This window comes from Leptosomus discolor, chromosome 5, assembly GCF_034619465.1.
Source record: "Leptosomus discolor isolate bLepDis1 chromosome 5, bLepDis1.hap2, whole genome shotgun sequence".
Lineage (NCBI taxonomy): Eukaryota > Metazoa > Chordata > Aves > Leptosomiformes > Leptosomidae > Leptosomus > Leptosomus discolor.
The window spans coordinates 54,566,745-54,638,833 of record NC_141395.1 but is presented as its reverse complement, the minus strand read 5'-3'; the positions used below and the strand labels follow the sequence as shown (position 1 = coordinate 54,638,833).

Genomic DNA, 72,089 nt, shown 5'->3' with positions numbered 1-72,089 from the left:
GGATAGTCTACAGGAAGGATGGCTTAGCTAAAAATATACATTGATGGCTAGTCCACAAAATGGGTATGTTATCATATTGAAGAAAATAGGAATCATCACCTGAGTTGGCCAGCTAATAGCATAGGTCAAGCTGCTTTTAGATTGGATGTGTAAGTGGATCACAAACCCCATTGAGCTCAACAGGTGTCCCTTATCTTTGAAACTTGGTATACAAAATTTATCATCTTGATATCTTGGACTGTTAATTATGTAAATATTGCCTTACTACTATTAAAAGAAGTTGTATTTTGTTATTTGGTCTAAGTTTTAGTTGGTCATGCTTGATCTGATTACTCTCCTTGAAGGTTGGTCTAGCTGTTAAAGTGGGATCATGAAATTGGTGAAGAACATGATCAACCTATGCTCCTACCATGGCCAACAGATTCATGATAGTTATTTACCATGGGATTAATTTAGGAGATAATGAAAAAGAGCAGGAACTAGATCTGTTTGTTTGCATATACAAAAGCAATAATGCATTCTTGCATGGTTTAATTGCATTTTCCAAATGTCCCTTAAAATCTCCCCTTTTCTGTATGTTGACATCTTATTTTTAATTTGCTAAATGCAAGTAGTTTATATCTAGTTATTGGATGACAATTTAGGGTCTTTTTCTTTAAGTGGCTTGCAGAACACTCGTTTCTCTATAAACACAGTTTCATTTATGCATGCTTATACTGCACACCAAGAATCTTGTGTTGTGTGTCTTTCATTAATATTAGTGTTATGAGTACTGCTGAAAACTACTCTCTTGGGTCTGGTCTGAGACTCCTTCTTTAAAGTTTAGTATGGGCATTTGCTTTTTAAATGCTTTAAGGAACCATTTAGTTCATGCATGCATATAATTAGATGAAATCTAGTCTCAGGAAGGTGGAGTTTATGCCTGACAAAAAATCCATGAGTAAATAAATTCTTTGCATTCTTGCAAACGCAAATACAAGTTCAGATGCTATTTCTGTAAATCAGAGAGCAAGGTCCTATTTTTTTTATTTTATTTGAACAATGAGTGAGTTCAAGGAAATTAAGGCCCTTGATGCTAAAAGCCATTTGAATAGAGGGCTTTTGTAGAAACAGCTACAATTTCTGTTGTCTCTTTCCCAAACTGTTCTGGGAACAGCAGATACACTAAAATGCCTTTAATTTTTTTTTTTTAATATTGTAAAACTTTTTACCAAAAAAACTTTTTTTTACAAAAAATTTTTTTTACTCTTGTAAGGTATTAAAATGAATAAAACACTACTGAATCCCAGTTGCCCAGCTAAGTTTCCCTGCAGCAGAAAAAGACCTAAACAGAGCTGATTTCTTCATATCTTTGATGTGAGAGAAGGCATAATGAACTTGGCAGTCAGAGATGTGCAGAAATTCGCTCTGTTTTGTGTAATAAACTGTTAAACAAAAATGTTTTGGATGTTAGGATGGTGGAGGTGAGGTTTTAAATCTTTTATCCTTCTGCTATCTGGGATGTGCTTATTTGAACAAAATAGAACTCCTCTCTAAATTAATGGGGGTTTCTTCATTTCAGGATCTTACTCCGTAAAGAGTTTATTAGATCTAGCCAGCATCTGTTCAACTGAAATGACTCTTCAACTGCAGTTGTAATTTTTCTAGCCATTTTTTGTTTTGATCAGTGTTTTTATAGTCTGATACTGACCAGCAGACAGAATGACTCAGAGAAGTTCATGCGATTTTCACATAAAACAGAATTTTTTGGTGCTTGTCAAAGTTTTGGTGTTTAGGAGTTAAATAGCAACATATTACACTTTTTAAACAAATTTTTGCAGGTTTTGGTTTCTTTCATCACATAGAAACTAATTTAATCATGTGGAAATCTTAAAAAGACACAAGTGAAGTGGCATTTAAGTAGTTTGTTTCTTTGTCCACATCTTTAAATGAGTGAGGAAGATATTCCCTCATTCAGAATTGCTTTCGAGCATGTGCAGCTGGAGTTGCCTCCATGATGAAGACGACCTCCTGCAGAGCAGGTGCCCACCTTGCCTCCAGGACCTGCGGGACAGGAAGGCTGGTGGGAGTGATGGGCCATACCCCGGGGCACAAGTTCACCCATCCTTCCCATCCCCAAAAGGCAAGGAATGGCACGGTGCCAAGAGTCCTGCTTATAACCCAGTCCTTTAATGACAGTGGTTTTTTTTTAGTGAGGAAAAGCTTGGGTATCTCAGCACCACATTGCAGGTGGCAGTGTTGGCACACTCTGCATCCTTCCAGAAATTTCTGCAGCACTTTCAGGTACCTTGAGTTAAAGTAATTAATGCATCAACTGACAAGGATAGCTTTACCTCGAGAATAATCACTGGCTATAGAGTTGAAAAGGTTATTCTTTAGTCTGTTCCATTGCTAATGCCTGTTTAGTCATTAGGTTATACTATTTATTTGTTAACATATGAGATATTCTTTGCTGTGGGCAAATGGGTTCGTTTAGGATGTATCTACACCTGCATACATGTCCATAGATGCATACTAACTATATGCTTTACCACTGAGCTAAGCACTGAGGAGCTGCAGAGGAAGCTCTGTGCCCTGTTCTAGCACTAACTTCAGTGTGGATCTGCCCAGAGAGGTTTCCCCTTGAATCCCTGGTGATGTTAAGCAATGCCAGGCAGCCCGTGGCAGAGCTGTGACATTGCAAAGAGATGTAACAGACACCAAACCGCATCTGGCATCGTAGCCTGTACCTTGGGCCTGATGCTTTACTCAGCATTCATCCCATTTAGGAGCTGGAGAAAATGCACAGATATTTACCACATCAGCCAATGTTTCAAATACACACACTTCTAAAGTTTGTATAATTCCTTCTGAGATATGTCATTCCAGGTCTAATTATCTGCTATTGTCATTCTCCTCACTTTTCTCCATAAATAAATAAATAACCTTTGAGACCCATGGAATAACAAGTGATGTCTTTTCTTTTAATTGACTACATTTTTCCAACTCAGTGGAATGAAATTTGCTGTGTTCTAGTCTCTCTGGCTCATTAACCCCAGAAATCTGATAATGGTTTTAATGCAAAAGAATAATGCTAGGTTTTAAATGGGAACAAAATAAAACATGCACAGGAATAAATTAACCTGTTACACCCCCCAAAAGATTACTTCTGCTGATCTAAAATTTGCAAAGACAAGTGCCTCACAAACAAATACGCAAACTCATGGTTCATCTCTGAATATTGGAAATGAACAGGAAATTCAGTCCCTACAGATGGACACTATGTTAGGCGTCTTCTGATCTTGCTGTTTCTCATTATGTCTTCAAACACAGAGGAGTGTATAGTAGCTGCAGGAGGAACAGGGCACAGTAAGGCTCAGCAAGGCACAAAAGTACATCTATTGCTTGGAGCATCAAATGCAAAGGCAAGAAACATTAAGGCTTTTCTTAATTAGGAACAGCCATAGCTGTTATTTCCACTCCAACTTTTAAAGCGACTGTTAGACATGTTCTAACATACGCTTTGAGCTTCATTTTGGGTGTAAATATATGTTAGAAGAACAATCTCCTGGTTGAAAGGTGGTAGTAACACATTAGCCCTTAAATGTGGTGGAAGCTGTGAATCCACAAACTCTTAATCTTCAGAATTAATTTTAGAGAAGCGTCAACCGCAAGGAGAGTGGATTAAGGAGAGCTATGTAAGTCTTTCAGAAAGGAAGGACAAAAACACTCTGAGACTTCACACAAGGAGCTTGACAGTTTGAATTGCAGCCAGAACAAAAAAGAAGTCAAGGGGCAATGGGCACAAAGTTTAACACAGGAGGGTCCATCTGAACATCAGGAAACACTTTTTTACTGTGAGGGTGACTGAGTACTGGCACAGGTTACCCAGTGATGTTGTGGAGTCTTCATCCTTGGAGATGTTAAAAAGCTGTCTGGATACAGTCCTGGGCAACTGGTTCTAGGTGGCCCTACTTGAACAGGGGTTTGGACCAGCTGACCTCCAGAGGTCCCTTCCAGCCTCAACCATTCTGTGATTTTGCAAGATGCAGCCATCAGAACAACTAGAACAGAGCTAATGTAATGATTACTAGTTAACACTACCTAATAGGTATGCATTTGCAATGCACATGAGGAACTGGTTTCCACTGACCTTCAAGTGTAACCTCACCCAACGTATAATTATAGGTCAGTAGCAGAACCTCAAAATTGGAAAGTTACAAGTTGTGTGAAGAAAGCGGAATTTAAGAGAAACTGTCTAGCTATGCAAAGACTGGAAACAGATCTCCTGGATCCTCAGAAAAAAACCCAACATATATCCAAGAAATCATTAGCCAATTAAAGTTTTGTACAAATAAGGGTTCCTACTAAGGCCCAGGGAAACAAATTTATCTCCACTGATCAGGCTTGCTAAAACTTTCAGCTCTGCATGAAGAGCATGGCTGTCCAAATATCTTCAAAACATTTCTATTACAACTTTTCAGTCAATGAGCAAGAAAAAGAAACTATGCATGTTCTCTCAAAGTCTCAGTAAGGACCAAACAAAGAAGTTAATCTGTTTATCTACTCACCATCCTTGGCAAGGTCTAAGCATACCTCAAAGTGCAATGAGTTCCTGGGTGATATATGAGCAGCAGCAGAACATTTTCCACTCCTAGGGAAAGGAACAAGGCTACTGCATTTATGTGTTTCCTTCAGGCCTGGAGAATACTGAGGACTTCAGAGGATGTTTTGCCCAAAATCTTCCATAAAAAAAGACAGCTGGAGGGTTGTGTTTTTTTCCCAAGTGGAAGTCTATGGAATACCCTTTGTACTGAAGGCACTGTTTGGCAGAGGAAGGAGGAATTATTCTGTAAATCAAGGAAGTTGCTGGTTCCTGGTCTGAAAAGGAGTGCATGTGTTGGAAAGGTCTTTGTAGTGGAGGCTAGCTGTGGAGCTAGTCCTCTGAGGGCACCAGGAAACAGGACAAAATCACAGACTGGATTCACAAAAGCATAAGGAACATGTAGAAAGACAGCAGCTGCTGAGTTTGGCAGCTGGAGTCTTAGGAAGGTAGGGTACACATCTGTGTTTCTGAATGCTTATCCTCATCACATGTTTTGTCCTGAAAGATTTCCTGTTGCTCCAAAATGTACCAAGAGACTGAGGGATCTACAAGTAGCCCAAGCTCACAGGTCTGCAGTGGGCAACTTTGTGCTGATCTTTCCTTAAAGGTAGCAAGCAGGCCTAGCTCTAGAGACTGTATGCACCCCTCCCTGATGGTGCAATTGGATCTTTAACTGTTATAAGCATATCTGGGGTACCCATCACTGCAATGTAATCCCCTATGATACATAAATCCTTATGTGGAGAAACGTGGCTCATTTTAGGAGTATTCTAGTCCACCAGGCTTATTCCCAGACCTGTGCACTCATATAGGTGGGAATTCCAGGTGTGTCCCCTGATGAAATACCCCACTCTGCAGCAGGACAATGACATGGTGACAAAGTATATGGTAACTGTGGACAGGCAACAAGATGCCATGACATGTAATGCCTCTAACCCCTATCTGCAACAATAGGAGCACCAGCATTTGCAGCAGTATCAGATTCTTCATCAGATAGATGTGCAAGGTCTGAAACATGTTGACAGTTTTGAGTCAAAGCAAACCAGTTTTTGCAATTTAGACCTGGACACCCCTGATACGGACTAAATCAAGTTTGCTGATGGTCTAGTAGCTAAGCAGTGCCTCTATCCACACCTGACAGACTGTATCAACCACTTTTGAGGAATCTGATTAAAAAAAAAATAATAGGGAAAAAGAACAAGCCTGTGGCCTGTCCATCCTGCAACTGCCCAACACAGGTTTGGTCTGCAGCAACAGCTCTTCTGAAGTTAACACTTGTGGATGATTCAGGGGTCAGGATGTGCTAGTAGCTGTTCCCAATGAATTATACAGCCCTTTCAGCTTGGTGGGGGATGTTGCCAACATGCATGTTACTTCGCAAGAAGGCACTTCTGAGGCTCACTGGTAAACCTGAACTAGGGAAGATGTTGTCCTTGGGTCTTGGGTCAGGTGGGCAGATGCTTCTTAAAAAAACTGGCAATCAAATTCACCACAGTGAATACCAGTGTCTCAAGGAAACCCCACCTGCAGCAAAAGTTATATAAGGCTTGCAAAAACCCTGACTAAGAAATCTGTTCTCTTTTCTCTCACAGGCCAAGTGGTGATGTCTTCTAGTCATGAAAAGTGATCCATGGGTAACTTCATCTACTTTTTCAGCAAAGAAGTCAGTTGTATATCAGGCTTATACAGTCCCTGAACTCCTTACCGTGGACACAGGCAGAGTGCTGCACAGCTAGGAAATGAGAGTCTGTACCATAAATGTAGTCTCTGCCCTTTCCCTGCCTTGCTGCTGGTTCATAAGCCAGCCAAGTGCTTGGACCAGTCATGACAGGAAGCCACGAATCACAAGGACAAGGCACAGCTCATTTGGCATCCACTCAAAGTTTGTAGAAATGGAAAAGCTGGACCTAAAATTATGTCCAGCTTGGCCCCTCTCTAAGTATCCTAGGAGCGTTGGAATCTTCTAAGGTTAGATAGAGCAGAGGTGCTACCATCAAAGCTGGTTCTTTCTAGTCACCTGAAATGGAAGGCACTGATGAACTACCTTGCATAAGGTCCAGCTTATGCATGGCCACATGCCCTTCCTAGCCAGGAAATTAAACTGAGACTGCCTGGGGTGCTTGCTGTCTTACTATGACTCTGGCCTCGAACAGCCATGTATTATAATGGCACTTCTCACCTGCTTTCAGAAATGTTCAACATCCATATATGGGGTGTGTTGTCAAACACAAACCCAAGATTTTTGGTTAAAAGTGACTAGAGACATTATGCATCTGTATTTGAGGAACTATCCTAAGGTGACTAAAGGAACTTCGGTGGTTTTTAGAAAAAAAGTTACAGCAACAGATGTATGCATTTTTTTATTTAACGCACAGAAACTATAATTAGAAAACTAACCACTTATTTATTAGCAAGCTTTAGGATTGCTAAAGACTGAAGGGTTTTGACTCTCCCTGAAGAAAAACAAAAATCAAAGAGACAAACTTATCCAACTTCTACTTAAGAACATAAATCTTCTTAAGCAGTTCGATAAATAGATTTGGGAAAGAAGGGAAAAGTTCACAGAATCACAGAATCACAGAATGTTAAGAGTTGGAAGGGACCTCTGGATATCATGTGGTCCAACTCCCCCACCAAAGCAGTTTGCTAGAGCAGGTCACATAGGAATGCATCTAGACGGGTTTTGAATATCTCCAGAGTAGGAGACTCCACAACCTCCCTGGGCAGCATGTTCCAGTGTTCTGCCACCCTCAGAGTAAAGAAGTTCCTCCTCATGTTCAAGCAGAACTTCCTGTGTTATAGTTTGTGCCTGTTGTCCCTTGTCCTGTCACCAGGGCACCGCTGAAAAGAGCCTGGCCCCATCCTCTTGACACCCACCCTTTAGATATTTGTAAGTGTTGATAAGGTCCCCTTTGAGTCTTCTCTTCTCCAGGCTAAAGAGCCTCAGGTCTCTCAGCCTTTATTCATATGAGAGTTGCTCCAGCCCCCTAATCATCTTAGTAGCCCTCCACTGGACTGTCTCCAGTAGCTCCCTGTGTCACTTGAATCGGGGAGGAGAGGCCCAGAACTGGACATAGTACTCCAGATGTGGCCCCACCAGGGCAAAGTAGAGGGGGAAGATGACCTACCTTGATCTGCTGGCCACACTCTTCTTAATGCAACCCAGGATGCTGTTGTCCTTCTTGGCCACAAGGGCACATTGCTGGCTCATGGTCAACTTACTGTCTACCAGAACTCCCAGTTCCCTCTCTGCAGAGCTACTCTCAAGCAGGTCAACCCCCAACCTGTACTGGTGCATGGGGTTACTCCTCCCCAGGTGCAGGACCCTACATTTGCCGTTATTGAACCTCACTAGGTTTCTCTCTGCCCAGATCTCCAGCCTGTCCAGGTCTCACTGAATGGCAGCACAGCCTTCCGCTGTATCTGCTACTCCTCCCAGCTTCGTATCACCAGCAAATTTGCTAAGGATATACCCTGTCCCTTCATCCAGGTCGTTGATCAATACATTGAATAGGACAGGTCCTAATACTGACCCCTGGGGAACACCACTAGTTACAGGCCTCCAGCTGGACTCAGCACCCCTGATCACAACCCTCTGAGCTCTGTCCTTCAGCCAGTTTTCAACCCGCCTCACTGTCCACTCATCTAACCCACACTTCCTAAGCTTACCTATGAGGATGTGACGGGAGACAGTGTCAAAAGCCTTACTAAGGTCAAGGTAGACCACATCCACTGCCCTCCTCTCGTCCACTCAGCCAGTCATTTTATCATAGAAGGCTATCAGATTGGTCAAGCATGATTTCCCCTTAGTGAATCCATGCTGAGTATTCTTCATAATCTTCTTTTCCTCCATGTGCTTGGAGATAACAGTCAGAACAAGCTGTTCCATCACCTTCCCAGGAATGGAGGTGAGGCTGACTGGCTAGTAGTTTCCCAGGTCCTCCTTCCTGCCTTTCTTGAAGGTTGTTGAAGATTGGAGTTACATTGGCTATCCTCTAGTCCTCAGGCACCTCTCCTGTCCTCCATGACCTTTCAAAGACGATGGAGAGTGGCTTTGCAAAGGCATCCACCAGCTCCCTCAACACCTGTGGGTGCAGCCCATCAGGGCTCATGGATTTGCAGGTGTCTAGTTTACCTAAAAGATCCCTCACCCAATCCTCCTCGACCAAGGGGCAGTCTTCCTTTCTTCTGACTTCTTCCCTTACTGCTAGGGTCAGGGATTCCTGAGAGCCAGCTTTAGTAGTAAAGACTGAGGCAAAGAAGACATTCAACAACTTCACCTTCTGCATATCCTCCATCACCAGGGTACTTGCCTCATTCAGCAATGGGCCCGCGGTTTCCCTGGTCTTTCTCTTACTATCAATGTATTTGAAGAAGCCCTTGTTGTTTTTGACATCGTCGGCTAGATTTAATTCCAAATGGGCCTTAGCTTTCCCCGTTTCATCCCTGCGTTCTCTGGCAGTGTTTCTATATTCCTCCCAAGTGACTAGCCCCTTTTTCCACCTGTTGTAAATTTCTTTCTTCCCTTTGAGTTTTTCCAGAAGCTCCTTGCCTATCCAAGCAGGCCTTCTGCCTCCTTTGCTCAACTTCTTCCTCTTAGGAATGCACCAATATTGAGCTTGGAGAAAGTGCTGCTTGAATAGGGCCCCTCAGCCTTCTAGAACCTTAGCCCATGGGATTCCTCCAAGTAGGTTTTTGAGGGGGCTGAAGTTGGCTCTCTTTAAGTCCAGGGTTGCAATCCTACTTATTGCCCTGCTTCTTCCACACAGGACCCTGAACTCCACCATCTCGTGGTCACTACAGCCAAGGGTGCCCCAACCTTCACATCTCTGACCAGTCCTTCTTTGTTTGGAGAGCACCCCTTTCCTTGTTGGTTCCTCCACCACCTGTGTCAAAAAGTTATTGTCAATGCTTTGTACAAACCTCTTGGACTGTGGGTGCTTAGCTGTTTTGCCTTTCCAGCAAATATCAGGGTAGTTGAATTCCCCCATGAGAACCAGAGCCTGTGATTGTGAGGCTACTTTCAGCTGGCTATAGAGGGTCTCATCGACTTCCTCCTCCTGGTCAGGTGGCCTATAGTAAACACCCACAATAGTGTCACCCATATTAGCTTGCCTCTTAAGTCTCACCCATAAGTTCTCACCTCGTCCCTCCTCCTCCCCTAGGCAAAGCTCAATACATTCCAGATCCTACCAGGTTGCTGAAGGGAGCTCACTCACGCAAACAGAGCGTTCTTGCTGCTTCTGGATTCTTTTTCTGCTAAAAGAAGCATATGGAGAAGGATAGGATGACAAAAACATGCTCTATAACTTTATCAAAAAAAAAGAAAGACTTGCTGTACTCTGGAGAGCAGGCTGGGTGGGTGGCAGGTAAAGGACAAAGGGAACTTCTGAAAGCCTTGTTTCCCCAGTCAGCATATAGCAGACCTTGCTAGAGGATCCTCTTCTTCTCAGCTTACTGTGGCAAAAGAAACAATCATTCAGCAGCTTCCAAAAAACCTAGCAAAGTAGGTAGGCTTAGTGACCAGAGATGGAGGGAACTGTGAGTTATTTATAAGACAGTTCTGTATGAATCTGTATTTTGCTAGCACAAGATACCCCTGAAGTAGATGTATCCTAGAGGAAGCCAGGCATTAAATTAGAAAAAGGATTGCTTTGGTACAATACACCATGTTCAAATTGCATGCTAGTGGGCAATCAGTAGCTCCCTGGAAAGATGACTTCTTTGTTACAGAGAATTATTATGAGATGCACCTTTTTCAAGTTCTTCATGTTTTGGAAAAACGGTGGTGTAATCAAGCAGCACACTGAAGACACAAAGAAGTTCTTTTTTATGTGGGACGTAGCTGAACGGTGGAACTCTGCCACAGGGTGTTGGGGAGGCCAAAATATCAATGCACTCAGAAACACAACAGATTGTGGGAGAATTAATGTACTGTAGTCCAGATGCAGCTTTCTACTCCAGAGATCTCTAAACAGCTTTTTCTGGAAATGGAGAAATCATCATAAGGAAAGAGAAGAAACTAAGCAACAATAGCCAGGAAGATATGGAAAGAGAAGCATCACCCTGTCATGCCTGTCTCTTACACATATTCTTCAAGCTTCATGTTACTGGGTGCTACTGGAGACACAGCTCTCTGGGTAGCCAGTGAGTTAGTTCTTCATTTTGTATGTTCTCACGGGTGACAAATATGAAGATTAGATACTTGTGTGAATACGAGATGCAAGTTATCTTAAGCATTTTGTACGTGTTCAGGCACCAACATCTCAGCTCGCATCCAGCCAGTGGTAAGAGCAGCAAGTACCCAGATAGTTCAAAGAAATCACTACTTATGCAATGCTGATGGCCATATGTGAAGACTACATATATGCTATTAAAGACCACTATCTACAAAGTAAGTAATGTACCCTTCATTTGAGCAGTCTCTTGAGGTTCACATGGCTGTATAAGGTTTAGAGTAGGTGGCAGAGCATTTTAGGTGTTTGCTGTTAGAGTCACAAAATTTCCTAACAAAAGTTTGTGAATTAAATAAGCTCCATGAAAAGGTTATCGAAGTTACCACAATTACCTAGTCAGCCTTTGATATGACTTGATTTGACCCCAAAAATACAAAGATTCACTGACCCATTCACAGCCTACATATTGAATTCATTCCTCCAGAAAAATACCCAAAGAAGGTGAAACTGTGTACAGGCCAGTCAGCAAGATTAGTGTTTGTGTTTGCGCTTTCTTAACTGAAGCTAACAGTTCTGCCTGCAAGAGGTCAGCTGACAGAGATCCAGTTCTGCACAATTCACAGTTTCAAGCTGGCTGCAGAGTATGCACAAGCACTATTTGTGTGAAACCATTTGCCCAACAGCTGCCTTTTCAAGAGGAAGAAGATATGAGCTCGTTCCGGTTTACAATTGATGGAGGAAACAAGAAATCCCTTCTGGTGTTTGGGTGGAAGCCAGACATGAATGAATGAAAATGTAGATCTTCATTTTTCTCACACTGACAAAGGACATATGTCTTTTTCTCTAATTTGGTGTAGGGAACATGCTGTCACCAGCTGTTTGAAAATCAAAACAGATTTTTGAAGGAAGCTTAACATTTATTGATTCAAGAAGCATGCTAAAACCCTAAATCAGCAATACAAGACTTGGGGAATCTTCCCTCAAAAATCTTCTCAAGATTTAAGAAAATAACTTGGGAAACAGATGAACCATTCCTCTAATGAGTGATTGTTCAAATTACAGTGGAATAAGAGTTAGCAAGCAAATAGACAAAGCCATTCCCACCATTTCAAAACTCCCATTTTTCTAATTACAAATGTTTCAATTTCTGTACTAAATTTAGGAGTTCTGCATGAAATCTTGGCTCTATTGAAGTTAATGGGAGTTTCTGTCAGTTCTAAATTTAGCTAAATGAATTTTCTTCTCAGTGGTTCAGTGCCTTCTCAAGGTTTTGCTGACACTAGCCAAAACTATACGTCCTTCCATTAAATATTAACATTCAGTGTTTTGTTATTTCACATTAAATGTTTGTTTGAGCCAGTATTTAATTATTGTTTCCCACAGTCTAGTTTGTTTCCATAGATCTGAGAGAGGCCTTAACAGTTTGATGACTCTGAGAATGCTCCTGCAAAACAGACTGAATATAATCAGTCTTGAATACTTAAAAAGTCTCATACATAAAAAGGACTTCAGAGCCTCCCAAAGGACAATGATCTCTAAATTACCTACAAAACTTTTGGTTTTGTAGTTTCGACTGTCCTATAGTGAGATATTCCATCTCCTGGGAATCACTACTACTCCAGATATTCATTCAAAAAGTCTCCTAACCCAGTCTTACACGTTAGACTCCTTTTCTTGTGAAATGTGAGACCTCCAGAGATGGAAGAAGTTTGGTAACTGACTTATTTTTCATTTCCTTCTGAATTAGGCTTGATGAAAACTGTAAGTTATGTCGCAAGCTGCTAAGTGTAAAAAAAAAAAAACTTCCCTGATCCTTAGAATTTTCATTGGTGAAGTTGGGGCTAAATCAGGTAACAGAAAGGAAAGGGAAGTCCCCAAATAACCTGAACAAAAATAGACCAGTGAGAGACAGCTGTAATGACCAAACTGTAATATTTTATGATGCAGAGGCATGGAACCAGACACTGGAGGGACGGACTCAAGGGATTTGTTTTCATCTTTATAAAATATTATTTGATAACAGGAAAATGTAATACAAACTGTCAACATTTTAACTCCAGGAGTGCTAGCGTTGATGAACCACACTTCCAGACCAACCTGTGAGAAAAGGAAAATGCAAGAGGCATTTCCTACTTTTTTTGAAAAGCTGTAAAGGATCATGACATTTCTCCACACCTTACAAAGAAGGATTGTACAGAAACTCTCAAATTAGCTCTAAGTGAGGTAGTAAAACAGTTTGCCTCCTTTAGGAGGTAAATCAATTAGTGTCACAAATGCATCTGTAATGCTGCTGGGATTGAAGCTGGTATCATTTTAGTTTGGTTTTGGATTTAGGATGTCCATTCTGTCTTCACCTGTTACTGTAATAGTTGTGTGCTTTACCAATAGTATTACATCTATCCATAGTACTGAAGGCAGAAAAGGTAAAATCACCTGCTATCCTTTGCAAAGTGTAGATTTAGGGTGAGGCACTTAGGAACCTAGTTTTCAGCGATATTTCTAGATTTTTGTGTACATGGCTGCCCCAAGAAAACACGGAAAAACAAAGCTGAAAGTTTGCAAAACTGGTTTCCTGTGCAGCCAGAACACGTCAAAGAAATCAAAGATCCAAACAGGTTCCATACCTCCAAACATGTGCTGTGCTCTCAGGCAGGCTATCTTCAAGGCAGCTGCATGTGCAGGAGGTGTGTGGGAGGCAGATCTCTGCCTCAGGTGTCATGGATATAGCCATTGGTTTCAGCAGGAGTTGTATAGGTAGGTGGTTTTTAAATGAATTACCTATGTGAATGGCCTGCAGGCTGCTTCTGATGCCTGGTGAAGAGATGAAGTTTCCAGACTTTAGACTCTATTTCCGTGCAATATAAGTTTATGGATAATAAAAGAACTCACTGCAAGTACTTAAACACCTTGGATCAGGAAATACTTGAGTCTTAAATTTCAGAAAGCTGGAGAGATCTTGGAGTACATATGACACGTCTGTCCCTTCTGTATACTTTTACCGGCATTGATTATCAACAGAGAAAGATGCCGGGCTATGTAGATCTGCAATGTGACTCAAATTTTGGTATTGTCTGTGGATTTCTTGTCCAAATAGAAGGTGGAGAAATGCAGAGTTTGGTAGCAATCAGACCCGGGTTTTGGCAGCTTTATCCTAGCTAGCATTTGGAGAGGAGTCTATAATAATATAGTCTGTATGTCTTTTACAGATGGGTAACAAACGTGAGGGTGGTGCTCAAAGTAGTGGTATATGAGATGTTCAGTAAACAAAAAATACAGTGGTGGAGTTAAGCAATTAGAAGTTGTCTAAGACTGATGCTTAGTGATCCAAACTCCATGCTGTCCATGGCCGTCATTCCTGGACCTCCTGCATCATCCATGAAGAGATCCAGTTGCCATGACACTCTGGTCTAACCTGAGTGTCCCACCTGCCTGTCTTCACAGGCTTCATAAGCTATCAACTCTGTCAGCTTGAAGAGTGAATATTAGTTGTTCATCATTCTCTTGAACTTGGATCCTTCCTAAATGAGTAAAGTGGATAAAGCCCTGTCAGTTTTCTAGCTAGCAATTTTATCCAAAGATATTTTATCTATCTTTGCAGTCAATTTAGTCCTTCTCCTTCCCTACTTACCCATCATACAAAGCAATCAGAAGAGCAAATCTTGAGATCCTATCTTATCTATTTTAAATATCTTCATCCCATAGATATCATATCAGAGAGAATGTAAGGGCTATAGTGAAGGTTAAAGGCATTTGAGTACTAAGAGTGTCTGGCCAAGAGAAACTGTTAAGAATCCAAGGAACATTGATCTTTTTATACATTAAGTCTTTTGTAAATTCAGTTTATTGACTTATCAGTTGATGCAGTATGTAATAGGGATTTTCCTTCTACAAGTTTTGTTTGCTGGCAGATACCAGCAAAACCAATTTTGGCTTAATTCTATTTATATTGATGTAACATTGAAAAATCCATTGAGATGTTCAGTTGATCTCTGTGTTCAGCAATAGTTTCATTTCACAGTGGAGTTTGATAGTAATAACACCAAATCTCATCCAGATGAGAACCTTTAAAGACATAAGGTGTGTGTTTGAATTCAAACCTTGGGGCTTTGTCTATCTCTCATTAAAAAATACCATATGTGATACAAAAAATCACTGTGGTGAATGCATTAGAGCAGCTAACACAGAGCCAGCTGAATTTTTTAGGTGAAGGTGGCTAAAATTCCTAAAGAAATAAAAAACAATATATAAATTCAGCTACACAAAAAAAGCTAAACTTAAAAAACACATTTAAAGTCTGTTTGTTAATGAACCCTCCCAGCACACAGACTCAGTAAATCATTCTGAAGCCCTCTTAAATTTCTGCAGACTCAAAATTAAGGAATTTTTAACTTCCTTTGAGTATTTCAGAAAATATAAAATGGACACCAAATATTCCATTTAAGTTTTCTACTGTTCTGACGTGGAAGAAAAAAGGGTTTTGTGTGTCATTAATGAAGTTAGATTCTTTGTTGTAGGCATAAATATTTCATTTGAAATCATTGCTATTTATAAAACTCAAACCAAATTTCTATGCATAGTCTAGGGAAGCTACAAAACCACCTGAATTTGGTGGGAAAACAGCTTCACCAGAGCAGGTATAATCTTATTTAACATAGCTGCTGGAGTATGCTGTAAAATGCCTAGGTCTTAACTTCCCATACGTCTGAAAAGAGACCTTTTAAACCTGCTCTGCCTTGTGTTTGGCCCTTCCAGTGCATGTTTTAACCTGATGTGAACTTAGGCAGGCACCACTGTGAACACCACTAAAAAGACTGAGTAATAAGAGCCCCCTCAAAATGTGCAGACAAATATTTATAACCTTGAAATACTGGGATGTAACCAGACCCACACCCTTTCTTACTGAAGCTTTAACCGGACCCGAGGGACCAGACTTCACCATAGCACTGAGGTGTGCTTGCTTATAGCATGTGCACAGTAAACACAGAACTCAAAACCAAACTTACTGCATGAAGACAAGCATCCACGACATGAAGTACAGTTGTTAAAGACTCATCTCAAGTGGTGAGTGGAAAGCTTCATCTGGAGCTTAGGCAAAGAAAAGAGATTTTTTTGCACATCCTGTTGAAGTTCTTTAACAGGACCAAAGCTGAAGACACACTGAATTTCCACAAATAGCAGAGATTTCTGTAAGAGTTGTGAATTCTCGATAGACTCCCCTATCAGCTCTGAGCTGTGTAAATTGAAATAAAACAAAGAACAGAGGGCAAAAACACAGAACAGAAAAATCAGTATTGATACTGTGCTTGTTTATTGTTTGGAGAAAGAATTTGAAAAGATAATCATATTCCTCTTAGCCATGAATGACTCAGTTTTTGTCAAAGAACAGCAGTTTTGAGCCATTTTCAACAGCTGATGTCAGCTTTATCTTGATATATCAGGGAGCATGAAAAGAGATAAATTCAAGCTCTCCAGGGAGTGATACCAGGCAAAGAACATCACCCACACCTCCCTGCTGTCATATTCTGCAATTGAACACAGATGTGGGCAATAACAGTGCTTGTGCATGAAGTGAAAGGGATGGATTTTAGATTGCTTTAATGGAAATGCTTTCGTTGCTGACTTCTAATGTCACTAATATTGACATTGCAAAGACATTGAAGAAGGGACTTAGACTCTGTGAACCTGAGATTGACGGTGAATTGTAGTAATAACTTCCTAGGAAAAGTGACACTTTTTCTCTATGCAATGACTTAGGGTTGCCCAGTGTTCAGTGTTGTATCACTTAGATGTAGTTTCCTGGCCTAGGAGGGTTATTCAGAACACACAGTTGAGACACTTTGTAGAGATGGCCAAACGGCCAAAGTCATTAACTTAAGCTAAGCCTACACTGAAGGACAAGGGTGACCTTCAGTAAACACCTTCTCCATCGAGGGGGATGGAGGGCATTCATTTTTCCTCTAGCAAAAGGCCCTGATACTAAGCACTGAATCAGAGCAAGTACCTGCACCCTCCGCCACTGGCAAGAGGCAGACCCTGTTTCAGGGCGATGCAGACTATGTGACATCCAGCTCAGTGACAGCCTGGACTGCCAGGAACAACACGGGTTCTTTATTTTGACTTCCTGATCACTGACTGTCCTGACTGCCTAGGGAGCCCCATGACCATATAGGGAGCCCTGCTGCTGCATGGCCATGGTAAGCTCTTCAATTCATGCTAAGCACTTATATTACATAGCTGTAGAGGGCAGCCTGAATCCAGCTCCCATTTCTCTTCATTGCATAAAGAAACCAGGTCTGGTAGTGTTGAATATCAGGTGCTCTGTCCTTGAATTCAGAATACCACATGGACACCTAAGTCTTCAGTACATCTGAGGAAAGGCTCTAATTTACCTCTTCCGGAAGGCCCTGGGCTAACCATGGATCCCACAGATAAGTGGATCACTGCTGCTGAGGTAGTCTGGTCTCTAGTTCTTTCTGGCTTGGGTCTTTCTATTGAAGCCACTAACAAAAGAACTAATTATAACATCAGACATTTCTGTGCTGAGACACTCTCCACCTGGAAAGAAATGGTAAGCATTTAACACTACTCTCCAGACAACTTCTAGAAGATAGAAATGTCTGATTGTAGCCAATCTGGGTCAGATTTGATTCACTTACTCTAAAAGGAAAGCATTCAAAGTCCTAAATGCAAGGCTCAGACTACATGAAAACCAGGTCCACTTTACACCAGCAGGATTGTTTGCAGGCTTACAAAAGTACAAAAGAGGAAGAAAGGTTTGAAGATCAAGGTAAAAGCAGAAGTCACGTGTACAAAGAAATACAAAAGGGACATACAATATAATTTAAAACAAACATACAAACAAAAAAACCCAAACAACAGAATTCTCTTTAATTTTTTATGTTTTCAATAACTCTTACTTATTGATAAAATTGAAAAGACATTGAAGAGCTATTCTTCCTATATCAGGAGGGAAATGCAATCATTATTATCTCCTCTTTCCTTATCTTCCAGGAAAATATTGGATTTGCCATACTGTTTGACATCTGTTCTTGTTCATAAGAGAGGTTTCATAATGTGCATATCGTCACAGTACCAGGGTCAACAAGGGCTTGAGCCAATTTGATTTGCAAACTGTCCTCCTGCTAGGCTAGGACTTAAAGCAAGGAGGCTTTGCTCTCCAGGTCCAAGAGCACAGTCTTTGCCTTCTATAAGCTTCAGCTTCCCCTAAACCTCATCAGTTCAGCTGCACAGCAGTTTTGTGAGACAGAAAATCATGCCATCCAGACCCGGAAAATTCTACTTGTAATCTCAGGATTTCAGGTTTAAAGTGATCTAAATTTGAAAGACAGAGGAAATCTGTTGCTTTAACCCTCACCTAAAAGCATTGACCATACTCTAGGCAAATTAATTCATCCTTTTTGGCAAGTAAGCAGGTTAGAAAATAAGACCCAGAGATTTAGTATCCAAAGAGCTCCTTGGAGAAGGTGCACTACGTTAGTAATGAAGAGGAGCTCAAAGTAATTCCCTCCTTTGCATTCCTGCTTTGGGGAAAAAAAAAAAAAAAAACATTTGGGGACCAGAATCAAAGATTTTCCTGTAATTAAAAAAAAAAAACACAAACAAATAAACAAAATAACAACAGAAAGAAGAACAGGCATTAATTTACTGTGAAAAGAAACAATATAGGTTTAACCACTGGCCAGAATGGCTTCTATTGCATTACCTTGCATATGTAATGACTCTCCCCTACACTTCCCACATCCCATGGTTCTGATGATGGTGCTAACCTAAACTTTGGATATTACGCTACGCCTGCAGTGTCTGTAACTGCTTTATAAATACTGCAGCTGTTTTTTCCCCTAAAAAGAGACATCAGAGTAGGGAGACAAAATGAAAACACATCAGTTACCTATACATAAACCTTCACAACTTTCTTAGTCATGAAGCACGAAACTTTGTGTTAGAAGGTGAGATGGAAGTCAGGCTTAGCTGTGAAGATTAAAAGCAATCAGGAAGTTATCTTTTCCAACAGCTGTTTGACTCCCAAAATCTTACATCAAGAAGGGGGCATAAATAACCTGGTGCTCGGCTTCTGTATCTCATTGTGCTGATTTACTTTCAGGATGTAACAATTATTTTACACTGGGTGAATGTGTGCAGATTGTGGAAGCTTATAGTATTTCACTCACAAATCTCTTAATAAGACATTGCATTTCCCAGCATATTTTCTCACCCTGCATCCCATCCTGATTGCACATGCTTCTGCTCGAGAACAAAGCTGGAGCCAAAAAAGAGGAGTTTAAGCTTGTATTTTTTCCCGTAGATACTGTGTTTAAACCAGTGATCCTTTTTATTGTGAGGCCCTTGCTGAAAACAGAATAATGAATGGGTAAGGAGTTACACTGGTCAGACGTATCAGTTCATGCTCTGGGCTTCTAGGTATGTCTCATTTGTTGAATCAACTCTTATTCTATTATTCCAAAGCGATTTCAATCACCTTATGATTTATTTCTTAATAAGAAGAATTTAGAAAGTCATGTATCATTTACAGTCTGTGATTGTACATAAGAACCTAAACATAATTCCCAATGCGAGTGTAATTTCCAGTCACCTCCAACCCATCCCTTTCTTCCTTTGGTACCACCTGCCCATGCTACATATTTTTTATCTATATCAGTGTCTGTATTCTGAACATTTGGGAGGAGGACCCTTTTGCAATACCACACTAATTTGTTAAACCTTCAGAAAGAGCTTCAGTACTCAGCAAACTCCAGTGCAAGAGGCTTAGATCAAATGCCACTTGATTTCTTTAAGTATGTATTATGGTATAACAGCTTTATGAAGCCTCATACACAAAATGCTCCCAATGTCAGTGCTGGAGTTTGCATCATGCCGAAATTGATGTTCACCTCCTTTTCTGGAAGAACTTCATGCTATGGAGATTTCACTGCTATCTCACTCCGCTTTACCATACCCCTCTTCCAGGAAACACATGGCTGCTTCTTTGACAGGGTTGTTGAGAAAATGAACACAGGAAATCGATCTTCTCATGAGAAGGGGAGAAGGGTCAAAGCAAGGTTCTGGCTATGCTCCTGACACCTTGTATTTGGTGTGCTGCCCAGGATCAATGTCTGCCTGTGATAACAACAGTTGGGAAAACTCCTGAAGAGGAGGGTAGACTCCCATGCACTCCTCAGTCTCTGTGGATCACACACATGACCCAACAGATGGGATAATCAGGCAGACCTGGTGGAAAATGAGGTAATATGAAATAAACAAGTCGTGGTGTGCTTGCTGCTTCAGCAAAGCCAGACATCCCTGCACCTTCATCCCCTTTCTGGCCTCCTACTCACGCTCTCTGGTATCAGCCTTTGCTATTTTCCCGCCCTGAAGGAACCCTTCCACCTTGCCCTTATGTTCAGGATCACAGTCCCCATGTCTCACCTGCACGAACCCTCGGGCCAGCTGAGATTAACACCCATAAAGTCCTCTACAAAACTGTTCTCAGTGATAAACTCAGCATTTCAACCACTGTTCTCAAAATCAAACTATTTTTTCAGCAGTAGGACCACAGTTTATTACACCAGAAGCCCTCCAGCCAGCTACATTTACACTACTGTAATACATTTTCATCATCACCAAACAGCCTGTGGCCATGAGGCTAACCTTCCTTAGCCTCCAAGGCAGATTGTGGATTGGCAATAGTTCCTAGCTTGCACTAATCCCCAGATTACTTGGGAATTGTATGGAAGAGTGCCGGCTAGCCTGGACTGCTCTGAGGACAGTTTTAACAGTCTGGCATAGTAAATAATAAAGTTTTACTCTCCCGTGATATTTTCTGACACCGTTGGACAGTGCAGACACCCCAAGGAGATCTGTTAGCTGCTGGCCAGTGGAGGAACCATTCCTCAAAGGTCCCTGGAGAGGATGTGTGGCCAGAACATGTCTCTTCCAGCTGGGCTTAGAATGGGGATTTCTTCCTTTCATGGCGAAATTCTTCCTGCTTTCCTATCTCTCTCCTCCAAAAGACTGTGTGGAGAGATGATGTGGATTTAAACAGATAGATTTGAAAATTGTTCAACCATATTTGTCCATCAGAACAGGAGAAATAATTGTCTTGTCCCTTCATGCCTGCTGCTGAGCAATCCTTCTCCATGGTCCCATGAGGTGTTCACATATGTGTGAATGAAGAAAGAAAGGTGGTGCTTACAAGGAAGCCAGCTGCACATTCACACAGTGAAGGTATGTATTTCCCTATTAACATTCCCACAGAAACAGGCCATGTCAGAGTTACACAATGAATATGAAAAGGTGCATATTTAAGATCACGAGCTCACTGCCTTGCTAGAGGTTTGACAAAAAAAACATGCACTGCTCCCTCCCACCACACTCTTGTGGGGGTCTTATGCCTTTAAAAATCTCTTTCTATTAACCTGTCACATAGACGACTGTTCAGCACACCATCCCACAGCCAGTCAGCAGAAAATTCTGCAGAGCTGAAGATACAAGACACTTGAACCTCCAAGACACTGTTCATATTTTCAAGTGAATTTAACATTCATTAAAAAATGGTGGAGATGACCAGCATCTTGCACTTAACCTCTGAAGATTAACATCAGGCTCAGCTCTCTGTATAGGCAGATCCATCAGTTTCCATCAGCCCTGATGCAGAAAGAGCCACCTCTGAGCTAAGAGGTTTAGTTACAGCTCTAAGCTCCAGCTGAGGCTGTCAGACCCGAGGCCAGCTATAGCCATGGAATTTGTAATGTCAGTCTCCATCCACATGGAAATGAATAACTCACGGAAGTCAAAATCTAAGCATTATCTTGTGCCAGTTTTCAGTATTTCTGACAAGAACTGGGTGTGAACCACTTACTGAGGGACAAAAGGTTTATTATATGCATATCTATATGTTCCGTGGGGTAGAAAAATGTAGGTTGATTCTGATTGTCTCCACCCCTCTCGTCTCCCTTAAATTTCTCACATGGTGGTGTTGAAGCAGAAAATTGCTGCCAGTCCTTGTTAGAGGGCTGCACCAGCTAGTACAAGGCAGACATACATTTTTCCAGAGGAGTACACCGGCTCCAGCTCCTTCTTTGCAACCATATTGCTAATGGACTCACTGCTTACCCAGTTGCAGAGCTCCACACAGAAAGCTGGGGAGGTGTTTATGGCTCCAAAGGCTCATAAAGGAGAACAGCAAAATTATTCCTGCTGACTGTGCAGCAGGGAATTGAGAACACAACTAGCTCTAATACTACTGTCCAGACACTTCATGTTTCCAAGTTAAAGAGCAAATTACCTAATTGCAGCAATACACATGTCCAAGATAAAGCATAATATCCCTTACAGAGGATTTTCCAGTGCCTTGTGTACTTGGCAAGAAGCAATTTACATGCACTCATAATTTTACTATACTGGTTTTCTTAAGGAGATTGCTGCTGTTTTAATAGCTTCCATTCTGCTTGATGATGTCATCTTTACTGTCACAATTCTACTTTTGGGGGGATGTGGGGGGATTTTGTGCTTGTTAAATACTCCATAATTTTTAACTTTTCTGAAATGGCACAATGGATCAAGCTTGAGATACGAATTTCTGAATGTGACTTTCCTGACTGAGGGTTCTGTAGATCTGCTGAGATAACCATAGTGGTCATTTTGCTTTTTAAAATTCAGCAGCCCAGTTCTCATATTGAGCAAGGTTCCTGACTTAGACTGTCTATGTTTTTCTGAAGAAAGACAAATACAGTAACAGAGTGCAAATGAAAACAATTCCCGTTGTACATTTCTAGAGACTGGAGACTGTTAATTAAAAATCTTGCAAACTGATTAATGTTTCACACCAGTGCAGCTGCTGCAATGTGAAAAAAAATCACCATATTTTTCAAACCTTTCTGCAACTAAATAAAATCAATTACATTCTCAGGCAGTAAAATGTATTTAATGCTCTGAACTGCCTAACACTTATCTGTGGCACCTCAAGGCTGGCACTAAACAGGATTCAGCAGGCTGCCCGGAAGTCTTTGAATCATAGAATCACAGGATAGTTTGGGTTGGGAGGGACTTTTTAAGATCATCTAGCCCAACTCCCCTGCAGTGAGCAGGGACATCTTTGATTAGATCAGGTTGCTGAGAGCTCCGTCCAACCTGGCCTTGAATGTTTCCAGGGATGGGGTTTCTACCACTTCTCTGAGCAACCTGTTCCAGTGTTTCACCACCCTCATTGTAAAAACTTACTTCCTTATATCTAACCTAAATCTACCCTCTCTTAGTTTAAAACCATTACTCTTTGTCCTGTTGCAACGGGCCCTGCTAAAAAGTCTTTCTTATAAGCCCCCTTTAAGTACTGAAAAGCCTCAATAAGATCTCCCTGGAATCTTCTCCATCTGAACAACTCCAACTCTCTCGGCCTTTCCTCATACAGGAGGTCCTCCAGCCCCCTGATCATTTTTATGGCCCTCCTCTGGACCCGCTCCAACAGGTTCAGGTCTTTTCTGTGCTGAAGACTCCAGAGCTGAACACACTACTACAGGTGGGGTCTCACCAGAGCAGAACAGAGAGGGAGAATCACCTCCCTCGACCTTCTGGCCACACTGCTTTTGATGCAGCCCAGGATATAGTTGGCTTTCGAGGCTGTAAACGCACATTGCCGCTCATGTCCAGTTTTTCATCCGCCAGCACCCCCAAGCCCTTCTCCTCAGGACTGCTCTCAATCCCTTCATCCCCCATCCTGCATTGATACCGGGTCTTCCCTCAGCCTGGGTGCAGGACCTTCCACTTGGCCTTGGTGAACCTTTTGAGGTTCACATGGGCCCACTTCTTGAGCTTGTCCAGATCCCTTTGGATGGCATCCCATCCCTCAGGCATGTCAACTGCACCACTCAGCTTGGTGTCATCTGCAAACTTGCCGAGGGTGCACTTGATCCCACTGTCTGTGTCATTGATAAAGATAGTAAACAGTACTGGTCCCAGAATGGACAGCTGAAGGACACCACTTATCACCGATCTCCTTTTGGACATTAAGCTGTTGACCACTACCCTCTGGATGCAGCCATCCAACCAATTCCTCATCCACTGAACAGTCCAACCATCAAATACATATCTCTCCAGTTTAGAGAGAAGGATGTTGTGGGGGACCGTGCAAAAGGCCTTACAGAAGTTCAGATAGGCAACATCCATAGCTCTTTGTCCACTGATGTAGTCACTCAATCATAGAAGGCCACTAGGTTGATCAGGCAGGACTTGCCCTTGGTGAAACCATGCTTTGACTAGCATTTTACTCAATTCCTTGTAATTAAGAAAACATCCTATTGCTATGAGGAAGGTAAAAAAGCAGTTGTTCTGTCCATCATGCTAGTTGTCTCCATTAAGTAGTTGTTCAAACTGTTCCTCATGGAAGAGGTGATGCTGTTAGACTTTTTGCCCTTCTTTAGTCCATTAACAAACCATATGGCAGCTAGGAGCATGAGAGTATGGCTGTTGGGGAGGGATTGGACAGAGCTGCTTATCATTTTCCTTAAATCTTTTTTTTTTTTTTTCATATCCAGTAGTTTGCAGTTGGCACTGAGATCTTCCACTTTGATGTTGCATTAATGTTGCCAAGGTCATGCTGACAATGAATTCAGTGGCTGGAGAGGATATATATATGCATGACTACTTCCATTGAAGGAAAACTGTTTGCAGTGTAACTAATGAACTGTAGTGTATTGTAAATGTATGCATTGTATATATGTACATAATGATTTAAAAGGCACTCCTTCTGCATGTGGCATATGGAATAGGGCTCAGGGTCTTCATATTCAGAACTCAACCAGCTGAAGGAAATCCAAAGTAGAGAGGTGACACACATGAAACCTCCTGAAAAGACCTATTTACACAGTGTTAGCGATCAAATGAGGACATTTGAATAAAGGATTTTTGCATTTCTCAGATCCTTTTCAAGAGTGTTAGAGACTCTGAACTAACTCCCTCAGTTTCCCCAGACAACTTGGGCAAAATCTCCAACTCCCACACTCCAGGTCGTACAACAGGACTTCAAGGGTTACTCGCAACATGGCTTTGTCTTGTATCAAAGCATCTCATTCATCTGCAATATGCCTCAAAATTTTTGCTCTAGGACAGTCATGTATTATCATGGCTTCAGGATGTGTAGAAGATCTGGGGTTTTTCTCCCATCACAGAAGGGTGTTTGGATATGGTAAATTAACTTCTATGTCTAGCTCTGTGTTGCCTGATAAGGCCTGGAGTTAAAATGTATGATATACATTGCTGGCGCTTGACTGCTGGCGCTGATCATTGAATCATTTGCTCCATTCATCTGAAGTTACATGTAAAGGATGAACCAAACCCAGTTGTTACTGAATTACTTACAATTAAAAAGAAAATCTGTGAGGTAGCTGATGTAAGGGCTGCAGTGTACTGAAGCCTTCTTACTTATCTTTTGTATCTCAACCTTTGAGATGATCCTCCTAATCCGGCAAAGAATAATGCAAGAATAACACAGGGGCTGGAAAAGATCTCCTAGCCACTGAGTCCTCCCTTTCTCCGTTTCAGGCACCATGCCACATGAGCTCTTTACTGCCCTACTGAGATCTGCACCTGCCATATTACAGCGCAGTCAGATGTCAGGCATTCTCTCACAGAGCCACCATCTCTCCCTTGCAATACAGTAAATGCCAAGTTTAAGGTTCATAAGGATAGAAAGACAATTTCCCGGTAGACTAAGAAATTACAGGGGCATCATGTATAGGCTACTCAAAAGCAACAATTCCCCAGGCTGATAAAGAAACCCAGTGCATTTATTTCTCCTCAAAATAAAAGTTGCAAATATTAGGTCAAGTGTAAAGAGGATCTGCAGGAAGGAATAAGTGTATTAATGAGGCCAGCAACAGCCTAATACCCAGAGCAGGAAAAAACGAAGGGAGGTGGTAGCACTGTTGAAGAGGAGGGTTACATTACATAAAGTGGTGAATTCGATGGGCATCTGCTCATTGGAGAATCTGCAGAAAACAGCCATGCTGGATCTGCTGTCATCAGGGATAGTCCCTGCCACTCCAGACCTAAAAGATTTCTTCCACCTGACTTCTGCCAATCGTCTTACACCAGGTGTGCAGTCAAAATGCATGGAGGCTCCATCAATTGCAGGTAAATGGTAGAAAATTTAGACTCTCCATTCAAATTTCAGAGGAAATTTGTTTGCAGATCTGCTCAGCCAGATGTGTCAGAAGTCTTCTGAGGTTTCTGATAAAGTTATGCACTGAAAACAACCTGGAAATGTTTGCAGACACACAATCAAAGTGGGGCCTCTCACACAGCTCCCAGAGGGCCACGGGCTGCATGAGGCTAGGGGCTTCGGGGTCTCCCCACAGGGGTCACAAGGCAGAGCCAAGCAGCCCAGACTCATCCCACTGCCCCAGCTAGAGAGCAGGGCAGCTGGAGCAGTCCCACGTCCAGGCATTGGGCACATCCCTGGGGACAGGGGTAGGCACAGGCTAACACATCCTCCAGTGACATTCAGGAAGTTACTACAGGAACACAACGTTTTGTGGGCTTCACCTTCCCCTACCCTCCATTTATTTCTGAATGGCCAGGCCTGGTCTTGACTGCTGTTCCCCAGGCTGGGAAATGCTGTGTGCTAGGAAACACTGCAGGAAATGCTTCGAATGAGAGGAGGCGAGGCGGAAAGCATCGCTCGGTGGACTCTACTATCAAGTTCTGCTTTCTCAGCATCTTCATGCAGCTGAATCACTAAGGAGCAGGCAGATTGGAAAAACTCCCTGAGGACCCAAAACAGGCAAAGAGACCTTCACAGAGCTGCTCTTTGCAGAGCTAAGCTGAGGAGAGGGATGAGTGGATTCTAAAGTGGAGTGATGTGAGATACTCAGCAGTGAAGAGGAAGGATGCTAAATGGCTTATTTACAACATCATTTCCTCTTGACTCACAGATGTTATCAATATTTGTGCATGTGTGATATGCTTCTCTAGTCCCCTCCAATTATGTCCATTTTCTGTGCCTTAATAAACAGATTTCCTACAATGAAAGAGAGCTGGCAGGGGGATGATCTGCCTGTGTGGGGCACTGCTCCATGAGTTGGGGCTGGACCTTTCTCAGTCACTTGTGAAGAACAGTCCTAGATATACTGAACACGGCCCTTTTTGCTGCTATTAATTACCTGGCAGAGAGTTTACAATCTTTCTGGTATATTTGCCGTGACTAACTTTGTTTCTGGACACCCCTGTGAGCTCTGGTAATTCAGTATTCAAAAAAGCATCAAAGACACTAATTGATTCTGCTGTGGAGCTGCCTGCCCCAATCCTTTTCCTCTGCTCTTAAACCAGCAGTAGTAAAAGTAAGATTTGTTACAGAGATAATAAGAATTTTAGCAGGCAATCTGACTGAATCCTTTAAGGAAAGACAGAGTGGCAGAACATGATGGAATGACCCAATTAACTTCAGCATAGTATCATCAGTTGGCAATATAGAAGGTGAATGCTAGAAGTTCCTCAAGTAAGAAGACCATTCAATCTTCTGGCATGAGTACCTACATTTCAGAGATGACCAGAACTGTGATGTAGGCACCTCCTTTACCGTCTCTGCAGTTTAGATACCAATTTATGGAGCTTTTTCTGGCGAAATAACAATGTCAGAAAAGGTGCAATTTTGAAACTAGCCCTCAGTCTAGGAGAAATTTGACTTTTGGATATAAATAGCAGCAACACCTGCCTAACCTAAATGCTCATTTTACTTTAAACTAGTTTAATTTAAGCAATAGAAGTTACACTTACTTTTAATGGGCGGCAGCTGTTCATTAAATTTATAATGACATTTAGATACCCTGGTGATAGACATTCAGAAATATCATATACATAGAAACAAAAATTCATTAGTAGCATTACTGAGATGGCTTGGAAGTGAAATTAACTTGAAAAGAGACACTTGTTTCAGCTCCATCTGCAGTTTGAAAACCCAGGCTCTTTTCTAAGACATATAAGTGCACTGCAGAGTGATATTAGCTAGAGCTCATCTTACAGAAAGTCTGAAGAATTTTCCTTGCAAAGACGTACACATTCTTAGGATTTTTCTAGTAAATGATTAAGTACTACTACCACTGAAATCTGTATCAGTTTTGCTTTCAACTATATACAGATACACAGAGACATACAAGTATAGCATAGAGATGTACATTATTCCCACAGAGGCAGTAGCGAGTGCATTAGAGTTTATGCACGTGACAGTATGCACATAACAGTATACACATGTCAGAGGAGCTGGTCATTTCTAATGGGCCCTGTCTGAGACCTTTGGATGCCAGATGGAACATTTTTATCAACTGCAGCAGACAAAAGCTTTAGCCCACACATTAGGGACTAACACAGAAAATAATTACAGAACTCTAGTAACCTAATGGCCTTATTCTTTTATTAGTATGAATGCAGGTTTAGTCCATCAATTGCAGATTAATATCCATCTCCAGTCTCTTATCTTGGGACTCTTCCTCATGCCAAGTCCATTTCTCCTCTCCACCTGTACCGTCTTGTCTACACAAATGAGGTACATGCTTTACAGTCTGAAGAACTCAGCATGGGATCAGGACTAAAATGGTTATTCCTACTTGCATGTCACCAGCATGAATAAGGTAGCCAAGGTCAAACAATGTTGCCGTGTAAGAACCCCACAGCACTTCAAGTAGTCTGCAGTGACACCTTTGAAACACTTTTTTACTTCAGTGGGATTGCCAAATATTATCCTTTGCGTTTCATTAAGCAAGCCTGTGTATTAATCACAGGAAAGGACTAGAACATAACTGAATTAGAAGAAAACACATAAAGTGTCATAACAAGAACAAGCAGCAGTTTTGCTAGCTTGGTTCGGCAAGGCTAGAAGTAACACGTTGTCATTCCCTTTAGTAGATATGGCCCTGACGATGCAGCTTAAATCTGTATTATCAAACAATGTGGATCAGTAGGAGCAGATCTATAAAGTGAAAGAGTCTGAGAACCCAACATCCATATAGCACCCATCCCAGGGTTTTGGTTTGCCTTTTTCTTCAGAACAGCTGTAGTCCAGTCCCACAGACTGAAGACCTGTTTGTGGCTGCAGTGCATTAGTTATGTTACTAGATAGAATTTTCCAGTTTAGTTTTATGCAAAAGGTACCCAGTTCTTGACTTCAAAAACTATTCCACGATGTGAACCAAAGCACAGTACACATGAGTAGGGACATTTGTTTCAAAACACACTTCTGATCCAAAACAAAGCACTAAAGTACATAAAACTGTATAAAGCAGATTTGTTACATGTAGAAGAGACAGCTTCACACTGGAGCTGCTCAGAGAAGGACTGCATTTGAATAGCTCTGATGACTTAGAAGCATCACACCCTCACACAGTTCTCTCTGTGCATCTCATTTTTCTCTGTTGAATAAATCCTAGTGTGGCAGGAAACTCATTAGCAAATTCTTTGCTGAAAGTAATGCTTATGTAAGTTGAAGACAAGCACATTATCAGAAGAATGTTTTGATTAATTTGCTGTTCATTAACTGTACACACTGGTGACTGTATAGTAAATTCTCTTTTGAAGACAACCATAAAAATTATACACAGCTGCAGTTTTTGAGAATCTAGTGTTCTGAGAACGTTTAATTACCTCTAACAAACATTTGGTATTTGTTTACATCAGGTCCCCATTTAAACTCTATAGCACACACTGGCACTCTGAGGTCACGGAGGGCTTCTTCCAAGGAATGTATCATTGCGGAGCCATAGAAAGTCCTCCTGCTGCTGAAAAGTGGCCAAGGTTGTAAGTTGTGTCACCCATGAATCGGAGCTAGAGACCATATATCTGCTCTCCCACAGAGAACTTACAAGAATTACTTTTTCCAGCAGGTGTGATGAACTTTAATCTGGATCATGGTTGCTTAGCATCCAATGTCATTGCAAATCCAAAACTTTGACCCTACTTCCTTTAATGACACATGTCTTCTGGTGACCTTTGTCAGAATACCTAGCTAGTTTGACAACTAAACTTGAGACAACTTTCTTTTTATCAGATTAACAGAGGAGTTTATTGTGAGGAAAGAAGCAGCAATTGAGTAGCTTTGCATCTTTTGCTGGGGAAAAAAGAGTTTAAATGAGGGATTTCTTTCCGTACTGCATCTGTGTACTCCTCCATTTTAAGGGGTACTGTGTTGATGAAAACATCATCAGTGTTTCGACTACATATACTGGCTACAGGTGCTATATCGCAGTAAAAATATTTGCACTAGTAACAGCAGTGTGCCAAGCTGATACTAGGTAGTTACATTTGGCTAACTTAACCTGCTACTAAATAGAGTATTCTTCACTGCAGTGCTTCCATGTATTGTCATAAGAAGGCCTCTTTCATTCACTTACTGTTTCTAAGGGGAAGATGAAAGAGTCCCTGTGCACTGTATGTATTTCTAGGTTTCTGAAGAGCTTTAAGATACTTAGGACAAGAGCACTTCTATAAATATAAGTAGGCACAGTCTAATTTTCTCCACAGTTTGCCATCTGCTTAATTTTTCAATAGGTTTGTACAGAACATGATTTTCCTTTCACTTGGTTTCAGCTAAGCCTGGTCTGCTCAAAAACCTGCTCACAATTTTCACTCAACCGCTCAGCAAAGATTGACTGGGGTGTCTTAGCAGTTGATAGCTGATTAAAACAAAATAGCTCTTCCTCCCAGAGATCTCCTCACTTTGCCAGTCTGTAACATCAGAAAAGTGGGAGGTGCAGTGTTCTGCTGTCACTGCTTCTATTCCTGTTTCTGCTGGAGCAAAGAGGGCACTGAGCACTGACCAGCAAAAAGACATCAGAAACACAGCATGGTATTAACAGCTCTTGCTCATTAAGGAGATCAAAGAGCTATATTTCAGGGTAACAGAACAACATCTGCCAAAAGTCTGCATAGAGTAGTTATAAACACAAATGAGTACTTTCTGTGCACATGCAGGAAATGGCAAACTTCAATCAAATAACTTGAGTTAGTAGGTAGCTTTCCAAACACCTCCCTGGCTTTCATCCCGAGGCACAATGTGCACAAATCAAGCAACTCAATAGCATTGCCCTATGGAAATGTGTCCCCAGAGTCCAATGTTCCCTCTTCCTTCTCCAGTACCCCCAAAATGACTCCTGTTAAAACCACAACTTGTTAAAGAGATAAAAAGAGCTTGAGGAGTCTTGTCCTTAAATCTTCACCAATTACGAAGGAAGAAATTTAAAGACATAGTGCACGGCGAAAGCCAATAGGAAACTCTTGGAACTCTGTAAAAATATTTCTTCCTGCCTTGCTTGAATCAAATTAAATATTTTTTTCTGTTCTTTCTCTACAGACAGACAAGATTTGAATGCCTTTAGTTTTGAACTATCATTGTTAATACTAATAGGGGATGAGACACACAAGGGATCTTAGACAGCTGCCCTCCAGCCTTCTGATCTACAGCCCTGGGGAAGAAGCCTGACTTGCTTACACAGGCTGGAAATAGTGCAGCATTTCTGAAAGAGATACACAAAAACTGGTACTCCAGGGGAAAGCTGCAAAGCAGAAAAGCCCCAAAAAGGATGTCCTATGATTCTCCCTATCTGCAACTCTTGGCTCAAAGTCTTTTCCCGTACAGGTAAGCACTGAGGTGCCTGGGGAAATGGAGGTGGCCTTTCAGGCATCAGTGTTGTACCAAGCAATCTTCTTCTGACTCTAGGTGTTACACTGGGCACTGATTAATGCTGAGCTGGTGCCACAATATTCCTGAATCTTGCTCTGAGTTTGTTTCTTTCCTGAACTGATCATGAAACAGCCCTTTCATTCAAAGCTCTGATGGGGATCTGCTTCTCCTGTTGGTGTCTGCAGCTACCTGAGATGTAGAGATCTGCATGTAGCTCCTGCTTTTGTCCTAACACGGTTGAACTCTGAGAATGAGAGGATCCTGTCTATGCATCTACAGTCCTGTGGGCTGCAAAAAAGGCATCTCCTCCCTGCTGTAAAAGCCATTCATTTCTGCAAGGAAGAGGGGGACAAATGCTTTCTCTGGCTAGTGGTTAAGGATGCTCATCTGAGAGAGGACACCTAGGTGCTACTGACTATGTGGTTTATATCAAGTATTTTTCAATAAAAGACTGCCACAGATAATCTGACGAGCACATTTTTATAACTGTTAAAGAATTAAAATGGGCTGCTGAAAGGGTTTCACATTTATGAGCTAATGCAAATTAAACCATTTTGTCTCATTAGGGCCATCTTGGTGCAGCACTCCACCCTGGCTGGCATAGCTTGCCTGGCTTCTGCAGTCCCAGCTGGCGCAGCAGAAACAGTTCAGGTTTCTCCATACAGCACTGAACTGTGTGGCACTGACACGTCCATTACTTCTGCATAAAGACGACTTGCTCTGAAGAGTTTTGTTTCCCACCTGAGCCATCTCACTGACACTCATAAAGTCCTGCCAGCTAACATCCCATGCCCTTACAATGAAAAGCAGGTGTGTTTCAGCAGGAGTGGGACCTAAATTCAGAGTATTTTTCTTCTGAACAAATATTACAGGAATAGTCAGGACTCTTTTGACTCCACAGCCTGCAGTTGGACAAGTAACTCCATTATCTTAAATACATAAAATATTTTCCAGAAGAATATAGTGCAGTTTTCCTGTGGTCTCAAGAATGATTAGGGACTTCACAGTTTTGAAAACAGACCAATGTGCTTTCAAATTTGTTTCTTGCAGCCTTGCATATTACAGCCAGACCAAACTTAGCACATGATGGAAAAACAACATGGACCTTAACAAAAAAATCCTTGTCAGCCTTTCAAGTTTTCCCACTACATTTATTTTTTCCATTTAAAAGAGAATGCCCTTTTTTCTTTTGTATTGGTCTTCTATTCTTACCATATTGCACAACTGAAAGATCTAACATCCTTAGCTTCTAAGGTATTCATTTTCATCAAACTGCTCTAAGAAAGAAAATTCATGAGTGGGAAACTGAAGCGCCAGAGTTCCAAAGAGCTCACAGAGCCATTCAGAGAGCACTGAGCCCAGACCTCCTAAGTCTAACAGCAGGACCTCAGCTATTCAATCATCCTTACTTTCAATAGCACCATTTTACCTGTCCAGAGATCACTTTCACATGATAAAACTTTTTAATCGTAAAAGTACTTATATTCAGTGTATGTTAATTCATAACAAGAAAACCAGAATATTTTTACTGAACTATGTTAATTCTGTACCAGGTATTTATGAATACCAGAGCTGTAACTCCTTATTTGATAAAGCAGGTATGTATTCATTTGAACGAACGCAAATGAGGGCCATCGATTCCTTTGACTCCTTTAATCCATTAGCCAGGCAGATTAGTTTTTTAGATAAAGTCGAAGGGAAAAAATATACCCAAGGTGAATTTTGAAAACAACTGTGTCAAACTGAAACTGATCCTGGAGTGATCCTTATCTGCACACTACAGGATATTTGTTCCATTGAACGTCAGAAGGATAAAATCAGTCTGAAGTCTCATGTTAGCGATTGGCAGCCACTTAAGAGCACTGCACCTGAGAACAGGTTGGGTTTTTTTATTGACCATAAAAGTAAACAATGTGTCTTATAATTCTACTAATTATGCAGCAAAATACTTTGAGATGGTAAATTTCTAAGTTTTCCAGTCTATAACTATTTTTAATGGGCCAGTACTTTAGCTAAAAACATTCCTAAGCGCACACCTTGTAAAACCCAGCCATTGCATCAGTAAGTATTCTGGCCATGTATTCTGACCTTTGCTTCCAGAACTGGGAGCTGGCCAAAAGGCAGAGACACAAGTTTCTTACAACCCAAGTGGAAATTTTCGAAGTGCTGGGTCTGGTGGGGATCACCCCAGTCCTAAGGGCTTAACAACACAGCCCCTAAAGGCTGCCAGTATGATAAAATGACAGAGCACTTTAAAGCATTTCTCCTTGTAATATGTATGGCTCCTTTTAGAATATAAAGAAGACTTTAGAATGGGGCAGCCACAGAATGAAGTTTTTCATATGAACCTGTGAAATTTGTCAAGGATTTTTGTAACAAAAGGCAAGACAGGAACCTGATTCCAGAAAGACGGAAGCTCCCAAACCCATCTTTCCCCATCAGCCTGTGTGAAGTGGGAGCTGGGATTACACCGTCCTGCTCTGCCCATGAAGATTTGAATCCACGATGCCTCACACTTTTCAGGGAGGAAAGCTCTCACTTTCAGGCTATCACATATTCTTGGGGGTGAGGGGAGGAAGAAAGCCCACTTTCAAATTTTCCTGTTGAAGGCACTCATTTTATAAAGGATGGTTAAATATTAATTGGCCAGAAGATAAGCATTACTCTCTAGATGCTCTTTTGGACAAGGGGGCACCTGTGTTTCAGTCCTGCTTCTTGTTACCACCTGAAAAGCAGCGGAGCCAGGACAAGAAAGCAGGTGTCTCTTCTCCTGCTCTCTCCTCTCACTCAGGTGAGTGCTCAGCTGCTGGGATAGTGCTCCTTTTCTTTGGCCAAAGGAACATGCAGCTACATATTGCAGTGTCAAACAGCTACAAAGGGAGGATGGAGGAGAGACCCAGCCTGCGGTACCCCACTGCCTGCTGCTAGTACCCTCACCCCTGCAACTGAGTACATGGGCAGAAAGGAGATGGTGAACTTGCTCTTTCCACTTTGGAGATGCAGGAGGAGCACAGAGAGAGGTACAAATCCTGAAGCAGGATAGATACTTCACCAGGGTCCACAGCAATTGGAGTTCACCGCAGTCCAGAGCAACTGGAGTTCTGGGAATTGTTCTCCTCTCCCCAGCTCAATGTACCCCTCACTAAAGAAAGAGGGATTTAAGGAAGACAGAAATAAGGAACAGTGGCTTCTAGGGTTGCACTAGCAGGTGTCCTGAGCCCGGGACAAGCAGCACTAGGGTCTGAGATCTGGCATTCAGCAGGAGACCTGATAGTCTCTGGAGAAGGGGCCTCAGGGCAGAGGACTCGTGTGCTCCAGCTTGATGGTTGCCTTATGTTCCACTCTAGATATCAATAAAAACATTGCTTTTCTTCCTTGGTTATTTAGCTCTGAATCACCCATGAAGATATGAAAATATTCCTTGAAAAATTTATCTGTGCTCTTCATAATCTTATTTTCAAATGTGAGTCATAGATCGAAGTGACTTCTAGATTCTTTGGTTATGCAGAAAGAAATGAAAGACAAGAGATTCCTGTGAATAATGAGAATTTGCCATATCTATGGCATACCTGGTTGTCAGCCCACAAGCCCTTGGTAACAGATTCATGAGCAGGCAGAACCAGCATGGCAAGAGCTCTAGTGTCCTTCATCAGATGCAGATCACCAACAAGTAGCTCGCTTACAAAATAACAATTCAATTCAACCCTGTATTAAGCAATTATACTGGAACTATTTCTATCTTCTATGTAAATAATGAACTTTATGTCATGTATCACAGAAGACTGATTAATCCTTTCTTGCATTTCATATTATCCAAGTGTACTAAGTATGAAATGGTGTCTTGGGTGGCTTTAAGAGATACCTTGGAAACACTGTGACGAATCTGCATACCACCATCCTCCATACAGATGCGTGCAAATTCCTCTGAAGAAAACAGGATTCTTGCCTTCCAGGTCAGAATTTTGGCCTGGAGGCAACATTTGTACTGACACATTTAAAACAAAGTATTTGTAAGCTTTGTCTGCATACAAATGAGGAAACATGGGGTTTGTTGGAAACAGAGTACACACACCAAGGTTGAAGGCATATTTACCACAGTTGCCAAAATCTTAAATATTGACCCTACAGCTCTTGAATATGTAAATGCCAGGAAATTACAAATAATAGCAACTAACATAGAAGTGATTCCCACTTACCTCTATTTCTGAATTCCCTTCCTTTATTAGATTATTATCTTTGCTCTGCAGGAGTAGTTCTTTCCTCCCAGATCCAGGCTTTTTTAGCACAAGTGGGAGCAAGAAACTGGTCAACCCATTTTAAAGCGTGTTAGTCACTAATCCAACAGCAAATGAGGATTACCATGTAATAAACAAATTTAAGTTTCAAGCCACTAACACAAATATAAAGCTTTAGTCAGAGACCCCCTGGCACTGCTCATCACTTTAATGAGGGGGCACTTAGGTGGCTTTTGTGTGTTCCTGACTTGAGGGTTCACCATTTTTCTGGCCTCCCCTACTTGTCCTAGCAGTCATTAGAGCTGCCAAAGGATTTCTCTAGTTACTGAGAGTCATTTGCTCACCTTAACCAGCCACCTTTGTTCACAGAGATGCTGTGTCAGTTGTCAAACTGATTTGGCTCAGCTCGTGGATCTCCCCGAGCTGGGGATCATCTGGCAGCCAGTTAAGCTGCTTTTTGTGGATGATACAGAGTCAAGCTGGGGGAGTGTTAGGGCGACAGTATTTGGGACTCCTTCCAGTGGTGGGGGATTTCTTGGGCATGGTGACCTGGTACTGGCAACAAGGTGCCTTACTGAGGCAAGGCTGCAGAAGCTGATAAAACAAGGGTATTTCCTGCTAAAAGCTTAAAGGACTTCTCTCCTTACCTGCCTCCTAATTAAAACCTTGAGAAAAAAAACCCAGGGAGTAGTAAATTTTCTTCTTTGCTGACAATCACAGAAACCGACACATTTTAAGGTTTTTGCTGGCTTTTTGTTTTCATAAACTAAAAAGAAAAAAGGTCTCCTTCCAAACTCAGAACACTATGAATTATACACAAGTGTTTTCTTAAAAAACGACTCAGATCCAAAGGGAGATGAAAAAAAAAAAAAACCAAACAGAAAAGCTGATAGTGGAGATTGAAACAGAAATACATCTGACTAGCATTCCCTGACAGCTAACAGCATTGCATGAGAAATGATTTAACTCACATTTTTATAAATGCCATGTACTTAAAGGATTAGAAAGACTTCAGCATTGTCAAGGAGAGCTACTAAAACAATTGTACCAAATTCCCTGTGACGGTTCCAAATACTTTTATTTGCTAATGTAAAATACTTACAAGTGACCACTCTCTAACTGCTTTGTCTCTGCTTTAAAGCAATTGACTGCATAAACACCTTGTATGCTACCAAGGGAAGGAATGAGAGATTTTACCTGGTAAGGATAACACCTGCTAACAAAAATAGAAAACTATATTTGGGTTCTGTTACTTCATGCTTGGTTAATCTGGAGAGCATGTCCGGGAGAGCAACTGGTGTTAACCAGTCTGATAGTGTGATGCCCGCAGCAATACGAACTTGTTAATCTTAAGTTTAAAATAGACCTTCACCAGTAATTCAAGTTAACTATGTCTGATCCGACTAGTTTTATCTTAGACTACTCACTTCATTTCATCTCATCTCTTTTGGTGCTGAGAATATGTGACTCTAATTTGATATAATGTCGTGATTATTATGTAGCCTCACTGAATTGTAGAGATGGGGAATTTGTAGATTTTCCAAACCAATAGTTTGAGCTCAGTGAAGTTACTAAATTTGAAGGCCCTTCAGGCCTAGTTATGTGCCTGTTTTGGTGGCTCTTGGAGTTCAAATCATAAATTAGCTATGGTCCCAAATAAAAAAAAAAAATTATTCCCTTAGGAGGTTTAGGAAGAAGTTCACCTCCTCCCAGCTTGAGCTACAGTACACACTATGAAAGGTCCTAAAAATGATGTTGATGATAACCTTTTCTGCCTGCAGCAAAAAGCCTTCAATAAGTGATAGTAAATATCTGCAATTTCCATTGCTTTAAAGGATTTGTGTGCACTTGAATTTTGGAAAGTCATACAGTGTGTTCATAGGTGCCTAGATATAGACTTTGGAGCCTGATATGAATCTCTAAGTTGGAGTGTATCAGGCAATCTGACAAAACAATACATATTATCTTTTTCCTACTCTCAGGCGAAAGAAAGACCCATTTGAAAAACCGAGCTGCAAAGTGTTAGATTACTTGTTTTCTAGAATTCGTTAACAACTTTTGTTCAAAGTACAGAAAATCACATTGGGCATTTGTTTATCTTACATTATTAATAAACTTACTCAACCTCAAGAGACTTTCAAAGATTTCTGTATCACAACATTAAGACCCAGAAGCCCAAAACTTTTCCTCTCTAAGAAGTTTCAAACACTGAAGAAATGAGGCTTTTAGTTTTCTGGAATTCAGGCAGAAAATGTGGCTCATCCGGAAGCAGCCTTGAGATATTTCTTTATTATATAAACAAGCTTTGTCCCCTTTCTTCTTTAAATAAACTTTTAAAAATTAAGTTCCACACTCTTTAGTTTTTCTTATAAGATATACTCTCAGCAGCAACCCTCCTTGCAGGGATGGGAGGAAGTGAATGTTACTTTGCCCTTTCAGCTCCTGCCACCAGTGGCCCAGCCTGCTCCTCTCTGGCAGAGGACACAAATAGCCATGTTGCTGTACACACCAGTGATATGGGCTGCCTGTGTGTAAAACCAGCAAGCAGACCAGTTTGATCAAATGAATCCATCATTCTGCCTCCCAAAAACATGCTTTTCCTTTTTTACATACATATTTTGTCACCGTTGTGACAGGGGAAGGATGAATAAGGCCCCAGCAGCTACGGGTCTGGGTACATTAGAATCACATTAGTTAATGAAAAAGATCTTTTCTCAAGGTTTAAAGACCTTCATACAACATTCACAACTGTCTGCAGACCCCTTCCAGATTGAAGCAGCTCTTTTCTATGGTCTGCACTAAGAGCAAGTGCAAAAATCCTGCCTGAACTTAGGCTCCCCCACAGGGGTCACCTCTGGTTGGATTTCCTAGGTCATGTCTTCCACATGCAAGTCCCAGATACTTTCTGGTTGCCAGCATTTTAGGAGCATGCTGTTGTTGTTTTCTTGTGCCTTACTGTCTTTTAAATATGTGGAGAGAGGAGATCATGAACCATCATTATCGATGATGACCCCTTGAAGAAGTCACCATTAAGAAAGTTTCCGTCAACTTTGTTGCCCAAAGAATCCAGCCTGCCCACTACGCCATCCTGTGAAACCGAAGCCTCCTCCCACTTTCTTGAATTGTATCTGCTTTGTACATTAGTTTTAGGAACAGGTGACCTTGTAGATTTATGGGTAGCAAAAGGGGTATATGAGTCCTGAGTAAGAAACCAGAGAAGTCCTTTGTACTACGGCTTTTATATCAACAGGCAAAGCATCAACAAGCCAGACATACATATGTTCATTGTCACTCTTTGTTAAAAGAAGCCACGCCCTGGTATCCAGGGAAGAAATGCAGCTTGCAATACTTAATAATACATCTTCGGGTTACTGGAAACATTCATTATAAAGATTAATCTTTCTGTATGAACTTAGCTTGTCAATGGAAAATATATGGTGAAAAACATTGTTGTAAGACTCCACAAAAGTGCTGGAAAGACTCGCTGAAGTTAGAATAGTTTTCTCAAAGGTAAAGGCTCTAAGTGTTTCAAAATCTTAAGAGCAGCCATGCGAAACACTCCTAATTCCTCCATTTATCTGTACCCAAGATAATATCACAGAGAAAAGGGGAAGTCAGCCCAAAAGGCATATACTACATTCTACATGTAGTAAATAAAGAGAATAGTACAATTTTTAGTGGAAAATCAGAATGGCACTGCTCTCAAGTATGTGGGGTACCCACAGAGCAAGCTTTTCATTAGTCAAGCATAAGCTCCATAGGGCAGACGGGGGACTTGAATGAAGTGCAGTGCCAGCACAGATATTTACATTCTGGCATATCTGTCCTTCAGTCTGCAGAATGATGTCAGCAGTTACTGGAGCTCTGTCTGCACCAAAATGGGAGTAGTTGTTTGTGTAAATACGGCTGGAGAACGTCACCCCCATACAAGTGGAGGGAGCAGGTTAATGTCTTGCTGGGGCCTCCTTCAGGTCTAACACAGGCTCTGTCAGACTGCAGTGTTCCTGGTGTTAAGCTCACACGTTATACTGTTTCTCAGCTGGTTTATTCAGTTCTTTGTGTCTTTCTGGGAGATTTTCCTCTGCACATTCTGGACACAGATTCACACATTGTTTCAGGCTGCAGGGGATCTCATTTTGAGGGGTCAGCTTTTATCTGCCACTTCCACCTTCCATTCTTTTCCATGACAGAGAGCCAAGTTCTTCTTTACCCTCCTCCAGGCTGTGGGAAGAGTAGGGACGTGATGCAAAGCAGAGGGACAGACATTTCAAAATAGTCATACCAAAACTGAGTGACTGAATATAGGCAGCAAGGCATGGTTAAAAAGGTGCAGGAAACCTCTGGCTACTATTCTTATTCCCAGCAAATCTGGGATGGATTCACTGCAGACAAAGTGGCACCTGAGAGCCAGCCCAAGCACCTGAATATGTGGGATTTCCACGCTCCAGGTGAAGAGCCCTACTGCAGCTAATGGTGGATCACAAGGCAAACCTGTGCAAAAATCCTGCTGGTGGGACTGTGGAAGACAAGAGACTTTCTGGGAGTGTCGCTATGCTTCTTTCACAAGCAGACAGGAGACTAGAAACCCAATGCTGAGGTCAGTCTTGTGTTGCAATTAGGTGAGACTGAGAGAAAAACACCAGGGCAAGTAAGTTTGTGCCCTGACAGGACAGAGGTCATTTGAAGTATCCATGACACATTTTTCCTGTATGGTTGAGTGCAAAACCTGATCAGTTGGTATGTCTGCAACATGTATTTTTTCATGCCATTGTTTTGCTTAGTTCATAGGTATTTAAATATAGGATGAACTTTTCCTGATTTACGTTGCTTCCATCTGGTCGAACTGGCAGCCCTGCTGATGGCCACTTCTAGTCCTTACTGGAGGAGACAAAGAAAGCTCTCCAAAATCTTTTCATGGCAGGTACTATATACTCTCACTCACTGATGAGAAATAATGCAGCAGGTTGGACTGCACAGCCCCTAAATTTCTGCTTGCTCCCACACGACCAGTATCACATGAGGCACGGTGGCAATAGCCTTGCAATCCACATCGATCTCAATCAAGGAGTAATAAAGCACTCTGTGAGTTCAGAAAGAGGTCTGCGAGGCTAAAGTTGTAAACTGATAAGAGATTGGACACACTGCACTGTTGTGTTGTGAAAGCCTAATGTTTAGCTTCTGTTTGCTTTAACTTGCTAACCTTTTCCATTCTCTGGCTGTTGTAAATGTCATTTCTTTCCACAGTCATGAGGCCAGGCCCTGATCTTTGTTCAGAAAAGGGTCCAGCTCTTATATCAAACCTGCTCATCATAATTTTACTGCAAACCTTGGACAATTTTGATAAGTGGAAGGAAATCTTCAAATCTTGAACACTCGCACATGCAGGTAGAATGGATGGAATTTTGAAATAAAACAAAATAAATGCTTTTCAATGTATCATTTACAAGTTTCCAAGAAGCCACTGTGCTTATGCTGAAATCATTTCCAGGAGCTACTTAGAAGCAGCTGTCAATTCTCTTCAGAAGTAATATGCCTCAGAGAATTAAGAATGAGATTCCTTACTAAGTTTCTCTTTTCTGATCTTGGACTCATCTACAAAGTAAGTCATTAAAATTTTAAAGTATATTAAACTTTTCTTCTTTTTAAATAGATCAGAGGGATAGAAAATACTGTTAGCAAGTCTGCCTTCCCAATGTAATGTTCTGTTTTCTTGATAAAATCATACATATTTTTTAGTCTGTGGTTAGGAAAGGAGATAAGCCAGCGGAAATATGAAAAGTAAAAAAATAAATAGAAGAATGCAGCAGTCTATGTAAAAAGAGTTCATATTTGAGAGATAAATAGCATATGGCAGAGTTATTCTCCCTTTGATATGCAAGATTAAGAGCCACTGATCTTCAGCAAAAGCCATGCATAAGAATGGATCTTACAGCTAAATTACAGTTGTTGGTGTTTTGCACAGGAAAAGTAAATAGAGTTACATGCCTGCTTCTGTAGACTTCCAGTTGCAGTGGTCATTGATCACACAGATTTCTGTCCATACTAAAAACTCACTTTGCTGTACAGTAGCATGTAGTGACTGAGATCTTTATTACAACGACACTTACGTCATTTTTGCTGAGCTAGTTTTGAGTTCAGCAGAGTTGAAAGATGAACCTGTTCACCTATAATATTGTTTGCTATATTTATTGGTTTTTCCATATTACACTTCGAGACTCTCACCATGTAATTTTATGGCTTTGAAGTTGTGTGGATTGACCTATAACTGTAATAAAAGAATTTGGAATGAGATAACACAATTTTTTCCATTCCTTACAAAAGGTTGAGGTTACTTATTGAACACCTTCATATTCCTTAACTTTGCTAAAGTGAATTCTTTTTCAAGGAACTGTTATTTCATGGTAGACCCTTGCAGCACACGGATTGGGCAGGGTAGGGCTGTGCTGTGAGCTCAAACAAGAAAAGCCTCCAGGTTAAATTTTTAATTCAACCTTTGTGAAGAAGACTGCATTTCCTAGCTACAAATCAGCAGAATGTTTTCATAGAGGGGAGCATTTTGCTTCCATTTTGTCCACAGGGGACCCACAACACCATTTCACTTGAATTCCATCACATCTAATATAGCCCTAAACTGTACCCCAAGTTTTGGTCACACAGTCGGCTTTTTCTTGAAGTACAATAATGCCCTGTGGATGTGCCTGGGCTGCAAAGCAGGCGTGCCACAGGGTTCACCCTGCAGCCCTGGTCCCCACTCACCAGACTGCAGTACCTGTGGGCGTACTCTGCAGTTTCCTTTCAGCTGTCAGCTCAAGTTTCCTTCCAAAAAAGAGTCAGTGCTCAGGAAGTGAGGACTCTGGGAAGAGGGACCACTGACACACACCCAGCTCTTCTGTTGTGGAGCTAATGCTCAGCCATAGCATTCATACTGCCCCGTAAACCTAGACAGTCTGAGCTCTCCAGGATGGGTAAAGTGTAAGTGTCCTAAATGCACAAAAGGAGCTCTAAAATCCTCAAGCGAGACAGACCTAAACCCTCCTAAATCAGGATCCTAAATTTCCCGCAGTCTCCCAGTAAGATGTCTCACAAGATGGGTCCCTGAAAGCTTCAACAACCAGTCACCAACATCACCAGCAGCACTAACATTCCAGTTAACTACTTGCTAGACTACTAAACTGTGCTGAATTTGCTTGGAATTGCATGCATTTACACATTATACAAACTGTAGAAAGCTAACAAAAACTCAGTCTGGCATACAGCAACAGAAGCCACTAAAAATCCCACTGAAACTCACTGAAAATCAAGAAAAGGTCAAATACTGATTTTAATAAACATTGGACCTGACTTTAAGAGAAAGCACTGGCTCCAGTGAGCTGCAGCCCATCCCCACTCAGTCTGTGCCATGCAGAAAGCTCAAGGCAGCAGCTGAAGATTTCCTCATACCAGAGGTAGTTTTGGCAGTAACAGTAACTTGACAGAGCCTCACCCCCCACCAATGTAAAGGTATTACTGGGATCATGGCAGGTGGGTGAGGGAAGATGCTTTCTCCTGGCATGAATTAGGTCATCCCCAAGCTGCTTTCTCCTGGTGTGAGTTTGGTCAGCCCTGAAGCTCCTAAATCTCATAGTCGGGGCAGGTATTTACCTGCAAAATACAAGAAAAAACACTTAGGCATTCTCTCGGAAAAGATGGAGCTAAATACAAGAATGCTGCATGGTTTCACTTTCTTTCTTCTTGGTTTCCTACTTGGTCTATAGCATTGTTGAGCATCAAACAGATCCCATTGACCTCAAGCACTTTTCCTGGTGATAATCGATACCCCAGTACAGCGTTTCATGCATGTGTAGCACTAATATATTCTTGGATTCCTTCAAACAAAAAAGCAGTTCCCCCATGCCTGGAGCCATAGGCTCTTATGCTCCCTGCCCTTGGGAATTGCTGGGCCAGAGGGAGGTGCAAGGCCAGTGCCAATCTCAAGGCCTGTGCTGGGCATCTATGTGGTCCTTGAAGGAAGGGAGCTGCAATGTGAAGAATAAAATGCTCTGGTGGCTCCAAGGATCTTACAGGAAGGAAGACATATCAAAGCATAGTTGTGTGGACTTTGGCCTTCTGATACTGAGGAATCTGTTGTTGAGCATTGCCTCATCAGTTACACATCGTTCCTTGGAAAGCTATGGCCGAGAGTGTAAGGGTATAAAATGGGGTAAAAAAGGGATGAATTAGGCCCTGTCTTCACCTGTCAGAAGGTTAAGCCTTGGGACTGATATCTGAATTTACAAGTGGCTCACCAATTTGCAGTTTGTATTAAAATACACTTTATGCCCTTACAATTATTTTGGACAATTCTGTCTGGTGCATGAAAAATACATTTCTGTATAATGCTATTTTTAACACTGAAGGCTCATGTAAACCACTGTTTACATAATGTATTTCCTGTGCAAACAGTGGTTTACCATAATGACTATACAGGCCTAGAACAGCTTAAGATAGAGTGTGCACTTCAATACTGCATATTCTTTTTCATTTTTAAAGAGTACAAACACTGAATGAAATGCAGATAAGGAAAAAATAAGCAATAAATTATTCTGTAGTATTATCCAAATATTTTATTCCTCCAATATTCCTCCACCACGGCCAGACATACTTACTGACAGTTGCACGCAACTTGAAGCTGCCTTCTAGAGCCCCGTGCTACCTCTGCAAATTCTTCCACAGCCCAAACCAGATGCCAACACTGTAACAGTTTTTAAAACCTTATCCCCTTTCAGTTATGATTTTTCTCAGATAGATGTTTTAATGTCGGAGTGTATGAAAGTGTAAGAGAGACTTTTTCCATATCATATAATCATGAAAAGGTTATAATTAAAATCTAGGTAATTATGTCTTTCAAAATGCTTCCTACTGTGATGGTTCTCTACAGGAAAGCAGGACTGTAGGAATAACAGCCAAGAATCAGAATTTCCTTCTACATCTTCCAAGACTGGCTGTGCTGCTAATCGTCACTAAGTGTCAAACAGGAAAGAAGACGCTGATAAGAGAAATCCAGCCACACCTCAAGCTCACACATGAATTTTTCTTTCAGAAAAGAGGTGAAACAATGATCCCTGCCTTTGAAGTGTCTTTTGATGGCGGATCGAGAATAAATGAGTAAATAACTTCTGTTGTCCCTGCAGACAATTTGTGTTGTTCATGTTTCTCATTTTGAAATTTCTTACATGTGGGTGTCTTTTGGTGTCTGCTCATCAAAATCCAAGTTTGTGGTGCTTCACATGATGCTGAAATATTGGCGCTTTCTGGATGAGAATTACTTTTCTTGTTATTTCTTGCATTTCGACGGGGTGGTATTTTAGGTTGGATTGCTGTTATAATTGGCATATTGTACTTCCACACATCTTGAGAAACCCTTGGGATACTACAGCTAAATGCTCTTCAGAGAGTGAAAACAAAAGTCTGGTAGTCAGAACTGGGAAGGCTCAGAAAACCCACATAGAAAAAATTATTACTGAAAAGCGTTTGAAGAACAGCTACGAACAACAAATGTTTTCAAAGAAAATCAGTCACTTAGATTCTGGGTCAAGTTCCCAGCTGGCTTCAGTGTAGTATTTCTGACTTCTGCCAGATATGGATCTGGCTCATTTTTTGTAAGGAGAACTTCAAGTAGCTCTATCTAAAATGAACAATAAGGCTTAGGGTTCTCAGTGAAGTAATTCATTATTCAATGTGTATATATGCATATCACCATACATACAATTTCTGAAAATACGAAGAACTTTGTTCTTGTATAAAGTCCTCTAGAGTCACTGGAAAAATTTGCATGACTTCATTGGGTTATGGATCACATACTGTATATATCTGCATTTTTAAATCTTTTCCAGTTCTTCCTCTTTCAATGGAAATTAATAGCTTCTTGGAATTGAAATGACCATTTTCCGATTTAGTTTTGCATAATAAGCAGAGTCCAGTGGGATTAAATATGAATGGTGGCTTGGTAATCCATTAATCATGAAAATATGGTGTGCAGTTAGCTCTATAAGTGATTTTTTTTGCATGGAAATGCCTGCTACTTTTATGCCCGTGCAGGATCTCTTCAAGCGCAGCAGCAAGAATATACAAACCCATTCACCTCCATATGCTGTCTTACAAAGAATGCACAAAGACACACAAATGCTCTATAGTCAATCCTGATTTTGTAGATGCTAGCACGAGACATCAGCGTGTCCAAGTGTCCTACCTGCAGACAATCATAGGTGTGCCTAGTGAGGAGAAGCAGCATATTTTGAAAGTTGCTGTGAGACTTTCTTCAAACCCTCCTGGCCACGTATGACCTATGTAAAATATTTTATTCTGAGAACTTTTAAAAATGTAAACATTACAAGCTCCTGTTCATTTAAAAGTCTGAGCAGCCGGATAAGCAAGGTTGGGCTGGCCCCAAACAATGCTGAATTCTTCTTTCCCATTTAGATACAGACTTCTGGGTCAAGGAAAATAACAAGCACAAGATTTGATGTGCCATTGGAAAATGGTGTGCAGCAAGGAGCAAATCAACATAAGATGCAAGTCAGAGGACTGTTGAAACAGGTTCAGTGCTCGGTTTGCATTCATGCAGGCTGAAATTTTGCACTGAATGGAGTAATTCAATATGCTTGGCAAATATAAGAAGTTGCCTCACTGGCACAGACCTCTCCCATCTAAAAATGATGGAAATGCCAGTTCCACCTTTGTCTCCTTCCAGCGCCCTTGCGTCACTGGCACCCCATTGTCTTTTCCAAGTACAAAGGATAATCCCAGGCGCGGCTCGAGTCACTGTGCTTCCGTTTGTCAAGGCCAGGGCCCTGCCACGTACTTGCTCCTCATGAAAAAAACCTCATGAATCCTCTCTTTTCTTGTCATCACTGCTACTTTGTGGAAAGGCATTAGTTTCAGATTTTTATTTTCAAGACAAGCTGTAGGCAGATTACAGGAGTTTCAGGATCTGGCTACCACTGAGGTCTACTACTCTGAGAAAACCATGCCCAAAAAAACTGTTCCTAGGTGGGAAATTGACCCAGACATGATGTTTTTATTTCTTTTTTACATGGTGAAACACAAAGCCTGATTGTAAGGATTGTAAGGAAATATTTGAAATTTCTTCAGTCCTTCTGCAAGTTTATAACAGTGTTTGTGGCTGTAAAACTATTCTGAACATTTTTCACTAATACTTACAAACATTTTGAACTGAAGGAATTAATGACCAGATTCTTGTCTTTCTTCTTAGCTGCTGCATTGTTCAGCAGCTCACAAAACACAGACAAACATGATGCATTTCTTGAAGAACTGGCAGCCAAACATCAGCAATGGAATGAGAGAAAGCTGCACATAACAGCTAGAGAAACAGGAGAATGGAAAGATGGAGGGAATCGAGTATAACATCTCATGATTACTTAATCGCTATGCCCACATCTTGTTCCATAATGCATACAAGATTTCAGCTACCCAATCTACTGAAATCCCTCTCAGTGCATGTCAGCCTTTAAGTAAGTATCCACCTCTAGTCGTTCTTGGTTATCCACCCTTCTTGGCATTTTGCTGTCTTCTGTTCTGTGTTATCGCACCATTTTTTTATCCTGACACTATACGTGAGCCTTAGCATACTATTGTCCTACTGTTGCTCATGTCAATCACTTAACACATGGAAATTCCCAGGTTTCCCAGCTGTTCTCATCTCCCATTCTTACTATATTACCTACTGTATTTGGCAATGTCCTGCCAGGTGATCGCCTTGGCCATCAAACCATACTAACTCAGTGTAATATGTGAGGGATATTGCCAGAAGGAGAAAGGCAATTTCAGTGCTTCAGAGTACACGGGTAACCCTAATGACTAAAATGCCTCACCCCAAAAGGGACTTATCAATATCACTAGTATAATACCGTGTTACCCCGTGACAAAAGGAAGATCTTTGATAAGCTTCTCTGTCCCCTCCCACCAACCCACCACTATAGGAGGTCAAGTCTTCACAAGCTGGTCTACCAAAAAACATTCTTGCCCAGTCAGAATTGCGTGTGGTAGTGTCCCTCACACCTCCGCACTGGGAAAGAAGCAGTTTACTAATGAAGTCTTCCATACTTACCTGTTGGGATTAAATTACCTGCTAGGGCAGTATATTTAAATTCACCATGCCCGCTCCCATGCTATCTCAACATGGATATCTCAGTATCCCATGATATCTCCATGCGAATATCGCTTTAAAGGGTTGCAGCTCTTCAAAGATTAAGTCTGTGTGGAGCTATCCGCAGGTCTATTTTGGGGACAGAGCAGTGAAAAATGGTGTAACCAAAGCTGATTCCTTGCACCCCACATGGTGTGCCATATAGCCTTTTTGTACCGGGACATCCTGCAGTGCTATTAGCCATGCTCCAACATCCAGGACCCTTTCCCAGATAGAAATCCGACCGCTGAACCGGGAGACCGTGCTCACCCTCTCTCCCCCCGGGGCCCATGGGCGCACTCTCCCGCCACAGCGAGGGACCTGCACTAACTCCTGGGTCACCCAGCGCTGCTCCCTCTGCTCGAGGGCCTCCACTCGGCACCAGCACCCCCTTCACTCCGACCCACGCTTAGGGGCAACTGTCCCTAGAGGGCTCGGCCGCGGGGGCCGGGCAGGGCGTCTCCGGCGGGAGACCCCTGCCCCCCCCCGCGCAGGGCAAGGAGGCCGCGCTGGGGCCCGCGGAGAGGGAGGGCAGCGCCGGGAGGAGTGGCCCGGCCGGGACGGCCCCATAAATAGCCCTCGGCTGGGCGGCGGCGGGAGGAGCCGTCGCCGCCGTCGCAGCCGCCGCCGTCGCAGCCGCCGCCGCCGCCGCGGACAGAGCCAGCACCGCGGACAGCGCCCTCCTCCGCGCCCTCCTCCGCGCCCTCCTCCGCGCCTTCCTCCGCGCCCCCACCATGACGGCGGAGACCCACCTGCAGGGCGTGGAGATCTCGGCCGCTCAGTTCTTCGAGATCTGGCACCACTATGACTCCGACGGTGACTCCTTTCCCCCCGGGGCGGCGGGGGCGCGAGGGGCGGAGGGGGGCAGGCCCGCGGGAGGCTGGGGGGGACTCGTCGCCCCCCGCCCGAAAGCAGCCCCGGCGTCGGCGTCGGCCCTGGCCCCGGCCCCGGCCCCGCTCCGCGCCCGAGCCGCCGGGGGCTGGGGCCGGTGCCGGGCGAGGCGCGCAGGGAGCCGCTCCGCCAGGACGGAGCAGTCGGGTCGGAGACGTCCCTACCAGCGCCGAAGAGCGGAGCGAGTTTGGAGGGAGCGGTGGCCGCAACCGTAACTCTTTCTGTTTGTAGGCAATGGGTACATGGATGGGAAGGAGCTACAAAACTTCATCCAGGAGCTGCAGCAGGCACGGAAGAAGGCAGGCTTGGTAGGTTAACGTTTCGCCCCACTTTTCCATCTTCTCCGGGAAAGAAGAGTTTTCTTGAGCAAACTCCAGTGCCCGGGTTCCTTCTGTTGGCTGTTGCCATCACACGGTCCGTGCGCTTGCCTCACCAGGCAAAGGGAAGTAACTCGGTTAGAAATCAGCAGGTTGCAAGTGAAATAAATCATCTGCTTTGGTAAGGCGAGGCCAGGGTCCACCTCCCTGGAGAGCAGGTCCTGCTCATATCTTGCCGGGCTAGGAGCTGATGCTTCTCACAGTGCTTAAAAAGGAAAGTCAAGAAATGCATCTTTTCCTCTTGGATGGGACCTTATCCCATCGCAATTAATTTTACCTGATCCAGATATGCACTGATACTAATAAGAAAGGAGAAAAAAAAAAAAAAAAAAAAGAAAAACATCACTTCAAGTTAGTTCAACTGTTTTAATTTAGTACGTAATGGGCAGTACGGGCTGAAATGCATTTCTGCCCCTTGGTGGTCAGTAAATAGATGTGCAGATGACTGCAAACCACTTTTTGCCCTTCACCAGTGTGTTAGACACCAGGAGTACAAGTACCAAATTCTGGCAGTTTAAATTGTTCAGAGGGACAGCAAAGTTTTTGACAATGTTGTCAAAACAATTCTGTGTATGAGTTATTAAAGCACTAATAATTAATTACCTCCAAACTATACCCACGTGAGGAAAAAACAGAGAGAGAAAGAAAGAAATAAATTTAAAATTCCACATAAAGATTAGAATTAAAATAGAAGTGAACCCTTCTAACAAATAAATTGCTTTTAACACAATTGGTTTCTAGAAGAGGCCACTTAGCATCAAACTCCAATATAAAACTTGATGGAATCAATTTAAACGAATCTATGCTAAAAGACTTCTGAACTAACAGAAAATAAAGTTATAATTTAACCGGACTGCATGTGTGCATGGAGGAAATAGATTAATAATTCATAAAAGAGGGGGAAACAAATCAATACTTCATATAAGAATAGCTCCAAATTGTGCAATAGCTTTTCAGTAATTAACTTTGCTTTAAAAGTTGCTGTGTATTTTAGAAGTAAATGAAAAAAATATTAATACAAATCTTAATTTATTTTGTGGAAAATTGTATCTTCTTATTAATTGTGTGAGTATAAACTTCACACATCTGAAAATCTGTCTCTCAGCAGTGCCTCTAATGCTACTGCAGTCTAGGTACCAGTTAATTCTTAGAGCTGTTGGTGCAGGCACTCATTTTCATGAGTGTAAGTAAGTTTAAATCAAAATTTAAAACCAACCAACCAAAAAAAAGACAAACAAACAAATAAATGAACAAACAAACAAAAAAACAACAAAAGACCAAGTTAAAAACAAAAACAAAAACAAAAAACAGAAAACTGGGAAAGAATGTGGGGTTTAGAGGGAAAAAGTCAAATAATTTTTTTTTCACAGAAAAGATTAAATACAACTTCAATACCTTTCAAGTATTGCAACAGAAGAAATCTCTTTTCTATATTGAAGCACAGGAAACTTAAGTATGTCCATTAGAAAGAAGATACTAAAGCCTGTGTATATTTACTATGAATGGCATTCTTTGTAGAAATGCTGATGTATTATTCAGTAGTTAAAAAATTAATTAGAATCTCAAGGAAAAAAATATTTATCATTTTAGGATCAGATTCTTTTCTCTCTCAAAGCAAGCATGCATATCTTAAAAACAGAGCCTGCTCAAAGTAACACAGAAAAGCATGGCAGGATTATTCTTGTCTGCTACAAATTTCTTTTTTTTTTTTTTTCTTTTTTTTTTTTTTTAAATAACCTCTGCCTGTATCTCACACTATATTTTAAAAATGCTCAGGTGTTTAATTAATTTTTCCTTTCCAATTTCTGTGATTCAAACCTATCTTTGGAGTGTTCTGTTGAAATAAGCAATCTACAGTAGGAACATCAAATTTAGTACTTGGTCTATTGGGTCTGGAGTATGGATATATGTCATCTTAGGTTTCAATTCTAAGCTGATTCTTGGATTTGAAGGCTCATTTGCCAAACAAGCATCTCATCAGTTCATAACCTGTCTCACGGGATACTAATTCGGTAGTTTTGAATTTCTATTCTTTTGCCAGAAGGGACACATTGAGAAACCAGTGTAGGTTATATGTCATTTCCTTGGCTGTCCTTCTTTTAACACCCCAAAGCTTCTTTGTCATCATTAACTTCTGCATTTCAGGTCACTCTCCTGCTCACTATTCTTGAAATATTCAATTATGCATTCTTCATAGCTAGATTTTACATCAGTCATGCCATATGCATTAAAGAACCACATTGATTTTGTCATCTAATACGATGGTTCAACATTTCCCAGTATTCTTCCCAACTACAGAACCGTTCTAATTATGTTCTCATTCTGATCCTTTTATTAATCCACTCAGTAAGCCTGTACTTTCACAGTTGCTTCTTCTCAGACAGAGAATAGCATGCAGCCTGACTCATGCTAGCCCCAAAGGGTGGGGGTGTACTTGGAGGTTTTAGGGCTTGGGCTTTTCTTTGGTAACACTGTCTTTTTGCTGCATGCATTATGGTAGGTAGTGAATTGATCTGATATACTTTCAGAATGTTGAAAGAACTGCATTTTTTTTAAAGATAAAAGCTATATAAGTACATAAGCATAGCTTCCATTTATTGTGCCCCACATTTATGCAACACATTCTCTATTTAGGTTCAATTCAATTGCCCAAAGAAACTGTGGGGTATAAGTGACTGACGCAGAGATTGATAAAGGGTGAATAGGTGGATCTTGGCTGAGCTATTCCACATCCATTTCTCACTTTCTCTGCATATATAGACAAGGACAATATTTCTCCACAGAAACATGTGATTTAATAGCTGTTTATGAAAACAATCACGTAAGTGTTTCTGTAGTGCCATCTATCCTTACATTTTCAAGTCATATCAAAAAAAGGAGGTTTTTGGGGGTTTTTTCTACAGCTCCACTTGGTTGGATAAGTGTCTGTTACATTTTAAAAGGGGAGACTGAGGTGTGAAGGGCTAGTTTCTTAATTTCAAACATTGAGCACTGCATCTGTATCAAGTTTAGGACTAGATATTGTTAAATTTAGGCAAGCAGCTTAAGAGCAGTTGAAGTAAACACTTAAAAACCCCCAATTTCTGAATAATATACTAGAGGATGAGCATCCTGTTTTGATTAACCTGTAATGGGCTGTGCCTCCTTCAATGGCTGGACACTGTCTGGCACTGCGGAGCTGCTATTAGAAAGATTAGTAAAATATTTAACCAGGACTAATTAAAATCCAGGTTTCTAAATTTTCTGTTCCATCTGCTAAGCAAACTTGTCCCCACTTTGGGATCATTAGATGAAAGGTGACATTGAAGTGCATTGTATTAATAACCACATCTCTAATTAAAGCCATGGCAAATTACTAACCTGCCATAGATGACTTTGACAGAAATAGGATACTAGGCCATGATTGTATCAGCTACAAGAAACTGACATTTTAGTTAGCTTTGGTAGTTGAAATTTGGGACAAAGTGCAACGGACTTTGTACAGCTGAGGCTCCCTGTGTCTCCAGTGAGAGAATCACTTAGGTCCTATATAAGCAGATCTGTTTATTTGGACTAACAAATTAAACCTTTAATTCCGAAAGACTGCTGTATCCTCATCTATAATCATAGAATTGTCCATTGTTTTAACACAACTGTAGTCCTGATTCTTGCTGCATGGTTTTACCAGTTCACATCTATAAGAAATACAAAGAAAGTTAAAAATTTAATCGGTATCGAAGCTTGATGGCAGCTCATATCAAAGCAAGGAATGTCAAGTTGAAGTGTGAAATCAAACATTTAGATATTCACCCCAGGGCTGGCACCTTTGCTATAGCCTAGAGTGAGGATAGCCATTAGAGAACAGACATATAACAGGGACCATAATTTACAAGAAGAACAATTATGCTGGCTTTACTCTCTTGGATTTAAGGTATTGCTCAAAGTTTTCTCCCTCCAAAATCTGCCTCTCTGAAGTTCAGCAGTGACATTTTGACTCTGTTTCTATGATAATCAAATACTAAACAGTGAAAAATATGATATCATGATGAGCTCTTTTAGGGCTAAAATAGAATCCATTATTCAGGAAAAATCTGCTTAAAGATGTAGAAAGGCTATTTTGGTGTTCAGATGTATTATACTGAAATGTTCTTTATTTTGAAAGATTTTGCACTGCCTTCGAGTTACTAATTTAAAAATGAAAACTGAGAAAATTGACTAATAATTGCCTATGAACTTCACTGTCATCCTCTTAAACAAAGGAGCTATTATACACATCTTTCAACACATCTGTCTTTATAATTTTTTCATTCTGTAAACTAAAATAGGAGTTCTAAGTATTTAGATGCCAATCATTCACACTGACTATAATAGAATTCCTTAGGAAGTAAAATTTACCACAATGACGTCATTCATGATAAAAAACTACTCAATTTCATTTAAACCTGAAGAATCTAGCTGCAGTAAGTGTGAGTACTTCATTAAATGTAGCCTATTATTTGGCAAGTAATAGAATATTCAAGTAAGTTTGCATATGTTTCTCTGTATATTAATGATTCTCTCATTGTAACTTTGTAGGATTTAACACCTGAAATGAAAGCTTTTGTGGACCAATATGGGAAGACTACTGATGGAAAAATAGGAATAGTTGAGGTAAGACAGTTACTTTGTAGCAACAGACTGACATGTTTGCTTGTACAAAATACATTTAGCAGAGAACAATGTGAGCATAATATGTAAATATTTTGGCTTTTTTGTTACATGGAAAATTTCTTCTTCTGTCTTAAGATCTTTAGTATTTCTTTCACTAATTAAATTTTTTTATTGACAAAAAGTAAGGTATTCCTTACCCCTCTCCAGACATTTCACTACATTTAACTTTGCAAGCTTTATTCAGTACAAATAAGCATCAACAGCAATTTAGGTTTCCTGCAAAGCAGATAAGAGCTCTACTTTAGAAATTTGAATTGCGAAAGGTAATATGTGATTTATCTCTACCCACTATTTTGAGCTAATGCTCTGTCACCACTCGTGTAGTGAAGATAACACAAAAACGAATGCAATTGGGCAATCACTGTATGTAGTCTATTCTAAAAAAATACATACATGGTAAGAGAGCAGGTTAATCATGTTAAATTTTAACAAAATGTTAATAGTAGTTGTGATCCAGCTGGTGAAAGATCAGGACTTGTTATGAACTTTAACAGAACTTTAGGCAGAAAGTTCCCTTAATCCTTACTCCCACTTTCTAAAGATGGCAGTGATAACCAACACCATCTACATGTACAGCTGCTCAACAATTGTGTAATTTAGATAACTTGCTAGGACGGGAGGAACCAGTGTGTTTTCTCTCATGTTCAATCTTCAGTGCTGCAAGTCAAAAAGGAGAGTTTGCTGGATTACAGCTTGAGAAGTCACTTTTTCAAGCCTAAATCTATGACTCATTTATGTCACTCCCAAGGCAGTGAGACTGCCATTTTATTACTAAATGCTACTATATTTTTTCTTCTAATAATAAGAACTCTGACCTAAAGTGCTAATTAAGAAACAGCTGGAAACAAGCCAGGTCTGCAAAATTTCTACAATGACCAACTTTCGGTCAGTAGCTAATTTTAAAATAAAGGACTGAACAGAATCTGTAAAAGTCAATAGGAAATATCACTGATGACATACTAGATCATTTCAGGGCATCTATTCTCCTCTGTCATGTGTTTGAATTGCATATACTTGTTTAAATGCATATGTAATTACGACTAAACTACTATAGAAATATAAACGCTTTGTTTCACTTGCAGCTATAACTGATTTTAAAAAAACGCATCTTTTGACCATACTTAGCATTGATCAAATAGTTCTGCATCTGAAAAGAACTAGTGTTTATTTGGACTAACAAATCATTTGGTTTTGCACTAACAAAAGCTTATTCATTTGGTATTGAGATACCCTATTTAATTTAGTATTTTTTAATATGTGTAATAGCAAGCATTGAACACAAGAAGAATGTGTAGATGGTGCCAGAAGAAGATTGCATTTCTTTGCTTAGGAAATAAAACTGGAAGTTTTACCTTTCAAATTCTATTTCTGACTCTGCTATTGACTTAATGGGTAAAGGTGAGCAAATCCGATAGGGCCTGATATGGTACGATGCTTACCACCCCCAGTAAAGCGCCAAGCACACTCAGCATCTGCAGAAGCCATTGAATAGTGACAGTACTCAGTTCAGTGACTGAAAGGACTTTCTCCCTTAACATAGCAGTTTCCTAAACCAATAGCTATATTTTATTTCACTTACATCAGCATGAAGCTTGATTTGGAAAGTGCTGATGGGACTCAGATGAAATGTGTTGTACGCGAAGAGCAGTATGATATTAAAGTTGGTATTTGGAGTTGATTCTCCTTCCTTATAAATAAAAATGTCCAGTAATTCCATATAGCTCCCATTTACATAGTACATGAAATAGTTTTTCTGAAAAAGTGTGTGAATGTTGTTTAAAAAAAATTATGTAAAGCCATTCAGACTCCAAGACATCATAACGAATACCTCAGCATCTAATGGAAAATGTCCTAGCAAATAATGAGTTTTCAGAAAAGGTCTGTTGACTGAGATAAAGACAAACCTTGGGCGGCTTCACAGAGGAAGGAGTGGATTTTCAGCTCAGACTAACTGTGATTCTGTCTTTGCAAGAGGACTGCAGTTAGTTCACTAGCTTTCACCCAGTGTCCCCCCCAGCTAAAGGCAGGGTGTGACCTGTCCACTCACTTGTCACTGTGTAAGGGACTCTTAATTCACATTTTGTACTCATTCAGTCTAGCGCTTTCACTAAAATGTGGATGATGTGAAACCCAAGGTTTCAAAACTCAGAACTGTGGTAATTCCACATTCAAATTATTTGAAGCTTACTGCTACTGTAAAATTAACTACTTATTAGCCTAAAATATTCTTTGTATTCCCATTCTCTACTGCAGGATTTGAAAAAGCAAATTCACTATATCAGGTGAAAGCAATTTTAAATAGCATTAAATATGAACAGAATCATTAGAGAATGATTTCTAGAAAACAGTTCTGATATTGTTTTAAGTACTGAGAGTATTTTTTCTGTTAGGTAACCTATAAAGATGTACCTCAGCCTGCAGCTGAGCAGATAGGAGTCAAGCCAGTCTCAGGCTTTGTGGTGGTCTTTTATTACTCACGATGCAGAAGTAGAAAATTAAACCACTATTGCTGCCATACGTGAACTCGTAGTGGTCTGCACTGTTATTCAAACATGCTCACAAAGTCCCTCTATGCTCACCCTCACAAAGAAGTCACCATTAGGAATAGAACCAGGTTTCCATCTTTCCTCCCGGTAGTGGTATAACCGGGACTGGGAAGTTGAGCCACTTTCCACATGTTCTCCTCATCCCTTAATAATGCAGAATTTTCTACATAAAGCAATTTAATGCTATTTGATGCATGAGCTTGGAGAACTGGACTTCCTTTTAGCTATCTTGTTTCTATTACTGTAAAGGGTACAAAAGAAAGAAAACACAAAAAGACATTTTTGGGAAGAATCCTGAGCTAATATTGGATATTGAGCTACTACATCTTTGCAACGTAAAAGCCTGTGCTTTCCCCGAAGTCTCACAAAGGGTGACAGGTATAGCTTAAAATAAGGTGATTTTCTTCCAGAGGTAATGTATTCTATACTTTAAATGCAGTTTGGTACTGCTCGTAAGCTGTCAATGATTCTTCGGAAAGTTACTATTTTACACTTACCCTTGTACCTGGTACTATTTTACAGCGCCCTTGCAAAATTCACCAGTTAGCTACAGAGATCCCACAAATGACATCTCATTCATAATTTTCACACATGTAGACCCTTTCCATTTCCCCTAACTCTGCTTATTATAATCAGTTCTTTCATTCAGTGTTTGTTGTGTAGGAATGTTGATTTACTCTAAAAATCAAAGCTCCCCTGTCATGGGAGAAATAAAGAAATTTTTCCATAAATCAGTACTAAGTTACACACATTTAGCTATTGTGTATGTATGAACACGTAATTACCCACATGTGTATTGTCTTGGTTTGAAAGACAGGTGTTTGCGGAGGAAGGCAGGAGCCTCCCTCGAAAAGGAAAGTGCAACCCCCTTCCCTCCAAATTATTATAATTTTGAAATTAACGGGCCTTCAGGCAAAGATATGGAGAACAGGAATAACAGTTCTTTACTAATATATATATATATATATATATAACACAAGGCAGGGAAAAACAAACAACCCACTGGTTTACACTGACAGAGTCAGAAATACAACCTGCCACCCTGTTAGGGTGGCAGTAGCAGTCCGATAAGATGCTGGCTGCAGCCCTCCTGAAGTGATGGATGTAGTTCTGTGGAAGCAGCGATCTTGTAAAAGGGTCTGGTCTTCCTCCGAAGGTCCAGTGGTAGGTAGGTAGCTCTTGTCCTCTGGAACTCCAGTGCGGGGGGGAAAACTCCTCTGGGAATCCAGTGGAAGAAGGCTGCTAGGGTGTTCGAGATCTCAGTTTTTATTTGGCATGGACTGCTTGGCTCCTTCCCCCCGGGCGGAGCATCTCACAATGGGATGGGGAGTCGTGAGGCAGTTCCTTGATGGGCCATTAACAGGAGATAGCCCAGGAGCGAGTTATCGATGGGTCAGGCGATAAGGCATTGTTGTGCCCATGAACAGGAGATAGTCCAGAGGGGGGAGGCGGGGAGCACCGCCCCACCTGGTCTCAACAGCTCCTGAAGATGGTAATAGAATACATTTTTTTTCCCTTTTGGCACATTTTACACTGTAACCTAGGACAGTATACACTATTTATAAAGGAATGGTTTTTGAAGCTGATGACAAAACCACATTGTTTAAGTTGATTTGGTTTGCTGTTCAGCCATTTAGCAAACTCACTCAGAATGCTCTGATGGGCCTGACAGCCTGCCATCAGCTGCACCATTTCTGTAAGGAAAGTGCTCTGATGTGTCTTTTCAGTTGTACCTACACTTAAATAATATAACTAATTCCTTGCACAGATAATTTTAGAGAAACAAGAGATTTGTCTGCATACCCTTGTTGTGCCTGTAGGGTGAGAGGGAGAGCTGAGCTCATCTATGGCACTGCTGGAACCCAATAAAAAAGCCTGAGCAATTAGGCAATAGCACTGAACTAGATAGAACGAGGGATTTGGGGGTGTGAAATGAATGCAGAAAATCAAAAATCTGCATCAAAATTTTAAGATGGGGATCCAGGAAGTCTGCAGATGTCATTTTTCATAAAAGAATGCAGCTAAGAAATCTGTCTTTCTCCATTTTCTCTTCCTAGTAAGCACAGCTGGTCTATTCTTCAAGTAAAAAGTTTTCTTTAATCAAAACACATTTCGTACATTTTGAGGACAGAAAAAAATATTGAGCTTTTGTTAAAAACAAATCATGATTTTACATTAAATTATACAGCATACTCTCCATCTTATACGTTTGTCACTTGCCAAAATTGAGTTACAGTAAATGAACATTTTCAATAATCAGTATAATAATGTCTGATTTTAAAAAAGCCTTTTGTAGAGCAGAGGCATTGGAAGAACCACCCCTGATTTTGCAGGACTAAAAGCCCTTTTGATTTCTTTCTGGTATTTATAGCTCTTCTTGAACACATCTCGGTGCCTGACAAATGATCACCGGTTGCCATCCCCTTACCCTCCCCACGTTTTTTTCTTCTGGCTTTTCCATATACTTTTCTGTTTACCTTACACATCTTCTTCATGCCAGTGTTCCTCTTCCTCGGTATCTATGAGTAGTTTATTTTCCTCGCTTTCTTAATTCATGGTCCTTCACACTTATCCTCTTAATATACTTGCTCTTTGCTTTCCCTTTGTGCTGATTCCAAGGTTTTTGTCCCAGATCCTAACTCTAAATGGGTGAATTTTTTCCCCTCTTTCCCCAGTTACCCCTTCGGTAAAGTGCTGTCTCATCCCCTTCTCTCAGACCTCAGTTCTGTCTGACCTTGATGAATATGGCAAAGCTGCAAGTCAGAAGCCTTTCAGAGGAACCTTCCAAACATTTCACCTAACAGGATGAAGCTTCCTATGGGGCCACAATAGGGCAGTACGAGCACAAAGAATTTTGTACTCTTTTTAAAAGTTTCATGCTTCTTGTACATGCCCAGCTGGGCTAATGAAGAATCAAAATTTAGTCTTTCTTAAATTCTGTTACAGCTTGCTCAGATATTACCAACGGAGGAGAATTTCCTGTTGTTCTTCAGATGCCAGCAGCTAAAGTCAAGTGAAGACTTCATGCAGGTATGAAAAAAGTTGCCTTTTATAAAATCATCCAAGACCCGCTTGCCATAATACATCATTAAAGCATTCACTTTCTGATTGTAGACATGGAGAAAATATGACAGCGACCACAGTGGCTTCATTGATTCTGAGGAACTTAAGGTAAACTGCTATCTATGAGTATGCACGACATGAGAACAGGTGTTAGGTTACAGTCTGTCCTGCTATCCGTTTCTTCAGATCCCCACCCATGCATGTTTTTGCATTTCAAACATGACCAAAAAGCAATAGGATTAGCTGATGGTTTTTATCATCATTAAATTAATCTGATCACTGTTTTTTAAAACATGTTTTAATTCAGATCAACATTTGTCTCAAGTGACTCAGGTTATCAAGTATTTTAGCCTAGAAGTAAGAAAGATTTTAAAAGCAAGATAGGCCTCTGAAAGCTATGTTGTTCTTTTTTTGGTATATTAGGGAGGAGGGCTGTTTTATTGGTCTTTTTCCTAAGGGCATCACTACCATTAATCACTATGCTGCTGGACAGATCATGCTGTCTCAAGCATTATGTAACCATACAGTTTCCACTGTAATACTGTTAGGCTACCACAAATGGAATTGTGTTGCCCTTGCTCAGTTAACTTGGTGAGGTTTTGGTATCAGCTTTAATATGCACAAATAAGAGCAGAATCAAGATTATTCCATTAGCCATCTCAGCCTTGCAGAGTTAACAAACCTTAAAACTAGAGTAATTTACCTCCCTAGTCACAAAACTAACTGCAATTTGTAGATGCTGAATCACAGAGTGACAGAATCACAGAGTATTTGGAAGGGATCTCTGGAGGTCACCTGGTCTGAACCCACTGCTCAAGCATGGCCACCTAGAGCCAGTTGCCCAGGATTATGTCCAGACAGCTTTTGAGTATCTCCAAGGATGAAGACTCCACAACCTCCCTGGGCAACCTCTTGGTCACTCTCACAGTAAAAAAGTGTTTCCTGACATTCAGAGGGAACCTCCCATGTTTCAGCTTTTGCCCGTTGCCTCTGGTCCAGTCACTGGGCATCAGCCTGGCTCCATCCTCTTTGCCCTCCCTTGAAGTATTTATATAAGTTGATAAGGTCCCCCTGCACCCTCTCTTCTTCAGGCTGAAGAGGCCCAGCTCTCTCAGCCTTTCCTCATAGGAGAGATGCTCATATACAACAGCCTCTGAGTAGAAATGTGATGTTTTCCACAATTCAATTGCACTTGATACATTCCCCTGAATTTAAAGTTAGAGTAATCAAAACAATTCACAGGAAGAGAAAGACCTAGCAATGTTTATCCATCTAATTTGGACTATTTTGCCCATATGTTGTATTCTAAAGAAAAACTACATAAGCTTGTTTAACTAAAGCATTGGGAGATCAAACTGTCTGAAAACCCTACAGCTCTTCTGTTCAGAAGAGGAATCCACATCAGAGCATTCACATCTTTTTCCCTTTTCCCTTCTTCTTTCTTTGAATTTTGTATCTGTGTGACATTTGCCAAGGATCCTACCTCAAGGTAACCCTCAGGCAGAAGAGCCCATTCTTCTGCTGGCTGGTCACAGCAGGCTGGCTTACCTAAAGTCAGTAGGATCAGGAGGAGGCCATTCACATAGCACTTAAGAACTCTCCACATGTTAGATGATGCCTTAAGGAGTGTTGCCAGCTGCTATAATTTAAAATAGACTTAAAAAGGCAGGGCTGATTGAGGACCAGCTGAAGAATGAAGACATTTTAACTGGATCCCTAATGGTCCCATCTCTCTTGTGCTGCGAGATTTTGTCTGCCTCAGAGAAACAGGCCATTTTAACATGTTGAAAATAAGACATAAATGTCCAGTTTTATTTTTAGATCAGTATTTATCGACAAGCCCAAACACTTCAAGCATTTGCTGTGTGAGGAATACACCCACTTAAAACTTTTTAAGAGAAATTTAAGCTGGAAATCGGGAAAACTTTCTAACAATAGTAACGACAGTGGAATACTTTGTGTAAGGGGGAGGCGCTCTCCATTACTGTCTGTATCTAGGAAAGGTTTGGCAACAGCTCCGCTCAGACAGTAACTCAGGAAGTTTAGATATAGACAATCCTTTCTTGAGATATGGAGACTGGATAGCCTTTCAATGTCCTTTCCAGTTCTATTTTCCATCAAAGCACACAAGATTAAACATGTTTCTGTTACATCCATTTACAACATTTCAGTCATGTCCTTTATATACAAGCTACCAGGAAGGCCTTCCAGTACAAAGGGAATCATACTAGAAGAACTATAGGGGGTATTAGTCATTTGACTATGGATGTGGTTGCATTCAAGTTCAAGAATACCATTTATGTACAAATAGATTTTCTTATGACCTACTCCTTTTTCTATTTCGAAATGTGGCTCAAAATTCCACAAAGATAATGACACTCCAACTGATGACAGCAATTAGGTACTTCAGTGAACATTGACTTCTCAGGTCTTGCAATGCCCTTGTTAAATAAATTTGTATCTTTTTTTAAAATGTCACAGATCTAGTACAGAAATTTAAACCACTGAATGAGTGGAAACAATCTTATTTTTTAAAGTCAAAATGGCTGGTGTTTCAAGTCATGTGATACTATAGCAAATTCTCATTCAAAAAAATGCAATGAAAACCGGCTGCACACATTTAAAACACAAGGTAGGAGGGAGCAACATAGGTTAACGTTCACTTCTAGCATCAGGTACTGCCATAGGCAAGGAGAAAACTCGATTAATCATTGAACTTTTCTGTGAAATTGTTCCTATGTTGCAAGAAGTGATTAGGCATCCAAGATTTCAAGGAGGCTCAAGGTTAATTAGTTTAGTTTACTAATAGAGCTGATTAAGAAACAGTATACTTGAAAGCCAAACTATTTTTTCCCGAATTCACAATACCACAAATGGCATACAATGCAGAAAGCTTTATGAGTCACTTTTTCCAAATAAAACTGTGCAATATACTTGAACTGATCAAAAGAAACTGTTACATTCTTAGCTGACAATTACTACTTTTCATACTTATTTGGAACTTCAGCAGTAAATACTAAAGTGTGAGTAAAATAGTATTTCCCATTAGTGTAATCTGAAGTTAGCAAGTCAAGCATTTTATACTGTAGATAAAAATTCACCTATTTACTCTTCTATTTTTTTTAACAGAGCTTCTTGAAAGATTTATTACAGAAAGCAAATAAGCAGATTGAAGACTCAAAGCTAACAGAATACACAGAAATAATGGTAAGATCACTTACAGGCGTACTTCATCAAGACTGGATTAATCCAAACTGTTTATCTTTAGCCACTGGAAGGCTCCAAATGACTTGGAGCCCCACCAGGTCCTAATCAGGCCAACTATATAATTGCAACAGACAGACAACTGTGGCACCTAGCACTGCAAGTACCTCTGCACTACAGAGCTTGGATGGGCAGTTTTCAGAGCTGCTTAAAAAGCCCCAAAATCTCAGGAATTTTGAATCTTCTTGGTATTTACATACATTAGAACATACCATGGTATTTTGCCCTGCTTTGTTTCCCTGTGCCATTAGTTGTAAAACTGAAGCTTTCACAGGTCATAGGAGAAAAAATTGTGCCTGTCATAATTACACTCTTATGTTCAGATCAAATTAATTTGGGGTTACTTTCCATGTTTTGCCTTCTTACAGTGCTGTAGTGTCTGTCTCTTGTCTTAAAAGTCATCACAGCGTGGTAGCTTCTTACCAGATTTACAAGCATCTCACTCTTTCCTTCTCCCCGCCTTCAAGAAGAAGAAACTGGTGGTTTAGATAAACACTAGAACAAAACTGTTGCTTCCCTGGCCTTTAATCAGCCTGTCCTTGGGCACTCCTCCTATCCCACCGCTATGGTGCTCCATGGTAAAGACCAGTATTGGCTTCTGAGTGGAGGTTTCAATGAAAAAAAAAAAAAAAAAAAGACTCAGAATTCTTGTCTTCAGGAAATGTGTAACACGACATTTTTTGTTTTACCAGCTTGGTTTCATGCTAAAATATTTTTAGCAATCAGAAACGTGGTAGGTAAACACACTAGCCCTCAAACTGGCCTGAGAATGGCTGATCAAAACTTGTGTTTCTCCTGGGAAAAGTCTGCTAGTTTGTTGAACGAGTATAATATATATATATTTACCTAGAATTGCCACTGTTTATTCACTGGTGAAGATAACACACATCCTTTTCATTCAGAGAGCTTTTTAACCTTCGACTTAAAGTGTGCTCTAAGTTCTGACCTCTGCAGAGAGAGACAATGACAAAGAATTAACGACAGTTAAGAAAAAAACATAAGGCCAGTGGTCCCATAATCTCCTCAGAAACTTCTTAGAAAAGATGACACATGGTTCTGAGCAGCTGCAGGCAGGCAGGCACAGCCAGCCACTAACAACCCATCAAAATACAATGTGTTGACTTCATAGCTGCCACTGCTTACTTCCCCCAAATGCAAATCTCCTTTAATGAGAAATGCACGCAAGGCAGATGCTTTTATACAAGGAAACAAAGTGTTAAAATGAACCAAGGTGTTATGTAGAAATAAATGTTTTTAGAATTGGTCCCTTTTCTGGTCTTTTTTGCCATTCAATGTGTGTTAACCAAGTGAAATTAGGTCTTTTTTCATGGCATTAATTCTATCTTTAAAAGTACAGGATGTCATTTTTCCTCTTATCTAAAAATTACATCTAAAATTACTGTGATTGAAAGTGATGGGATGGAGTGTGGGCGGTGGTGTTTTCAGTACAATGTCTAACAATGTTTTGTACAGTTTGCTGCTTTTGTGACTCTTTTATACAGCAAAGGCAAAATAATACTTGAAAGTAGAAGAGCGGAACTATACATACATAAAAACTGGGAGAGGAAGTACCACACAGATGCAATATCTCCATCCACCTCTAATAACAAATATAAGCTGTTTGTGCCTCTTAAGCAGCAGGAGCTCATCCCTTCAAGGCCTCAAGGGAAAACACTTTAATACAATATGGTGATTAAAAATTATTAGAAATAGTATTCACTTATTTTGTCAAATTTCATTAAGATATTTATTCCTATAACTTAATTATTTGGAGAGATTTAATTTCCCATTTTCATACTATCAACAAAATGTAGTCATCTACAGCATCTGTTCACTCTTTTCCTGAAATATATCACAGAAACAGAACATGATCTTTACTTAAACGTTTAGACCTAGCAGCTAAGGAATGAAATGTCTATTACTTTCTGTCTAAGGAATTGAATGCCTCGGATTCTATTGAACTTTACCCCACTGTTGTTTCACCTTTATGAATAGAGAATAACGATGCTACTATCAGATCATGACGTAAAGTCAAAGTAAAATGTTATCATGTCAACACTCCTCTCATTTATAAATAATTACATGTGTGTTTCTCATATGGGACATTCATCAATGTAGGCAGGTTAAGACCTACCTTACAGTAGGTTAATCAGAATTGTTCATCTGGTTTCCTCTCAGGCTTTTGCAGTAGAACTATTTACTATAAATTACTTCTTTGGTACTTTAAATAAGTGTACCACAAAGCATATGTGACAGATTAAAATATGGGGCCATTGTTTCAGCATGAAATAAAGGCTAAGTTTCATTGAATTTAAGTTTTCCAAAGAAATATGTCCTACATTATGTTGATTAATTTTGATTAGTAATGTAAAATTACATATTATTTCAGCTCAGGATGTTTGATGCAAACAATGATGGGAAATTGGAGCTTACTGAACTGGCCAGGTATGTCTTCTGTCTCTTTTTACAACAAATATCATGCACCAATCACCGTTACGGAAACAGTTAAATATTTTGACCTTTGCTTTTTTCTCTCCAAAGACTACTGCCTGTACAGGAAAACTTTCTTATTAAATTTCAGGTATGAATATTCACATTCTTGAAATAACATATTACCATCACACATAACTGGTGTCACTAATGGATGTTTTCCTTTTGGCATTTAGGGTGTCAAAATGTGTGCAAAAGAATTCAATAAAGCCTTTGAGATGTATGATCAAGTAAGTCTTCAAAAAACCCTTTTATTAATTGCACAGTTCGATGGCACTTATTTTTGAATTTGTGGAAAACTAGCTATAACATCTGAAACAAAAATGAATATTTAAAATTATCTTTAATGTTATTTTTCAGGATGGCAATGGCTATATAGATGAAAATGAACTTGATGCATTACTGAAGGATCTCTGCGAAAAGAACAAAAAGGTAATCCTAGAGGGCTTTTTTTCCCTTTAGAGATTAGATTTAGTTTGGATTTTAAGGACTCTTTAATCCATCCAATTAAGATAAACAGAGAGCTTCTAAGTCATAATTCCAGAAGTCAAAGTACAACTAAAAATCTTGGCAGAAGTCATAGCAGTGTAAATCCTGAACTAGGGGAGCTGTGATCACATAGCGACACTGTCAAAAGCTTGCTTCTGGGACATCAGCTATCAGAAATCTAACACACGGCTACAATATGAGTAACATACAAATACTGTGGACAGGCTGAGAACATCCTGTTTTGTTTTCTTATTTTCTGCCTTTGGAAGCAAACTTACTCGTGTTGGTAACTAAACAGAATTATAAAGCATTATCTGTTCTTTAAATAGGAATTAGACATTAACAACCTTGCGACATACAAGAAAAGCATCATGGCCTTGTCTGATGGAGGAAAGCTTTACCGAGCAGAACTGGCTCTTATTCTCTGTGCTGAGGAGAACTAGAACTCTTATATCATGTCCACTTAACTAGTGATGTACTCTATCTACAAAATAACTGTGTACTATAAGGGAGTAGGCTGTATTTTTAAACTGCGTATAGAAAATTAGCCAGGATGTGTGGCACATTCCTTTAAGTTTGTTTCTATACTGTTTGTAATGTACAGTTTTTGTAACAATAAGATTGATAAAGAGAATGTCTATGTTTGGGCCAGTCTGTATATTCAAAAAGAAACTAAAATATGTCAGGGTTGGTTTTGGTTTTGGGTTGGTTTTTTTTTTTTGCTTTCATATACACAGCTGGAAAAAAAATTAAACCTGCTGACATTGCTGTGGTCATCATATCCTTTGACACTTGCAACATTTCTTGTTGAACTACATAACAAAAAGGTCTACATCTCTTTCCCCACTACAACTAAATGGGTTTTTTTAAATGCAAAATACGAATTCAGATTAAATATGGCCTAGGTCTGAAACAGGAAAGAGATGTTGGCATGTCTGATTTCCAAAATTTAACAAGGCACTAGGAAATATTTTCAGTTGTCAAACCACCCACTTACAGGTCTGTGCTCTCTGCAGTTTTTCAATTACTCTTCTCTTTAGAAACTCATAGCGTATAGACAAAGCATTTATCTGGGATAGATCTCCATGCAGTAGTTGACAAAAATATAGTGTTTTCAATCTGTTTAGCTGTTTAACTTTACTGGATTTAAACACAGGCACTTGAGAAATAAATGTCTTTGATCTGTCTTGAAATCCTGGCTAAATGACAGGTAGTATAGTTAATTCACAGATTAACATATGATATTATAAGTGTACCTTTCATGACTATTGCTGTGTCAGAGAATATGACAATCCATTTTCTAAACTATTTTCACATTTTGCAGGTTATAATTATCCTAGTAAATCGCTGTTTTTACATCATATTCTGTGTAATCTATAATTAAATTTAATATCCTAAGATTGTGGTGTCTAATTTGTCTATCTCCTGGATTATTTTTCCTGTAGCATGTAAAGGACAAAACAACTATTGAAAAAATATGTGCCCCCTTGGATCTTACACTGAACTACTAATGTATAATAATTGTATTAAAATTTAACACTAAACAAAGCAAAAGATGTAGTACAGATTTTACACCAATTTAGTAATTTCGTTTACATGCTGGGGTCTGCTTTTTATTATGCTAGGGAGGTATTTTTTAAATGGGAATTATACTGTGGAAACAGTCCTGTCTTCTTCTATCTTTGTAGTTTTTTGGCCTGACTCCCTTTTTACTTTGCATTGGTTTTATGCTGAGCAAATCCATGGATGTCCAGGCCATTGCTCCCAGTATGTACTGGTGTAGGAACGAAATTGGGCTGTGTCTTAAAGCCAATAAACCTATGTTACCTCCATGTACAACTGTTTCAGAAGCAATTCCGGGTTAGCAGATTAGCTAAATATACCCTCTCAGATGTATCCCTGTATCTTATTTACCGAGCAGGAGCAAATGCATTTTATTTGAAATGTGTCTCAAACAATGAGGCTCAGATCCTTCAAGATTACAGTCACTGAACTCCCACTGAAATGAATCCTTGAATTCCTCAGGTGAACTCAGGCAACTAAATACCATTTCAGGAATTGCCTAATGGCCTTGGGCTCTCTGCAGTCTGAGCCTTGGAAAGTTAAGGAGTAGGTGGTGCTGGATGGGGTCTTTCTGAAAAAAACAACCAACCAACCAAACAAAAAAACACCACAAAAAATTAAAGTAAGATTAAGCTATCTCATTCTTACCACTTTACTCCCACTCCATGCACAGTGATTTAACTTCTCACCTGCTTGTTTTCCTATTTTTTCTATGCAATGTGAAATACAATTGTGTGCGTTCAGTGAAGAAACAGTCAATCTGCCTATCAGTACAAATGATTGACATTGTTCATACTGTGCACTTGAAACCCTGGATTTTGCCTTATTTTAACGTTTTAAAAGTGTAAAGGTAGAGAAAAAACTCCAAAACTTGTATGTAAAAATACAATGTGACTGTTAGCTAAAATCATTACAGTAGAAGATAAAGTATTAAAAGTGTTTTGAGAAAAAGTCATCACAGAAACTGGAATCTTCCTGAACATGAGTGGTTACCTGTCACAGATCTGTTCTGAAGCCACCCTTCCAGTACTCCTGTGGCCCACCAGCTGTCAGTGCTGCAGCCGATAGAGAAAGCAGGTCTCAGTCACCCACAGGCAGAATGTTCCTGCGGCTATTTCTGATAAATAAAACTAGGATTAAAAGACAGCAATTTAAAAACCAAATTCTAGCAAAGGTGTCTTCTATGTCAATGCAAGGCAAAGTGTAGCAAATATGGGTAAGACAAAACTGCTGTAAAAACTCCAGGTTTTAAAATCTCTAAAACACTCCTGAGCAGAGCTGTTAAAAATGTCAGGGTTGGGGCAGAATGAGACTTGGAATAATAAAGAGAAGTGATGACAGGTAAGATGGCAAGCTTCTTTTTTCTGGTAGACATCTGGTGACCAAAAAAAAAGTTTGAAAGTAAAATTGTAGCACGCACAAAAATTAATTACATGAGACAGTGCATGTATGCCATATTCCTGCTAAACAGAGAAACTGACTGACACATAGCTACCTGGGATCCACTTTACTGAAGGTATTAACCATTTCACTGTCTAAAAATACCTATTTCATTAAAATAAATATTCAAATAAGCACTCAAGCTAATAAATACTGAAAACCACTGTCCTACAAATTACAAACAAGTATGCTGTGAAAAATTTTAGCCCATTCTAGTTTAAATGTATACAGATTAAAATTTAACACAGTGCATGGCATTCAAAACAAAGCAGCTGATTTTCTATTAATTTTAAAGCACAAACCAGCAACCTTTTACAAATATTGAAAGAAAAAAAAAAAAAAAGAACAGTAACTATTAGGCCCTTAAAAAACTTTTGGCATTATAAATGCAGCATCTGCTGACAGAAGTAAACCTTGACAGTACCAGGCCAGGCAGAGGGAGGGCCTGCTTTCCAGCTGTGCCCACAACACACTTCATCAGTGCACCTCAAGGGCCTCTCCTGACCCAAGCCAGTAACATCACCCAGCTGCCAGCTGTGATACAAACCACTGCCTATTATGGAGAATATCATGCCAGCATTCACTGATGATTTAGTCAGGATTGAACAGAGGCCTTGAAGTAAGCGATTAGCTTTCGTCCACTGCTGCACTGTTGTATCCCAAAGAGTTCATGCATGGTATCATAGCACTGGCCTAATCCCCCCTGTATACAACATAGCCGTGATTGAAAAGATGACCCACACAAGCTTATGACATTTCTGAACAGCATATTCCACATGCAAATGTCAAATACAGCTCAGGATGCTGAGACCTAGCAGCGCTTTTACATAAAATGAACCATTTTGTCTCACCACAAAATATGCACACGCTGCTGTTAAACTCGACTTAAACCAAGATTAAGTGTTCGTTTCATGAGACAATGCTAGCTTCTGAATAATTTCCATTTGACATCTTATACCATCATTTATACTAAGCCCTCATCATAACCATGGTTATAATCACTGGTTGTGGAGGCATACCGAAATCTGCATCTACTTGCTGTGTCTACTAGGAGGCTCAGACTTCATACTTAGACACCCAAATGCATGTGGCCTGATTTTCTGAAGTGCTGAGCACCTCCAAATCCCTCTGAAATAATCTGAAGTCATTCTGCAGCAATTAAAAGCAGGCCAATGCACTGAAAACCCAAAGATCATTTTATTTTACTGCATGTGTGATGTGCGGAAAAGAATTTACAACCTGAAAGGTTATAAAGTAGGTATGTTTATTGCACGCAGATGCACGGAGGATCACTCCACCACAAACATGCATACCCACCGTGGCCGCTTGTCCAGTATTTATACAGTTAAAACATCACCTATTTTGAAATGCCTATACATATTCATGACCTATCCCCGAAAAGGCAGTTCCTTCCGGTCACTTCATTTCCATAATCTCCGCCTCCGCCTCCTGCTCACTGCGATCTCGCAGTTCCTCCTGGTGGTAGTGGGCAGGGGTCTTCAGGGATGAAGGCCATATGTCTTCCTCGCTGTGTACTCCTCACCTCTCCCCTGGAATCTCTAATTTAGCTGAACTTGCAGTACCAGACTGGTTTCAGCCTGGTCTGTCCTTGTGTGCACATCTGGCTGTCTCCTTTTTGTTCTTGTTTAGAGATGGATGTTAGCTAGCCCTCATCTCCTCCTGCCTTTGATGACTTTGAGCCATGAATTATGTCCTTGTTTCTGTCTTTTCTGTTTCCCTTATCAGCTTCTTTCTCAAGCAATTTGCAGGGGTTAGTGACTAATTGCTTCTTGCACGCATGTTAGTTCTGGGAAGTAAGTTTTAATAGTTTTAGCTTTTTCTATGTGGCTCCCTATTAATATTTCGATATATATTTGGTTATAAAATATATTTTCTATATGTCACCCTATCATATGAAATTATCACATAAAAGGCTGGGGTGTTTACCTCTGTTAAAGTGGGGTTACATGTTTAGCAGCTTCAACACAAGACGGAAGCAGTAAGACAAAGATACAAATTTCCTTGCAATTCAAGTGTCTTTACTCTGCATATTACCAGCATGTGAAAAAAAAGTAAAGATAAATGAGAAGCTCATGTGCCAATGAACTTGGAAGCCAGGATAGACAGGTAGGAACCCATAGTTCCCCCAAACAGAATCATCTTCTGCTTATAAAGCAGACTTTCAAATTGGTAAATAACAGCAATATTCTTAACAGTAACTGAAATATGCAAGAGGAGGGAATTCCCAGAAACAGGAGAACCAAAGATTGACAGCAGTTCTGGTACCATAGCAAAGAGGTAATACAACTAATCTCTTTCATTTGCAACCTCAAATGATTTTCATGACTTGTTTATAAGCCTCTCCTTTCATAGCACAGAATTCATCGAAGAAATTGTAACAGACAGATTCAAAGACAGTAAATCATCAGCTGAAATAAAATGGAAAATTTCAGAAAGATGTACTTTTCAGTTGAAGACAATGAATCCACTTTGAGTGTCTCTAAATTGAGTTCATGGAAATGACAGCACCTTTGATGGGTCATGCAAAAGTCATTTGAAAAAAGGTATTTGGATTCCAGGAAAGTTTTCCTTGTGATCCGTGAAAATTAAATTGCCTCTGCAGCCCTACTGACTCCTTTTGCAATCTCCAATGTATACCATCACCTTTTCTGGCCACTTTCTTGTCCCTCCAACTTCATCTCTGTAACATTATTATGCCACAAAGCAATAATTTTTTCATACTTTACCTTGTGGCTCACTGGCAATCTGAGGTAGTCAGGAATGTAACAATCTCAGGGCAAATATGTCAGCACAACACAATGTGGACGCTATCTCCTACCATTTCTGCTATGTTTGGAACAAGTAGCTACGATGACTATGCTTTATGTCTGTCGGTGGGAACTGTGCACAATACACAGCTGCGGAGCATGCTTATATTTGGCCCCTCTTGGGATTTAGGGATATTTTATGCCTCTTTCAGGACAGTCTCACCCTTGTGGGCACTTAGGAACAGGTTCTTTTGGAATTTCCAAGCCAAGCCAGATACCACCTGGGTTAGGTAGTCACTATAAAGCTACTTTCTCTTGTTCTTTTCCTGAGTTCAGATGTCACACGTTGCTATTTCAGTAACAAACAATTAAATTGTATTTAGGTAAAAATAAACTTGAGATATTCAAGACTCATCTTTTCATAGTAATGTTCCACTCCTGTCCCTAACAGCTCTTTTAATGAAGGAAATTAATCCAAGCAAGACTATTCCATTCTCCTGCAGAAGTGGACAGCTAGATCAGAGTTAAGTTTTTTCACTTAACTTAGTCTATATATTAGAAAATATTTTATAACCTATTCAATAACAAATAATTCTTTAAAACATTATATGCAATTTCTAAAACCTGCATCAACACATCCTATACATCT

The 72,089-nt window shown here is 40.5% G+C and overlaps 1 protein-coding gene across 1 annotated transcript; it reads left to right on the top strand.

Annotated features, from left to right (window-relative positions):
• The first annotated feature begins 48,594 nt into the window (after positions 1-48,594).
• On the top strand, positions 48,595-66,112 carry CALB1 (calbindin 1). The gene is made up of 11 exons (XM_086465470.1): positions 48,595-48,676; positions 48,983-49,059; positions 53,683-53,757; positions 59,310-59,393; positions 59,478-59,534; positions 62,556-62,633; positions 65,080-65,135; positions 65,232-65,271; positions 65,357-65,410; positions 65,541-65,612; positions 65,999-66,112. Exons 1-11 carry the CDS (start codon positions 48,595-48,597, stop codon positions 66,110-66,112), a joined length of 789 nt encoding a protein of 262 aa, XP_086321596.1.
• The last annotated feature ends 5,977 nt before the right edge of the window (positions 66,113-72,089 follow it).

Coding starts and splice junctions, on each gene's coding strand:
- CALB1 (XM_086465470.1), top strand. CDS start 48,595: ATGACGGCGGAGACCCACCTGCAGGGCGTGGAGATCTCGGCCGCTCAG. Junction 62,634..65,079: donor CAGAATACACAGAAATAATG/GTAAGATCACTT, acceptor ATATTATTTCAG/CTCAGGATGTTTGATGCAAA. Junction 65,411..65,540: donor CCTTTGAGATGTATGATCAA/GTAAGTCTTCAA, acceptor GTTATTTTTCAG/GATGGCAATGGCTATATAGA.